This window comes from Pituophis catenifer, unplaced genomic scaffold, assembly GCF_029215685.1.
Source record: "Pituophis catenifer annectens isolate HBS135680 unplaced genomic scaffold, rPitCat1.0.hap2 SCAF_1, whole genome shotgun sequence".
Lineage (NCBI taxonomy): Eukaryota > Metazoa > Chordata > Lepidosauria > Squamata > Colubridae > Pituophis > Pituophis catenifer.
Window position 1 is genome coordinate 273,462,831 of NW_027256881.1, and position 59,141 is coordinate 273,521,971.

Genomic DNA, 59,141 nt, shown 5'->3' on the forward strand with positions numbered 1-59,141 from the left:
TTTGGTCTGAAATCACCTCCCCCCTCAAATGCAGCTCAGCTCTTATTTTGTTTAAAGATATTAAATGCTCACTTATGGAAACCCCTGGTTTCACTCTAGATGAAAAGAAATCCTTAGACATTCTTGTGGTGGTAGCCACACTATCGCTGTGAAACAAATTAAACATGCATTGAATAATTTCTGAAACAGTCAGATTAGGTTTGATGCTATGATACATTGCAGGAGACACACTAGATATTATTAAGAAAAATGCTCTATGGTGTAAACAATCTATTTTTAAAGTCCAAGGTCTTTTTGGGGGACTAGTGATAAAAAATAGTAAATTTTCCTTCATAAAGACAACCTGGAGTTGTTGATACCATTCTTGCAAATTAATGCCATCAACCCTTAGTTTTGGGAAGTCACTGGGTAAATTTCCGACATTATTTTGTCCATTACTTACGACTGGGGCAGTCCGTGGTCTCGCAAGTGTAGAAAATTGCAAAACGGCATGGGGATGCTCGCAACGAGTCTGCGTGGTTCTCTCGCCAGTTCATGTCTTCCCGGACCGTCTGCGTAGTTTCGCGCATGCGCGTTGTCCATTTCTTCTTTGGAGTCGTCGTGGAAGGTTCTCTCCATTGCGGCTCGCTCGCTCTGCTCTGCTTCAGACGAGTCGGTCTCTGGTTCGACCTTGGGAGTTCTGACGACGGCGGCTGCTCTCCTCTTTCTTTTGGGAGCGTTGGCACTTGCTTCGGTCTGTGGTGTAGGGCGGAATCGACAAGGCTCTCTGGGTTCGGGCGTCGTCGCCTTCGAAGTCAGGATGGGAGCGGGCAGGTCCTGAGGTATCGGCTTGCTCGCTCGTTTCTTCGGTGGCTCTTTGGTAATTTTTAGTTTTGGCCCAAATGCAGCAAAAAGTGTTTTCATTGCTGATTTTATTTGGGATTTTGTTGAGTCATCTTCACTTTCTGATTCTGATTCTTCTGAGGAGTTCGAATCTTCTTTTTCATTTTCGTTGTCTGATAACGTTTTTCGCGCCAGAAATTTTGAATTGAGCATTTTGATTGGCTCTGCTTCGCTCACCTTGGAGGCCTGTTGAAACCAAGATGGCTGCCATTCAAAATTTCGCGCGGGATCACTGTTTTTCTTCTTCGTAATGACTTTCTCTGCAGTCATATCACTCACTATTTTTGGGTCTTTAGACTTCTCATTAGTGATGTTTTTCTCTCTCGCTGCTCCGCTGTTCTTCAGCATTTCTTGGAGGTTCGCGATGAGGCTTTCATCATTCTTCTGGCTTTTTAATAGTTTTAATATCTCTGACCTGAGTTCGTTATTCTCTATTTCGATTTCCTCCTGGTCATCATTTTCGTCTATTATTTCTTCGTCTTCAGTGGTGTATTCTTCGGATTCTCTCGAAATTGCGTTTGTGGATTCGTTGATTATTTCTTGTTCTGTTTCCATTTCTTTGCTGTAGGCCCTGGTGTTGGGCCTATCTTTCTTAGACATTTTTAAGTTTTTATTGAGTCAATTAACCATCCTCTGCTACCAGCTTGTTGCAATATTTTCAGGATCAGACTCAATAATATTAGTGAGAGTTAAAGGTTTAAATATACTTCCTTTTATTTACAATAGGCATTCTATATTCACTGAATATTCACAGATAGAAGCGAGGAAAAGGGTGTAGGTGGCTCCTTATATATACAATGGGTGGAGCTATAAGTGGGAGTGGTGAATTATGAATACATTAAGAAGTGAAGAATAAGTTAACCCCTGATACCCCATTCATATACTATTTACACATTAGAGAATAAGGCATTTACATCTGACAGTGAGTTTGACACCCCTGTTCTACAGGATACCATTTGTCTTTATGCTGTGTTTGTTTAATGCATGGGACTGTATCAGCTTTTGGACCATAAATAGTATTTCACTTTCTTTCCCCCATGATTCTGGTATATTATCTAAAAAAGTGTTTAAATTCCTCCTTATAACTTGTTCCTCATCATTCACACTTGAAATTTCTTTTTAAAGATGCAAATCTATTTAAAAAATAGTGGAGTATTCAGTTTCACCTGTCATAGATGACAGTCAATCAGCATTAGGCAAATGTTTTTGCCTCACATTATTCTTTTTACATTAAAAGAAACACACACACACACATCAGGGGTGGGTTCTACTTACCTTTACTACTGGTTTGCAACCTGATCATGCGTGTGCATGAGTGAAGCGAGCATGCACGTCTTTCTTCTGTGCATGCGCAGATCGCTGATGATGACATCCGGGGCAGTGGACGGGGCCTCCCAGCAGTTTTACTACCGGTTCTTGTGAACCGGTCCAAACCAGGGTCAACCCACTACTGACACACACTCTGTATTTACTATATAAACTAAGCTTACATATCATTCTAATCATTGTCTGGTTGAGCAACTTACAATAGTATCATATGTAAACAGAACAGCAAAAACAGCTAATAACAATCCACATTACATAACACAATGTTGCTGTGCTGAGGTATCATAGCCCCAAAACATTTATTTCACTTAATTTCATAGCTGTAAATGCAAGAAGGGTTGACCAAAGGTCAATGTTCATAAGGTATGATGTGATCTTTTGGCAACCAACTCTCCATTACTGAAAGTGGAGACAATGAGGCTTCTTTTTGATGGACCCACCTTTCTATTTCTCCCAGGATAGAAAAGATACAGTCTGCCAAAGCATCACTTAAAGAAAGACAACTTTACTGGAGTTGTCCTTGGCATAATGTGAGCAATCCCAACAGATAGAACTAATGCATTGTTTTTGGGCAGGATCTTTTCTGTGTGCATTTTTCCCCCTCAAAAACTCCTTAGAATAAAGCTTATGGGCTAGAACAACCAAAGGATGGCAGACTTTCATTTCTGCAGAAAAGACAGAATGTTTAATTATTATATTTTGATCCATGAATCTTTTCCTGTAGGTTTTTTTTAGATGCTATGTTATGGTTTAGTGTAGCAATTAAATTTGGGGAAAAATAGCTTTTGGTTAACACAGTAGTTCTTCACCAAGTATATCAAACCAATGCATTGTAGGAAACTAAACAGATTTCTTCCATAAATCTACTGAACAGAGGCCTGAAGGAAACTGAGGTAGTGCATTCAAACAGTGGTAAAGTTGTGATATTTCTAGCAGCTCCTCAAGGATGGCCAATGGTTCCTTCCAGAAGATTGTTTCTTTCTGTCTAAAAAAGACAGACTGGTTTCCAACTAGGGAAAAAAGAAACTAGACCACATGGTTAAGTATCTGCATGCAGACTGCTATTAGAAGCCTAACTTTTTAAATAAAAATATATTTTTATAACTGACTCTTAATGTGTTACTGGAATCAAATTGTAGGAAAAATAGGGAATCATTGGAAAGGGAAAGAGAAAAATTGCTCCCTGAGCTGTCAGACATGCCTGATTTGGACAATTTTATGGAAATTCCAGATGTTGTTATCCAGTTGTAACCTTCCCATATTTTCCTACTCCCTATTCCGTCTTTTTGTTTGACCTACAGTAGATAAAGAGCAGAAGAACAGCACAATATGTGACTGAGGCACTGTTGGAACAGTTTCCTTGCAAACCATGGATGACATTTTGGGAATCCCTGAGCTTTCTCAAGTGCCTGCTATCATTTCTGATTTTAAAGCCAAGTGAGAAGCAGATAAACCCAGGCTGTCAAATTCTCCAGCCAGAATTCAAAATTGGCTAAATAGATTCCTTGACCAAACCCTGTGATACAGAGTTGACTAGATTAAGTGGCCTAGCCTAGATCTCATGTAACATGGGAAGCCATACACCATGATGCACAAATAATAATGGCTGAAGCAGCCACAGTATAATTTGGCATGGTCCCAGCCGTAGATTGGGTCTACAATTCAATCTGGGTAATGTGCACCAGGAGGATCTGTAATTGGCTTTCCAGGCGTGAAGTCATTGATATTTAGAATCAAAGTTGGCAAAAGCTCAGGTGCACGTATGGGTTCTTGTTTCCAAAGTGTTCATTTTTAGTAAAAAAGAAAAAAAGAAAAGACTAATTGCAGGAGTGACATTTTCTGCTTTTCATAATTCATTTGTTGCTTTCCTGCTCTAAGGCTCTTGACACAATTTACAGCAGCAAAAAGTGCACCTCCACAGTACAAATTTTAAAATCAAGATCTGAACAAAAGGGTTGATAGAGAAATCGGAGAATACTGGCTCTCTCAATAGTCACAGGTCAGCATTAGGAACACTATATAGTTGCTTTCTAGATTTAAAACAGGAAATTTTTTTTGCCCCTAGCTATGCAAAGCCTCACTCTTTGCCTCTTGTAGACTTAATCAGCCTGCTAATTAGTAGGCATCTGAAAAAAATAAATTAATCAAGCTCTACTCTGGCTTGCTAGCCCTTCAAATTTCTATTAAAAGAGACCCTAGCCTTCTTGCTGTTTTTTGAACTTTGCACTTCCCAAAACCAAGTTTTACATAAAAAGATTGGAAAGGAGGCTGATAAACAACCCACCCTGTTTGCACCACTGATACTCAAGGAAAACAAGCAGCCAGCTGGCTTTACATGAGTAAGCCAGCCCTTTGGATGGAAAGGGGAGAAGAAGGTGAGTGGGTTGTTTGAACAGCTGCAAAGAATTTGCAACTCTTTTTCCTCTCCACTTGCATACCAGCAGTATCCTTGTGCCAAGCTAAATAGGACTCCTATTCCTAAGAGCAGGCTACTGCAATGCTGCCATATTGAATGGCAGGAGGGAAAGATCAAACCAGCTGGCGGGAGGATCGAACATAGACATGTGATGGAGCAGTAAGAGACGACTTCAGAGCACACAGACTAAACCAGGGGAAAATAGGGTCCTGACCACACACCCTACAGAAAAATAGACTATAGTTTTGGATGCCAGTTCATGTATCTTATATTTTTACTAACTGGACTGGAAAAACTGTATTAGCCTGGCTTAATAAGGGCCTAATATAACACCAGTTTTTGCTCTTTGCTTTTTCTTCTCAATTCTCTCCCAAGATTTAGATGAATTTAATCTATCTTCATTTAACTAATTTAAAAAGCTAATTTAAAACTTGGGAAAGGGGTCACAATTTACAGTAGAGCATCATATATCGGATTCTGTATATATCACCATTCTATTATTAGATCATAGACTCACAGGGTGACTACATTTCTATAGCACTGCTAATGTTTAACACACATATTCTCACTGTAAAGAAACTATATGCTTTCAGCCTAAGAATGTTAGAAAATTTTCTTTGCTGTGTTATTAAGTGAATTTAACCTCGTTTGCCCTTCCTGGGTTATTATGCAAATTGCAATTAGGATGTCCCTTGCATTCCACTCTCTTCAGATTTTGCACTGAAGTTCCAAGCTCAGCATTTGCACTGACATATGCATAAATTTAAAAAAAAAGGTGTTAGGGAAAGTTGATAGAAAAATAAATGCAGTAGTCCTTACATTAAAAATACTGCAGAATGATGCCCACAGCTAAAGGAACAAGTTGTGCAAATGAAACTATTTACAGTTGACTAAGGAGGGGGGGGGTTGAATTTGTGATCCCATCTGATAAATGGGAAAGAACATTATTTATTTATTAAGAGCCATGGTGGCACAGTGGTTAGAATGCAGTATTACAGACTAATTCTGCTTACTGCCGGCCTTCAGCAGTTCAGCAGTTCTAGCCTTGCTGGCTCAAGGTTGACTCAGCCTTCCATCCTCCTGAGGTGAGTAAAAATGAGGATCCAGATTGTTGGGGGCAATATGCTGACTGTAAACTGCTTAGAGAGGGCTGTACAGCACCGTGAAGTCTAAGTCCTATTGCTACTATTTATTTATTTATTTATTTATTTATTTATTTATTTATTTGTTTGTTTAATTTTATTTATTTATTTTCCATCTTTATTATTTTTATAAATAACTGAAGCCAGTGAACACACATGCATTTATCGAAATATTGACATCTGTCTGTCATTTGCATCCCAACATAGCAACACAATATGCCGCAGGGAGAACTTCCATTAGTTCAATATCAGAATGTTGGAGAGATGGCTGGAGAAAGAAGACAGGATGTCTCCATCCTTTTGATTTATTTCCTTCCACTGCAAACACCAGAAGGAACTAAAACTTCCAATCGTTTATGCTAACTCTCAAACCTTACCATGCAAAACCTTGTTTTCCTCTCATGCATGTCATTTTCTATGCTGCCCTGAATTTATATATTTCTGGAAGTAGTTGCCCAGCTAGATTTCTGCAATGGTCAAATTAGCCCACCGTCGACAGCTTTCCCTCATAGATTTATTATCAGAAACATTATTTTTGATTACATTGTGTTTTACCAATAAATTGGTGAAAAATCTAATACTGCTGTAGGTTTAGAGTGGGCATCCGTCACCCAAGATCACATTTGACCATAAACTCCCCTTTTCTTTCTGGTTCTCACAAGCATGTGTGTGTTACCAAAATTCGCTAGCATGATTTGTCATGTGTCGGGGAAAAATTTATAAAAGCAGAATATTGTAAACCAGAGATCCCCAACCCTCAATCAGTGAACTGGCACTGGTCTACAGCATGCCAGAAACCGGGCCATGCAAACAAGCAAAGTCCCATCTGCAGGATGCAGGCAGCACACAAAACCTTGACCCCTGAGAAAAAACTCTCTCCACAGAACCGGTCCCTGGTGTCCAAATGTTTGGGGGTCACTGGTGTAAATCCTATAGTAGCATTACTATAAGGTGACCAGACGTCCCGCTTTTGGCGGGACAGTCCCGCTTTTGAGCAATTTGTCCCGCGTCCCGCGGCGTTTTAAAAAAGTCCCGATTTTTCATTCTGCCTCCTGAATCCCCGCTGATGGCTAGAGGGAAAAAAAAACTCTTTAAACTCTTGCCGCGGGGCTTCAAAGGGCCGACCTACAGCTGATCAGTGTTAAAAAAAAAATGAATAGACCCATGCCTGCAAAAATAGAAAAAACAGCCCCTGTTAACAGCTTCCGCTAGGTTAATTAGCTGCAAAAAGCTGCAAAAAGTTCCTGGAGCAGATTTCCCCCCCCCCCAGCTATACTGAAACAAAGGCGAAAGCGAAACTAAACCTGCAACGTGACAAAATGAGGCAGAGAGAGATTTCTTTCTTTTTCTTTTTCTTTTTCTTTTTCCTCACCAAAAAAGGTAGGTACAAAACTGCAACCAATGGGAAATTTTGGGCAAAAGAGGAGAGTTCAAGATTTTAAAACACAAAAGAAAAAAAGCTCTATTTAACTAGGGAATTGTAATAATTGAGATACTATTAATAATTGTATATTGTGTTGAAAGCAGAAATGGTTAAGTTGTGGTTTGGAGGAATATATGGGGGAAATTATTTGGTTTATTATTATTGGTAAATATAATTAATTGATTTGTAAGAAATTGGATTGCATGGAAATAATTGGAATATTCATGTTCATATTGATTAATATACAAAAAAATATAGTTATATAACTAATTGATTTATATTAAAATGTTGAATTTGTATTAAACAACTGTATTACATAATTACATAATTAACCAATGTCCGGATGGATATAAAAATAGATGACAATGGGAAGGGGTATAATATAGAATAGAAGGGAAAAATTGAATTTGATTAAGATTAGAGATGAGGATGAAGGGTAATATTGTTTTTTTTAAAAAATAGATGAGGAATAAATATGGCAAAAAGGAAATATAGAAATTGTAAATTTAATTGAAATGACTAAACGCTGTTTAAATTTGTGAACCAGCCAAATATTCTGTTCAAAGAAAATACATTGCATGTTTGTATGTGTGTTTCTAAATTCTAATTATTGCTATTTATTCATATTTGTTCTCTTTTATTCTTTAAAGTTTAACAATTCATTCTTAATCTTAATATCTTTATATTTGCTTGGGGTTGGCTTTCTTCCCTTTCATCTTTTTTATTGTACAGCAATCTTTCTCCTCAAACCTACCACCACTCTCTTTTCTTTCCTTCTTACTTTCTCTTCCCCCCACCCTCTTTTTCTCCTCCCTACTTCCTCTTCCTTTCTCCTTCTCCTCCTCTCTTCCTCCCTCTCTTACCCTCACTCCTACTCTAATTTCCATTCCTTCATCCCTCTCTATTGCTGTATCCTTTAATGCATATGGACTACTCAGAGGGCTGAAAAAGTTATTTTTGACTGGTCCTCACACTTTTGACCAGTCCTCAAACTTACGACTGTCCTCACATTTTACATTTTTGCCCTATCTTATCATCATGGTGAAGAGAAGCAGTTGTGAAATGAGTGACATGGTTGTTAAGAATGCTGCATGGGCATAAATATGAGGATGGTCATAAGTGTGAGGACCAGTCAAAAGTGCGAGGACCTGTCAGAAATGACTTTTTTCAGCCCTCTGGTTAGTCCTTTTGTGCATATGGACTACTCAGAGGGCTGAAAAAGTTATTTTTGACTGGTCCTCACACTTTTGACCAGTCCTCGAACTTACGACTGTCCTCACATTTTACGTTTTTGCCCTATCTTGTCACCATGGTGAAGAGAAGCAGTTGTGAAATGAGTGACATGGTTGTTAAGAATACTGCACGGGCATAAATGTGAGGATGGTCATAAGTGTGAGGACCAGTCAAAAGTGTGAGGACCTGTCAGAAATGACTTTTCAGCCCTCTGAGTAGTCCCTATACACATAGCCATGGCCACCCGGTCACATGACCAGCTAGCCACGCCCACCCAGTCACATGGCCTCCAAGCCACGCCCACACAACAAGTCATGCCCACAATGGTGTCCTTACCAATGTTAAAATCTGTTCACCTTACCCTATACACATAGCCATGGCCACCCGGTCACATGACCAGCTAGCCACGCCCACCCAGTCACATGACCAGCTAGCCACGCCCACCCAGTCACATGACCAGCTAGCCACACCCACAAAATAAGCCACGCCCACAATGTCCCTCTTTACCAATGTTAAAATCTGGTCACCTTACATTACTAGAATTTAAGCCAACAAATTAACAAACCCTAATTCCTATACTTTGGTCTGAAATATTCCAGCTTTGTCCAGATATATTATGCAGGCCCAAATATTTTGTATTACTGCCCACCCATAAGAACTCTAACCAGTTAAATGGGGAAGGTTGTGCCTTCATGCAGGGCCGGATTTAGATGAAAAGAGGCCCTAGGCTATTCCACTTATGAGGCCCTTTCACCTATAGTGAAAGTGTAATTTTAATTTTGCTAACAATTTGAATGTAGGCCCCTCTTTATCTTGAGGCCCTAGGCTGAAGCCTAGTTAGCCTATAGGAAAATCCGGCCCTGCCTTCATGGCCTAAGATAGGAACTGAAAAAACTAAATTGATACCTGAAATAAAAGTAAGTGGCAGGCATTTGTTAAGAGAGCCATTGATCATGTTACAGCTAACAAGCTGACCAAAACCCAGTTAAGCATGGTGATTACTACATGTACAGTCAAAGCCCTTCTAATTGCTCAGCTGATGGCATAATGGTCTCTCTGAGGATTTGGCCTCAGTCCGATAATGACGCAGCTGCCTGACTCACCCAAAGGAATAATTTCTACTTTATTAGAACTATGATTTCCAGCTCAGTAATTCCAAAATATTTTTTATCCTTTAGAGGGATAAATACTTGCTGATTGAGCTAGGTTTTTTTTTTTTCTTTGCTACATTTTCTTCTCCTTCTTACGATAGTTGTCAGAAAGGGGTAATTTCTAAGGAAGTTTCCAGAAAGCTTTTCCTCTCCATACTAGCAGGAACTCGATCTGTGCTTTGGCATTTTTCTACAATTTCTATGAAATATCCTAAAACAGTTGAAATATGCAATCGTTTACAAAATAAGAAAACAGTGAATATGGGAGGCACAGAAATTTGGGTTACCCTTTCAGTCATTTCACATCATTTGGCAGAAATAATAGCTTCAAAACATTTCCAATAGCCAGTTAAGTTTCTACTTTTGGCTTTTGAAATGCTTCCTACTCTTCCTTGCAAATCTCTTCTAGCTCGGAAATACTGTTTAGTCCCCTTGCATTGTACTACATATTTGAGACCTCCCCACAGATAATATTTAAGTCTCAGGGCTGTGAAAGTCATTCCAAAACTTTTTATCATTTGTTAGAACTGGTTAATTTGGAATTCATCCCAAAGGTGCTTTTTAAAAGGCAACTGGACTTTTTTTTTTCTGGGGGGAGTTCTTTTTTTGAAAATGTTTCACTTCTCACCCAAGAAGCTTTTACAGTTCTTCAGCTGAAGAAGCTTCTTGGATGAGAAGCGAAACATTTTCAAGGAAAAATCCAAGAAAGTTGAGTTGCCTTTTAAAAAGCACTTTTAGGACAAATCAACTGAACTCGAAAGCAATTGAGAATCTCCATAGACATTTGGAATTTGTGTTTTGGTTACATTTGTCTTGCAGAAATATCTAAACCTATTCGGTTTCATTTTTCCCCCCAATGACTAGGGAACAATAGTTTCTACAATTTGTTAATATTAACTTTAATCTATTGTTCCTTCCACCCAAACAATGGGTTCTATGCCCCATAATAGAGATCTATGCTGCATAATAGAGATGCACCTATGCATAACATCGGCAAGGTGTTCCTTTCTTCAAATTGTTCATTTCTTTTTCTCTAAATGTATCTTGCATAGTAGCTGAACAGTTCAGTGTCCAAAGTGTTATATTCCAAAATATTTCAGGCTTATCAAAGTCTTCGTTTATAAACAATGATTTTTGTAATGGGGTCAGGCAAAAGGTTTCTTTCTGAAAATGCTCCCAAGCGTTTCATGGTTATATAAAGCAAAGCTGTTCAGTGGACCTGTCAATTCCAGCAAATTATTTGCAATGATTGAGGATTCCATTTTGCAGATTTCACCAATTTACAGCTGGTTCTAGCAGAGATCTTTCTTCGCTAGCTGGAAACATTCAGATTTTTTTTAAAAAAAATAGTTCCCCCCCGCTTTATCAAAATAAATTATCTCCATTTTCCAATAATGATAGCATTATGCTACAATTATGCGAAGACAGCATTGAATCCCCATTCAACTGAACTATGCCACTCCAACCAAATGTTTTTCTGTCACTATCAGTGTGTCCCCAAAGTATTATAAATATTGCTGGACTCAAATGACGTTTTAAATTTCTGCAACAAACTTGTGGGTAGAACATTTCAGTGAATCATTCCTCTCAGTTTCTGTGAGGAAAACAAACACTGAGAGCTAAAAAGATGTCAGTGGTAGCACTATATTTGGGGTAGGAATGGGGTGGAAGGAACCAATGGGCATTTTTCTTTTGGATTTAATTGAAACATAAGCAACCAATAGCCTGCAGAGCATAGAAAAATGACCCTAGGCTTCACATATCTATGGAGATTCTCAGTTATCCAGGTCACGGTTGTCCCAAAGGAGCTTTTACAAGAGGCAACTAGACTTTCTGGTTTTTCTTTGAAGACGTTTTGCTTCTTATCCAAGAGGCTTCTTCAGTCTTCAAAGAAAAAACAGAAAGCCCAGTTGCCTCTTGAAAAAGCACCTTTGGGACATGGGCTTGACATTTCCTATTGGGGTTTGCATTGTGCTTTTTCACACATATGAGATGTTTTGATCTCTAGAGCAAATGGCAGGAAATAGATAAGGGGAAGGGTCTTCACATGCTGCCCCTCTCTATTTCTCACATGGCCTGTTGTTAATTGCAAACTTCTGGCTTATGAGGCAAAGGGACCCTTCCTGTCTCCCTCTCTCTCTATCCTCTGCTTCCTCTACAAAAGATGTAGTTTAGACGGAAGACTCTTTAATCTCATATATATACACCATATACACCAACCTGCCTTCCGTTGAGGACCTGTATACTGCACAAGTCAAAAAGAGGGCTGTGAAAATATTTACAGACCCCTCACATCCTGGACATAAACTGTTTCAATTCCTACCCTCAAAATGATGCTATAGAGCACTGCACACCAGAACAACTAGACACAAGAACAGTTTTTTCCCCGAATGCCATCACTCTGCTAAACAAATAATTCCCTCAACACTTTCAAACTATTCACTAAGTCTGCATTACTATTACTATTAATCTTCTCATCATTCCTATCACCCATCTCCTCCCACTTATGACTGCATGACTGTAACTTTGTTGCTTGTATTTGTACGATTTATATTGATTGTTTCCTAGTATGATTTATTTATTTATTTATTATTTGGGCTTGTATGCCGCCCTCTCTCCAAAGGACTCAGGGCGGCTCACAACAATAAATACACAAATTCAATTATAAAATATAACAGATATAAAAACCCGTTAAAATCACATTTAAAACCCCTTCAGTCCAATCCGGCCAGGCCAAATAGCCATGTTTTAAGATCACGGTGGAAGGAGCGAAGGTCAGGAGCCACCCGGAGCTCTAGGAGGAGCTGATTCCACAGAGTAGGCACACCCACAGAGAAGGCCCACTCCCTGGGAGTCACCAGTCGACACTCTCTGGCCGACGGGACCCCAAGGAGGCCCTCCCTGTGAGAATGCACTGGGCGATGGGGAGCTGTCGCTGGCCACAGATGGTCTGCCAGGTATCCTGGGCCTAAGCCATGTAGGGCTTTATAGGTAATTACCAGCACCTTGAATCTCACCCAGAGGGCAACCAGTAGCCAATGCAGGTCCCGCAGGAGGGGTGTAACATGAAAGTGTCGGGACCCTCCCATCACTACCCACGTGGCCGCATTCTGCACCAGCTGAAGCCTCCAAATGGTCTTCCAGGGCAGCCCCATGTAGAAAGCATTGCAGTAGTCGATCCGGGATTTGATTGCTTCTTTGTACCATATGACTATCATTAAGTGTTGTATCTTATGATTCTTGTTGAATGTATTTTATTTTTCTTTTATATACACTGAGAGCATATGCACCAAAGACAAATTCCTTGTGTGTCCAATGACACTTGGCCAATAAAGAATTCTATTCTATTCTATTTTACTTCAAACATAATGAATGTTTATTAGCATTCACTGATAATTGGGCTAAGCTTTTATTTTGCATTCAAGACCACAATATTATGAAGGTTTTTTTTAAAATCAAACATGTTACTCATTAATGACCAAAGATGCTTTTAGCATTCTACGTATGCTCAGCACTTTATCTTCTAACAAGGGTTCCTGCTGAATTCAAACCTACAATATTTAAACAACTTTTTTTTAAAAAAAACTACAAGAACAACATATTGCTCTGAAATTTTGGCACTAATTCTAATTTTGGAGAATTTGTTCTTCATCCCAATTTGTTAAGCATTTTATCTAACAGGGAGAAAGGCTCTATTCTCTCCAGTCCACCTTGGATTGACCATGTAATGAAGTAGTATCATATTTCACATGATCATTTGAAAAAGCTTCTGGAAGAAGCCTCTGAGCTCAAAGTTCAGAATTGGGATCATTTAAAGATTAAACAAAAACTGGCAGAGAGACCCAACTACCTTTTGCATTAAAAACAATGATAGTAAATGCAGTTTCCAGTGTCCCAGTCTGCTTTTGTGAATATTTCTTGAGTTCAGAGATAATGTTCCTAGAAAAAAACAGTTGCTTCCCAAAACTATCTTGCCTAAGTGGGCCACAGAATGCAGCAAACATTTTGGAATATGCATATTTTTAGAGAGGGTTAACCACCAGCGTTAGAAAAAGGGCAAATTGAACCAAAACGATGGTACAACTTTCTAGGAATCAAACATTAAAGTGAAGGGGGGGGGGAAATCACCCAACACCTCACCAAATTTAAATGCTGTTTTTGGCTTCATGCAATGGATGTGCTCTCCCAATGCAAGACAGAAAAATGAAAAATGAAACAATCTTATTATGGCTTCCTGTGACTGTGTGCAGACTAGGTAGACAACCCACTCTTCAGAATAGGTACTCTGTAGCTGAAAGGCTATATTGTACAGTAGCATAATTAGCAGGAAAATACTTAATAGGAAGCTTCTCCTAAGGTTTGGAATTTTTCTGAAGCAGACCAGTCCTTTCCTCCTTCAATTTCCAAATACCTCTCCCACCCTTCCTGAGAGATAGTCTGTTCCTAGCCAAGTTTGCTTACTTTAACTCTCACAAAATAAACATTTATTTAAAGACATTTCCTCCAAGCTACTCTTTCCTATTCTGAGGAACATTGTCTCATCCCTCCTTTTGTTTTCCTTTTTAAATGGCCTTGTCCTTCATTTTTAAGAGCAGCTGGAAATAGCAAACTGTTGCTCTTTGCAAGTAGCTTCGGAAATGAGATGACAACCTCAGCCCTTCTTGAGCCTTGAGGTTAATTGGGTGGGATCTGGGGTGGGGTTCAAATTAATAGCCTTCCAAATGTTTGAGGTTAAGCACAGAGAGGGGGATTTTGCATCAGGTGCTCACACGTACTCTCTGCAAGACTGGGAGTGTCTGTAAAATACTGTTGCTGGGCCAGTGGGTTTTGTTTTGTCTTGGGTGAGACCTAACAAGGACTTCAGAAGTTGTTGGAGGACTGGCTCATGAAGGTCTTTTGAAGAAACCTCATTTGTGAGAATTAGATCCAACTTACCAGAGGCTGAATGTGGAGATACCCCAATTTATACAATAGTTTTGCAGAAAATATATGGGTGCACTCCGAAATATGCAAACAAGAGTTTTAACATTCCTGTTTAACCCCTGTATAGCAGAAATCCTTAAATCTGTATGTTTAGCCCTTTTGTGGAACTATCAGTTTCTCAGATCCAAAGAAATCAGCCAGCCCTTCCATTTCACAGACCAGGAACTGCCACCCCCCTTCACCAGCAGATTTGGGTGTCATCCCCATATTTGCATAATAAATATCAGTTTTAGATGACTTCAGAGGAAGATCTGGAAAACTCTGATTTCATATCTAATAAATACATGTTTAAATAATGCAAATCTGATATTATGGAAAGAAGATTCAGAGAGAAAGTTTTGAGGGTTTGTGGATACTATATATAGAAGGACTTAAGTGGCTAAACCCCCCCCCCCCAATTTTATAGAAGCGTACATGTAATCAGCATGACTCTAACTCTCTCAGCTATACAAATTCTGTAAAATGTCTGAACCACAACTCTATTCCAAATACTTGTCAGGCACAGATCCTGCAGCTGGCATCCTTAGCTTGAAGATGATTCAAGGGAATGTTCCACTTGGTGGAGCACAGAGTGCCTGAGGGAGACTCTTGACAGCCATAAAGAGAGAATTGTATCACCCTTAACGGCAGGGAGAAATCCATCAGGAAAGGCTGAATAGTGGAAAGGGAACAAACTCTTTTTCATACAGCCCAACTTCAGCTTGGATTATGATGATGGTGAGCTTGTCACAGTAGCAGGATCCTAGGGGACAGGATTAGCAAATCACCTTTCTGCAGCTAGCAGAGGCAGACTTTCAGTTTATTTACTTATTTATTTGTTACAGGTGCTTTTATGCCCCTTTAATTTAAAAAAAATCATTGATATTTACTGCAGCTCCGTTTATGTACATTTATCTTGTTTTCTCAAGACCAAAACACTGGCCTATATGCTCGAAAAAAACTTCTTCCTCCCATCCCTCCCAGAAGTCATATAGGGCATGATTAGTGAACTCAGTGTCATAGTCAGTGACACCAGCTTTTTCAGACTGTTTTCATCCTACATTAAACTAGAAAAAAATGAAAATTTTGTCATACATTTCAGCCCAGTACTTAGATGGTAATTTGTTTACTTTGTTTTAAAGTAAACAAAGGGTGTCCTCAGGTGATCTATTACCCTACCCACTCCTTCAGTATCTTCATAAGATTTTCCTGCATGCCTGATCCCCAAAATCATGCTTTTTGTGATGCCTATTATCTTGTATGATAATTTTTTTAAAAATAGATACTTTTTGTCAAACAAAGAGAAGATTGAAAACAGGCCATCCATTTTTATTTCCACATATGCATCTGGACTTATATTTGTGAATTCTTAGATTATTTTTTTAAAAATTCAGGTGGCCGTGGACTACTGGTTAGTTTCAAAGGGTGCTCCTTTGCATAGAAAAAAAGACAAAGGTTCATGAAATGGGAGTTATCTAAGAACAATGGTTGTTTTATATTGTTTCCCCAATGTACGTGTGAACCGTGTGCAGATCTGTACATTGGGGAAACAAAACAACCACTTCATAAGCGCATGGCACAACATAAGAGAACAAACACATCAGGACTAGATTCAGCAGTCCGTCTGCATTTAAAAGACACAGGCCACTCTTTTGAAGACAGCAAAGTCCACAATTTGGACAGAGAGGACTGCTAGTTTGAAAGAGAGGTCAAAGAAGCCATCTATGTCAAAGTTAAACAATCCTCTTTCAACAGAGGGGGAGGAATACAACATTGTCTATCTACAACACAGTTCTTTCAACAGTTCCAAGAAGGTTCCACACCCATTTGCATCACTCAGATGACCATGATGACACAGATAAACCTCCAGGTGACCTTAACAACTCACTAAAAGAATGCAAATAACCAGCTGTCTTCAAGGAGTATATATCCTTCCATCCCACCATCCAGTCAGAGCTGAAGAAGTTTCTTGGATGAGAAGCAAAACATCTTCAAAGAAAAACCAGGAAGTCCAGTTGCCTCTTGAAAAAGCACCTTTGGGACAACCATGACCTGGATGACTGAGAATCTCCATAGACAGTTTTGAAAAGGATTTCTGCAAGGACCCAACAGGGAAAGGAAATCTGATAATTGCAGAATAGGTAGACAGTTCAATGACTGCCATAATTATTGCTTACTTGTGCATGTTATATTGTACGTGACTAATTGAAATTACATTAATATTATGATTCCATTATTGCTGAGCAAGATGCTGGCTGCAGTGGGTTCCTGGTGGGATAAGAATCAGCAGCAATTGAAGTACTGTAGTCTACTCAAAGTGTCGGTGTTAAATAACAAAGACTCAGAGTTATTCATTATTAAGGCTTTAAGATTTCTCAATATAAAAGGGCTAGCCTGGTTGTATGCATAATCAGACCGAAAACCTAATTGCAACTTGGCTTTTGATTTTCCTATTCAGACAGTGTTGAAGCCTGTCCTGATATTCTAAATATTCTACAAATGCTTATTAAATTCATGGCGCTCACTTTATTTGGTTTTTTTATTATTTGGCATCTGCAATAAAGATGAGTCTTAAGGTGTTTCAACTACAACTCAGCTTGGTTCAAGGCAAATAAATTTAATCAATAATATAATAATAACTTTGAAGTCCTTGTTTTTCTGATTCTCGGAATATATCATATTCTGTTATTTCTTGCTGCTGCTGTTTTTGAGGATCTAGGAAAAAGGTGTTCATTGCCCTCAGAAATACTAGAAGAGGAAAAGGACATCTCTAAATGAAAATCAGAGAGGATGCTGTTATTAATATGGAAGAGCAGCTTTTCCTGCATGCATGTGTTAAATCATCATTTTCTTTCATTGTGATATCTGATATAATTGGAGATAAGGAAGCTCTGCTGACTTGAAAAATAAAGGTCATATCTGGGAAACAGAGTGATAAAAACAGGGATAAAAGGTGCAGGGAAAGTGCACATATTTTTAAAATGCTGATGTGAATCAGCAGAATATATATATAATTATATATATATACACACACACACACACACACACATATTTTGAAGGAATACAATATGCTGGCTTTTCATAATTCTCATAGCTGGCTGCCGAATAATACATCGGATCTAATAATGCTGCATTATTTTAAAGTAAAATAACAATGAATAATATTATAATTTATACGATTCTACAGTCCAGTGTTTGCTATCCAGAAATATCTGAGCAAAAAATATGCAACACTGTCTGACAAATATGGAAAGTATTAATTCTGAAATTGCCTTGACTTAAACATGGTGATGCTTTCTTTATAGGAGCTTCTTCCATCTTCCATAACTCCTTCCATCTCTTTTTTTCTTAATCCCTCCTTCCCTCTATGTGTATGTAAGAAAAGTGGCATCTTGTGTTACATGATGTTAGTGGCTAATTACAGGTACACTTTGTGTTTTATTTATAAACATTTTCTGTGTTTGACCCTTGAATGATGGAGGTAAGAATCAATTTACTCTGGGCTATAAATTTTTGAAAGAATTGATACACGTACATCCCCGGTACATAAATAAAGTTGCCAAAAATAGCTGGCACTTTGATGAAGCCCCTTATTTTCAAACAATGAAGATGGGAACCTGGGGTTTATAAGCTACATCCCTGGAGCAACCCAGCCAACAACACTGAAAACCAGTAGTAAAACCACAGGTTTTCAGTGATGCAATTTTTCGTTTACAAAGAGAGGCATCTTTTTGCCTCTTCCCAGATGGGTTGAGTTTTTCTGATATTTTTTTAAATGGCATTTTTTAAAAAAAACAAAAATGCTATTTATGAAATGAGTGTTGATTTGGTTCCATTTCTCCACCTGCTTCCCTTTCCTATTCACCTACTTTCCTAATTGGGGAGAGAGAGGTTAAGAGAGAAGAACCACCCTTAGAAACATAAAGAGATATATAGTATTTTTCATACAATAATCATACTTCGAATCATTTTACATTTTTATTAATTTTGAGGGCCACAAATTGGTACAGTTGAATATTATTTTTATGCTATAATACAGAATCTGATACTGTTCCCAGAACAATCTTCCAGTTCTTAAAATCTGCCTTTATGGTGCAGCTTCTGCTTTTCCATCTCATTCTCTGGGTAATTTTGAGTTTCCTTTATTGTTATGAGGTGAGGAATGGCATATAATGTGCAATTCTTTTTCAGTTACATACCACTTCTCAATACCCAGCCTCCTGGCCTGTCCCATTAGTTTATCTGAAAGGGCCCCTGAAAGGCAACCCAAAGTCTTCTAGGAAGATTTAATTGAACCAAAGAGGCATTTCATTGTTTTCACTTATTGGAGGAAAAATATTTTCTATCACAAAAGATAATAACGTTTCAGGAAAAATTCTCATAGGTGGGAAGTGAAGACATGAAGAGACTTGTGTGTTTTCAAGTTAGCATCCCATCTGTGAGAATCTAACTTATATAAGTATCAGTAATATATCCCTTCTTCCCTGGACTATGGAATCCCTCTGTAACAGTTCTGCTCCCACCTCTGTGTTTGTGGGATCTGCTTTCTCTCTTTTTATACACACTTCCATTTTCTACTCACCAGCATCACCTGAGCGGTCTTTCCTCCACATGCTAGGAAATGTAATAATATCTCATCTGCACAAATGATATTTTTTTTTTGTAAATTGAGCTTCTTCAAATATACAGAGAAATCCTTCTGAGTTCTGAAAATTACATTTTTTATGGTTAACCCCTAGTAGGCCAACAATGGACGGTGTGGCTGTTGATTAACCACCCTCTTCATCATAATCTTGTGATGCAGTGCAGACTGGCTGATGCAGAGGAAACTTTGTGATGGCTAGAAGAGGTGGTGTTAAGTGGATTAAAGCAAGTCCAACTTTTCAGAGAAATTGCATTTTATCCCAACCCTGCACTGAGCAGAACTAAAGATCTCTCTCAATTCCCAAGGTTTCTTCACTGAAGAATAAAAAAGGAGGATTCTTTCTGCATGACTGCTGCAATACTACCCTGGAGGAACCAATCAGCGGCTTAGTGGAAGCACAAAATAAAAACAGGAATAGCTTTTGACTTATGTGCTTTTCTCATGGGAAATTAAAATCTGTTCTAATTACTCTATTTTGCCCTGGAAACTGGGCTTCAGCACATTTCCAGTAAACGTGTTTAGCTTCATACTTTCAACCCAACATGCCCAATGCAAGTTTTAAGAACAGTTTTACTATTCAGAGATAATTATTATTTTATCTTTGGAATAGAACTGTCTGAGTCTTTAGGGTGAAACCTAGAGATCTCAAAATGCCTTTCACAACCCCTCTGGGTCTTTTCAACCCCTTGTTTTGAAGGAGTAGCTGATTGTTTCCTTCTGCCAGTCCTACCTCCCAGGGCTTATCTCACTTAGCATCTTCCCTGTCCTCTTAGTGAGTGAGAGTGATACAGGAGTGACCTCCTGGGGATTGAAAAGTAAACGGGGAGGGAAAAGGGAATAATTTATTTAGGGGGTCTAGAACATGTTAATGTAGATTAGAAAATTTTAATTCTCGTTTGGTAGATACAGCAATCTCACAAGGGATAAACAATAAACTTCTACTGCAAAAGAGAGAGACAAAATATAATCCTTAAAGATGTATACAATCTTTAACTTTAAATGTTAAAATGTATGTATTCAGTTTTACAGAAAAGGGGTTCAAGAATGTCTATAATGAGGATCAGCAAGTAAAAAGAATATCCATAAGAAAATGCCAAACAGAAACTCCAAGCAGACCATAAAATCCTACTAATGTACATAGTTTTCCACACAGAGATAGGAATGGGATTACAATGATCAAGACCTGAAATTTGATTCATGACTAAATTCAAATTTTCTGAATTTATACAGTAAATTTTTTCTTGATGCAAAGGTCTCCTTTTTCTATTTTTCTGGTTTATTCTTTTTTGTAGAAATTCCAAATTTAATCTGAAGTTCTGGAGAACGATGGTACTCATCTCTGTTCTTAATCTTAATCTAAGCATTTCTCCTTCAATACCCTTTTCCAGTTTAGACTTTGTTGATTTTTCTGAACAATTTTTCTAAAGAAGTGCACTTTTTGTGTTCACAGCATGGGGTAGGGTTCTGTATCACTTTTTGCCTATGGAAACATCTCTGTCTCTAGAAGAGACCAAGGAGGGTATAGTCATATTCCTATATGATATTGGCATGAAATAGTTAATCTGTGGATGTCATGTAATTAATATTGTTTGGATCTATCCAAATCTCATGTGTCAAAGTAGCTATATAAATGCTCCCATATCAGGATCTACTAGCCAAACTGCACAAACATATGTGATCATCCTGTTTGATCATAATTATATAATGCAATCATTATAAAGTTTCTGGACAAATTTCCTACCATTCAAAAAAAATTACAGAGAAAGCAAGAGAAATGCAATCATTTTAAAATGACTTGTCAGCAATGAATTAGCTCACGTTTTTCAGTTTGACCTGACCACTGAAAGCATTACTTCTTTGACTAAGAAGTATGCTTTTGCTAAATATATATTTAATAATACTGAAACATATTATCCAAATATATTTTATTTAATAATAAAACCCCAGGTAAAGATACAGATACCTCCATATATAGTATCTAAAAACCTACAACATTGGGCCATTAGATCTGGAATAGTCCAGAAAAACAATGGCATGTAATGTAAAAATGAATATATTTGGAGCAATAGGGAGACCTCTGATAGTTTTAAAGAGATGACAGCAATGAGACCTTTGCAGGGCCTAAATCTTTCATTTATTCCATTCTGAAGACTGTCATTCTCTTCATCCTGCAAATGTGATTCTATATGGATTGTAAATGGTGCATAATTTATCTTAGCCCCAGATAGAGTTTCCTGGCGTGGCAACTCAAATTTAGCAGTTATGATTATAATCTGTAACCTGAGATTGCTGCTGCCAGTCAATATAGACAGTATAGATCTCTCTCCCCCGCTTCTTGTCTCTCTTTCTCTGGAATACTCATCTGATTTGACATGAGGCAATTCTATGCAATCAGAGTGAGACATGAAATTAAATAACATATAAATTTACATGAACCAATAAAAATTTGCATATCCAACACATACTCTTCAAACAGTCCTTTTGCCTACTGAGGAAACAGATTGGCAGATGATGCTGTTAATATGGCTGTACACTATATCCTAGAACATCTTGTATCTCCAAGGACCTATGCAAGGATCCTTTTTGTAGACTTCAGCTCAGCATTCAATACCATCATTCCAGATATTCTTCTAACTAAACTGATTCAGCTAGCCATGCCTGACCACACTTGTAAGTGGATCATAAGCTTCCTAACAGACAGGAAGCAGCAGGTGAAGCTAGGCAAAAATCACATTATATACCTATACAATTAGCACAGAGGCCCCCCAGGGCTGTGTGCTGTCTCCATTCCTCTTCTCTTCTCTCACTATACCAATGACTGCATCTCAAAGGATCCCTCTGTTAAAAGTACTGAAGTTTGCAGATGATACAACAGTGATTGGTCTCATTCAACAAAACGAAGAATCTGTATAGAGATGGGAAGTTGTACAACTAGCCTTGTGGTGCAGCAGAAACAATCTTGAACTGAACACAATGTAGCAATTATAATAGGTTTTAGGAGAAACCCTACTATTCTACCACCTCTTACTATACTAGACAACACAGTATCGACAGTAGAGACCTTCAAGTTTTTAGGTTCTATATCAGTGATTGTTAACCTTTTTGCCGTCGCGTGCCAAAAGTGGGGGAAGCATGGGGATTGTGCGTGCGCATGCCACACCCATAATTCAATGCGCCCTGCGCCCTGCCCCCGCACATGCACATATGATCCCCCTGCACTCCCCCCCACTTTTGGCAGAGGTAGAAACGGCCTTCCCCACCCCCCGGAGGCCCTTTGTAGGCCAGAAACAGCCCATTTCCTGGCTTCCGGTGGGCCCAGAAGGCCCCAAAATCAGCTGGCCGGCACATGCATGTGCACTGGAGCTGAGCTAGGGCAACGCTTGCGTGCCCACAGATATGGCTGCACGTGCCACCTGTGACACACGTACCATAGGTTTGCCATCACGGTTCTATATTATTTCAAGTCCTAAAATGGACACCTAATATCAAAAATGTCATCAAAAAAGCACAACAAAGAATGTTCTTCCTGTACCAACTCAGAAAGCTCAGCCTGCCCAAAGAGCTGCTGATACAGTTCTACAAAGGAATTATTGAGTCTGTCATTTGTACCTCTATAACTGTCTGGTTTGGCACAGCAACCAAACAAGACAGACACCAACTTCAACGGATACTTAGAACTACAGAAAAAACAGTTGCTACCAGTCTACTTTCCATTGAGGACCTGTATAATGCACAAGCCAGAAAGAGGGCTGTGAAAATATCTACAGACCCCTTACACCCTGAATATAAAATGTTTCAACTTCTTTTCTCAAGACGACGCTATAGAGCATTGCACGCCAAAACAACTAGACACAAGGACAGTTTGTCCCCCCACCCCCATGCTATCATTCTGTTAAACAACTAATTTCCACAACACTGTCAAACTACTAGTAGGCTGTATTACTAATATCCTCCTCATCTTTCCTATCTATTTCCTTATCTTCTTATAACTATAACTTTGTTGCTTGCATCTTATGATTTATATTGTTTTATTTAGTATCATAGTATGATTTATGTTGATTGCTTTTTTAGTATCCTATGACTATCACTAAGTGTGCATTTTATGATTTATGATGAATGCATTTTTATATGATTATGAACAGGATTTATCACTTGTTGCTTGTATGTACACTGAGAGCTTATGCATCAGAGATAAATTCCTTTTGTGCCCAATCACACTTGGCCAATGAAGAATTCTATTCTATTCTATTCTATTCTATTCTATTCTATTCTATTCTATTCTATTCTATTCTATTCTATTCTAGATTGTAACTACAATATGCATAAAAAGAGACCACAACACTCTCTACCCCCACCACTATGTTGATTATCTTACTCACTAACACATATACCCACATACCTCTACAATTAGGGATGCTTGTATAGTATTGGCACTATCAGTAGCATGAATCAAGGGACTATTTTCAGCTGGACTTCAGCACAGAACAGAGATGAAAAAAATAAAAATCCCATCCTAAACTGTTGCAATCTTAAAATTGCAATTTTAAAGAACAAAAATGTTTACACACATTTAATGTTGCAACTACTTTGGGTCAAAGATAACTGTACTACTAATTAAGTGTCATAGAAATAGTTTGCCTAAATGTTCTCTACCAATTATAATAAGCTAGGTTCAAGCATAATGCATAATATGCAATAATTAGACTTAAGTTAAGTATGTTAATGGAAATCATTCATAGGAGCTATGTAAAACATGGTAATTGGAATAAATAACCCACCATTTTTATGTGGGTTCTTGCTGCAATTGAAAACATTTGACTCTGTTGTGCAATTTCCTGATTCCTAGTTTCAAAATTCCGTTCTGCTTTTCCTGCTCTTTTAGAACTTTGTTTTCTTTCCCCCTGCTGCTTCATTATAATGTTGGATCATTGACTTTACTTTATATATATATGTATTGTATAAGTCACTTTATATGACTTCTTTGAGAGGAAGGGCAAAGCAGAGCATACATTTCTTCAATAAATGAGAACAGCTATCAAAATTCTTTCCTGTGACAAAGCCTTGGCTATTTCACTAAAATCAGTGGAGCTTAGCTTGTGGGGTTAGTTTGTTCTAAGGCAGCATAATTGGTATATAAACCAAGTTTATATGAAGGTCAAAGAAACAGGACATTTTAAAGAGAAATTTGATTTTAAAGCTACCTTGAAATTCTCTAGAGTGACTCTCTCACACACAACTACAAACATTTATAGCTATCCTGCTGGTTTTTTGATGCAGTTGAACAAAGTAAAGAGACAGTTCCTACTGCTAAGAAAACCTGCCCATTCAAAATCCAAATACTCAAATAATATTGTGCTTCTGAAATTTTGAGGGCTCAACCTTCTGTAGCCAACTGGTTGAGTTCTGTTACGCCCTTAAACATCTCTAACCTTTGCAGGATGCCACTGCAGAGCTTGTAGGTTAATTGGTGACCTCTGGGGAGACAACCTTGGTCTCTTGGCTAATCTATCAATGCTGGATGGACTGAGAGATCAAAGTGCCTAGAGCAAGGTCAGCAAGGTTCTCTCTGGCCACCTGTTCTCACAGTGAGCCCAGATGGTCTGTTATCAGCAAAGCTCATCATCAAAGGCACTTTCTGGCCTCTGCCTTCATGACTTTCCCATCTCTCAAAGTATGAAATACAACTCATTGCAGTATATTTGAGCATCACATTCAGGACTAAGCATCACTTCACTCAATCTATATTTGTCCTTCTGTGAGCTTAATACTTTCATCAAATAACCTCAACAGAGCAGATATGAAAACTCAGGCACTGGGTGAATTAAGCTTGGGATGTAATTCACAAAAATATTGTAAGGACAAACTTTTATCGTTAAAATGCTCTGCAAACATTCACCAGGAAACTTTACTCAGCCTAAAATTAGAATAGAACAATCTGAAGCCACTAACAATATGGGTATCATTCAACTGCAGTATCATCTTTATTGTAGCCAGCTATTTTGGAAACTTGACCGATCAACTCTTTTGTTACAAACATAACAGTAGGTAAGAAAGGAAAGGGGAAACTGGTAGGGAAAATCCTGATTGTTAGGCTGGATTAAATAAAATTAAAGTACTATAATTAATGTAATTGCTTCCCATAGATTTAATAATTTTCCACCTTGGTATATTAAAACTTTCAGTTTGGTGGCAAGTTTTGGGAAAGGTTTTGTAGAACTAGGCTAAATATGTGATTTATTCCATAAACCACAGTTATACACTGAATTCTCCTTCTCTGAAGACTTCCCTGTTTTATATCTGAAGATTTTTCTAGTTTATACAAATAGCCAAAATTGGGCTATGTTTTGGGCTGCAATAGAAAAGAATCATTAAAAGTTCCGAGTGTGATAATGAATTCAATCCTAAATAAGAGGGTGATGTTTTTTCAACAGCCCAAGCACAATTGCAGCTGTGGTAGCTAGGATAGCTTTTAAGAATTATGCAACCCACCTTCTATTTAGCTGGGGTTGGATTTAATGAATCAAATATGCTTGTTTTTCATTTTTCTTCAGATGGAACATGCCTGCATGGAATGCAAGGGACACATAAAACAAAATTAATAAAGCCTCTGGAGGTTTTCCCCTTTGCTTCTTCAGCAGTGGCTAATGCAGCCTGGGGCAGCAACTCTTTTCTCATGTCTCCAGTCCCTTGCTTCTAGCCATTCCTGGTGCCAAATACAACCTTTTGTTCTGTAGCTCTCTGTAAACAACATCCTGTCTGGTCTCTTGTTGTTTAATGGCATAATAGCTCATCTGTAATATACTTGCCAAGCCAATTATCTTAAAACTCCAGCCAGCCAGCCTCTCTATTGGCAACTGGAGCTAATTCAATCTCTTTTCTCCTCCTACCTCATTCCCAGCCTATGGCTTTTAACTAGAATTATAGACGGCACCCATGAACTTCCATGAATAGTATTCGATGTGTCTTCAGTTCTGCAGATTTTTAGTGCAGTTCTTGAGGTCACTTCAGCTTTCCAAATTACCAGTGCGGTTACTCTATCTACAGTTCCTATAATTCTTTTTTAGGTGTTCAAGAGTAGAATTTATTTTATGACAGATACAAGTGTAAACATAATTATAAATACATGAAAAGGATACGAATAAAAGAAAAATATTAGGACGGGGACGGTAGGCACGCTGTTGCGCTTATTATGCATGCCTTACAGACCTCTTAGGAATGGGGTGAGGTCTACAATAGTCAGTCTAAGGTTAAAGTTTTGGGGATTTGGGGAAGAGACCACAGAGTCAGGTAGTGCATTCCAGGCGTTGACAACTCTGTTATTCAAGTTGTATTTTCTGCAGTCTAGTTTGGATCAGTTTACCATGAGTTTGTATCTACTGTGTGCTCTTGTATTGTTTTGGTTGAAGCTGAAGTATTCATTGGCTGGTAGGACATTGTAGCACATGATTTTATGTACTATGCTTAGGTCAGACCGAAGTGAACAAAGCCAAGGAAACTGTATGTAGATTTTGTACAGAAAAATTGCTATAAGTATAACAAACTCATTTATATTGCTCCCCCATTGTGTTTGAATGTACACACAGGCAATTCTATGATTTTTGAACAGGTAGTAGCATCTCATAGCATGTATATAACTTGTACATGAAACTGTAGAGAGAGTTTGTCCATGAATGGTAGCAATAAGATGATGTTCTCAGATTTTTATTTCTGGTGAAGCAGGTGGTTTTCAGGTATTTCTTATGGATTGATTGGACATAAATGGGTGTCTAGATCACAATGGTAACTCTGTCTCCTTGACCTATATGCTCCCCTGGACAAAATGTACCCCTTTGCAAGTAGCATCACTAGTCAAACTAGTGTGGGACAGAGAATATTCTTGTATTTTTCCCCCTCCCTTTTGCCATTTAATTGGATGTTACAATGATTAGTGATGAAGAAAATTTCAGATAAATTTTCATGGGCATATTGTAGTGTTGCTGTATTTATTTTAACTCCCATTCTCATAAGTTAAAACTAGAGCATGAGTGTGAATGCCAGACTTTTATTTTTATACTCATTAATTTTATAATGTATCCATAAATCTACAATTTTCCTTGCTTCCTACAATTTAAGTAAATCTCAATGAAAGACATCAGTGACAGAAGTCTTCCTATTGAAGAACCATGGTGGCGCAGTGGTTAGAATACAATACTGTGGCCTAACTCATTGCTCATTCCTGGAGTTTGATTCTGAGCGGCTCACGGTTGATTCAGCTTCCATCCTTCTGAGGTTGGTAGAATGAGGACCCAGATTGTTGGGAGGCAATATGCTGACTCTGTAAACCACTTAGAGAGAGCTGTAAAGCACTGTGAAGCAATATATAAGTCTAAGAGCTTTTGCTATTCGACCTTTTCAGTAATGGTGCTAATTATTTACACTGCCATTGAAAAATGATCAGAGAAATTTGTTTGTTTGTTTGTTTGTTTGTTTGGCTGCCCATCTCACTATCCAAAGTCTTTTTCTTTTTCATGGAAAACTTGAAAAAAAGAATAGCCAGTTTTTTTGGCTGCAAATGTGCTCTAGAATTTTCAAGGGCTATCTGTGCATAGGTTTTGTTCCGCCACTCTGCAGTTGTACATGAAGATCAAAAGTAGACCTGTAGACACAGGGATCTGAAAAGACCTGGCAGTTATCTGAAAAGTTGGCCAAATTAAGCTCCATAGTGCCAAGGTAGAGACATCCTGGATTATCAAACTCTGTGTCCTTTCTCAGACTTACTGTCGGACTTAGAGAAATACAAGAATACACACAACCAACAAGTACTTCTATATTATATTCCAGAGAATTGTAGCTACATATGATAATTAACAGTTTCAGAGTAGGCAGCCATGATAGTTCAAAATTCATATCCATCAGATCTCAAGTCTTTTATGCTTTGGTGCAGTGCCATACTTTCAAAAGAGGAGGTGTGGATTCCACTTATCTTTAGATCTCGTAGTGTTCATTGCTGAGTGCTTACTTACATTCTCCGTGTTCTTCTTCTCCATTCAGACAAGTCTATCAATTTGACTGGAATCTACCAGCCATTATCTGAGGTAGGTTCTCAGTGGGATGTCAGTCAAGACCAGTGGTGGGATTCTGCCGGTTCTACCCAGTTTGGGTGAACCGGTAGCTGTGATTGCAGGAGGCTCCGCTCACCTGCCCAGACATCATCATATCCTTTTTTATGCTCTGCACATGTGCAGAAGATCCTGCGCATGTGCAGAGGTGGCGTGCACGGAGGTGGTTGTTCAGATCTGCGAACTGGTAGCTAAGATAAGTCAATACCACCCCTGGTCAAGACGATACATGGCAGTATCCAGAGATCACAATGAATAATAGATTTCATACGAATTATTTTTATTTATTTATTTATTTATTAGATTTTTATACCGCCCCCTCTCCCGAAGGACTCGGGGCGGTGCACAGCCAAAGTTAAAAAACATACAATATAAACAATTAAAATACGTTTAAAACAGAATTAAATCTAAAATGGCTCCCCAATTTAAAATGCCTTACCCATACCCCTATAAAAAGACGAATTTAAAATTTAAAAATTTAAAATTTCCACATTTAAAAAGGGGGGAAGATTTAGGCCAGGCCAGCTTGATAAAATAGAAAAGTCTTAAGCGCGCGGCGGAAGGTGCGCAGATCCGGGATCCTACGTATCTCCGGGGGGAGCTCGTTCCAAATCGTAGGTGCCCCCACAGAGAAGGCTCTCCCCCTAGGGGCCGACAGCCGACATTGTTTGGCCGACGGCACCCGGAGGAGCCCCTCTCTATGGGAGCGTACTGGCCGGTGGGAGGCTATTGGTGGTAGCAGGCGGTCCCGTAAATAACCAGGTCCTAAGCCATGGAGCGCTTTAAAGGTGATAACCAGAACCTTGAAGCGCACTCGGAAGACCACCGGGAGCCAGTGCAGCTCGCGCAGGAGAGGTGTCACATGGGAACTCCATGTCGCTCCCATCACCACCCGCGCGGCCGCACTCTGCGCCAGTTGGAGCCTCCGAGTGCACCTCAAGGGGAGCCCCATGTAGAGAGCGTTGCAGTAATCCAGACGAGAAGTAACGAGGGCATGGGTGACTGTGTGTAGGGAGTCCCGATCTAGATAGGGACGCAACTGGCGGATCAGGCGAACCTGATGAAAAATCCTCCCGGACACGGCCGTCACATGCTCTTCTAACGACAGCAGTGAATCCAGGAGGACACCCAAGTTGCGAGCCCTATCCGTGGGGGCCAATGATTCGCCCCCAATAGTCAGCGATGGCATTAGCTGACTATATCGGGACGTCGGAAACCACAGCCACTCGGTCTTGGATGGGTTGAGCCTGAGCCTGTTCCTCCCCATCCAGATCCGTACGGCCTCCAGGCACTGGGACATCACTTCAAGGGCATCGTTGGGGTGATCCGGGGTGGAGATGTACAGCTGGGTGTCGTCAGCGTACTGATGGTACTCCACCCCAAAACCACGGATGATCTCGCCCAGCGGCTTTACATAAATGTTGAACAAAAGGGGCGAGAGGACCGATCCCTGCGGCACCCCACATATGAGGGGCCTCGGGGTCGACCTCTGCCCCCCTGTCAACACAGACTGCGACCGGTCGGAGAGAAAGGAGGAGAACCACCTTAGTACGGTGCCTCCCACCCCCAACTCTTCCAACCGGTGCAGCATGATACCATGGTCGATGGTATCAAAAGCCGCTGAGAGATCTAACAGGACCAGGACAGAGGAGCAGCCCCTGTCCCGAGCCCTCCAGAGATCATCAACCAACGCGACCAATGCCGTTTCCGTGCTGTACCCAGGCCTGAAACCCGACTGGAACGGATCCAGATACGACGCTTCATCCAGGTACTGGGGAAGCTGTCCCGCAACCACACTCTCAACAACCTTCGCCACAAAACGAAGGTTGGAGACTGGACGATAATTAGCCAATATTGCCGGGTCCAGGGAAGGCTTCTTGAGGAGGGGCCTCACCACCGCCTCCTTAAGGGCGGCGGGGAAGACACCCTCACCCAATGAAGCATTTATAATCCCCTGGAACCAGCCTCGCGTCACCTCCCGGGAAGCCAGCACTAACCAGGAGGGACACGGGTCCAACAAACATGTGGTCGCGTTCAATCTACCCAGAATCCTGTCCACGTCATCTGGGGTCACAGGATCAAACTCATCCCAGATAACAGTCTCAAGACCTGCCTCCGTCACTCTCGGTGGATCTACCCAGTCAGAGTCCAGACCTTCCCGAATCTGAGTGATTTTGTCATACAGATACTGAACAAAGTCCTCGGCTCTTCCCTCCAAGGGGTCCTCCCGCGCTTCCTGGTGGAGCAGGGAGCGGGTCACCCTAAACAGGGCGGCCGGGCAATTATCTGATGACGCAATAAGAGCAGCAAAATGCGTACATTTTGCTGCTTTTATCGCCACTAGGTAAGTCCTAATATGGGATCTAACCAGTGTCCGGTCCGATTCAGAAAGACTAGCTCTCCAACTACTCTCTAGGCGTCTTTTCCGGCGCTTCATCTCCCTCAGCTCCTCGGTAAACCAAGGAGCAAGGCGAGATCCGCGCCGGGTCAGAGGCCGCAAAGGCACGACTCGATCCAGGGCCCCAGCGGCCGCCCTATCCCAGGCGGCCACTAGGTCTCCAGTCGAGGCGTGAGCCAGAACCTCAGGAATTGGCCCAAGCTCCGTCTGGAACCTATCGGGTTCCATCAGGCGCCTGGGGCGGTACCATCTTATCGGTTCCGCCTCCCTGCAGCGGGGTGCCGCGGTACGAAGGTCAAGGCGAAGGAGAGAGTGATCCGACCATGACAAGGGCTCGATGACTACATCCCCTATCTCAAGATCACTCAACCACTGTCCAGAGACAAAAAGCAAGTCCAGTGTGTTTCCCCCAGTGTGCGTAGGGCCATGAATTAGTTGGGTCAGATCCATGGCCGTCATGGAAGCCATGAACTCCCGAGCCACCTCAGACGTCTCGCCCACGGACGGCAGGTTGAAATCCCCCATGACCATAAGTCTGGGGGTATCAACCGCCACCGCAGCAATAACGTTGAGTAGCTCAGGCAGGGTTGCTGCCACGCGGCAGGGAGCCAGGTACGTGATCAGCAAGCCCATCTGAACCCCATGGCCCCACTTCACAAGGAGGGACTCACAACCAGCTGTCTGAGGTACAGTGGTCTCCCTGGGCCTAAGGCCTTCTCTAATAATAACCGCTACTCCCCCGCCCCTCCCTTGTGACCTCGGCTGATGGAATGCGCGGAAGCCTGGTGGGCACATTTTACAGACAATACATTGTGCCTGGTGGGCACAATTACAGACAATACATTTCTCTACAGATGTAGATGCAGCCTTAAATGCTCATAAAAGCAGCTGGAGCTTCATGGGTTCTCCTGACCCTTTTGCCAGGTAATTTTGGAACAAGACAAATGGTCCCCAGTGATGAGGTCAGCAGTTTCTATTAAAGAATCAAAATAAGCTCATATTAAGCAATCTTACATTCAAGGGACATTTTCTTTCCAACTCAACAAAGAATGAAGGGAGATTGAGTCATGAGTTTCTGCACTTTTGCTTTGAAGCTTGGTGCTGTCGTTAATTCTCATACTTATCCATTTGTTCAGCCTAATAATTCTCAGCAAACTGAGGCTTGTAGATTAAAAACTATGTAGTGACTGAGATATGTTCATGCATTTATATTAACATAAGCCAGATCAGTTTATGAAAGATGGCCTGGGTCTGGCATGGGAGAATTTAAATTATAAAGGTAGCTGGTGTGAAAGAAAAAAAAATGAAAGCATTCCAAAAGCACATCTATTTATAATACTGGTGACATAAATATGATTACATAGAAATCTCCTAATTCACAATGCTTGTATATCTTTTGGATTCACAAAACCATTGTATATTTTGGCACTTTCAGAGCGAGTTTCTAGCTTGACTAAATTTGGAACGTTCAAACATAAGCAGGGATTTAGTGAATTTTGCTTTTTTGTAAAGCAAACCAATTTGATGCTAGAAAAATCATCTCCGTTTTAATCTTACATCTGTTCATATGCCTTCCTTATTAGACATACATATGCAGCCCAATGGATACAGTGAAATTGGTGCAAGATGGAAAAGGTTAATGTTTTTGTGCTAAATAGCAGGATGTGGAGAAACAGGTCCTCGGAAATGGTAGATAAATAGGCATAACAGTTTTCGGGAAGAGATAATCTGTTATTCCTAAACTTGATAACTGCAGATTATGGTTTAACTACCTTTGAGTAGGTCAGGTTGTAAAAGAGGGGCATAAGGTAGATGAGGGGGGAATACTTTGGAGAAAGTAGTACAAATTTTGCTCAGAAACATAAGATAAACCCCAACTTGTGACAAGGCATAAGAGACAAACAGGGAAAGAAGAAAAGAAGGTTGTCAGGAACTTAGTGAGAATATGATAGGTTACTCAAAACTGAAGACAAGAAGACTCAGGATACAAAGAGCACTCCAAAGAGCACTCGGAGGCTCCAACTGGTACAGAATGCGGCCATGTGGGTGGTTATGGGTGCGACTCGGCGCACCCACGTAACACCCCTCCTGTGCGAGCTGCACTGGCTCCCGGTGGTCTTCCGGGTGCGATTCAAGGTGTTGGTTACCACCTTTAAAGTGCTCCATGGCTTAGGAACGGGGTATATACGAGACCGCCTTCTGCCATCAACAACCTCCCACCAGCCAATACGCTCCCACAGAGAGGGGCTCCTCAGGGTGCCGTCGGCCAAAAAATGCCGACTGGTGACACCCAGGGGGAGAGCCTTCTCTGTGGGGGTACCAGCCCTCTGGAATGAGCTGCCCCTAGAGCTTCATCTTAGCCCGACCTGCGTACTTTTTGCCGCGCCCTCAAGACCCTTTTGTTCCAGCAAGCCGGACTGGCCTAGTACGAATTTTATAATGGGTATATGAGTGTTTTAATTCGCGGGCCAAATTTTATATATTCGATTTTAATTGGTTTTAAATTTTATAAATCTATGTGTTTTAATATGGCTGTACACCGCCCTGAGTCCTTCGGGAGAAGGGCGGTATAGAAATCTAATAAACTTCAAACTTCAAACAAAGAATTCCAGAGTATCTATTGGCAGTTTGGACAGTGTGAAACTAGAAGTTGGTCACCCTCTCAACTCAGTAGGCATGAACTGAAGCTTGGAAGCCCAGAAGTCCACCTTTTGAAAGAGGGATCAAGTTGCCAACTGGTGAATGACGATCTCGCTTGTCCAAATCCCCAGGCCTTGCGAATGCAGCAACAAACAAGCTCTGGAACCATTTGATACAGGTTTATTCAAGCCTGAGGCCTGGCACAAATGAGCAGTCCATTGCAAAGTCCCCATGGTCCCAACCACTCAACCAGCACCAAGCGTTGGCATTCAGTTCCGCATTAGCAGTTCACCATCTGGTGCTCTGGCCTCTGAACAGTTTCCGACCACTTTGCCCCACACACTGTTGTAACTGGTACCAGCCAGCTAGGTTCCGGAAAGCCACCAGTTGGCTGTGCAGGGGAGAATGCCACCATTGCCTCTCTCGCTGCTGCGTACGCTGCAGCCAGAGCTGACACTGTCCCAGCCGAGCTCCTCGTCACTGCCCCGGGTCATCAGTGCACCGCGTGGCTGTTCCTGTCACTGCGGCTGTTTCTGCCTTCCCCCCCAGGTATGGCAAGCCAGTCGGGGCTTGACAGATGAAACAAGTCTTTATGCAGACATTTGCAAAGAGGAGAGAACTTTCTTTTGGTGTAGTACATACTGGTTATGGAAGTTTTTACATTCTGGTGTAGTACATACTGGTTATGGAAGTTTTCAGATTCAGGTTTTCCCAGATGTGCCAATATGACATCTCTAATAAAATGGAACTTTGAGAAACATTTAGCCTCAGAGTCTTCTTTCGTGGGGTGGTGGGGGGTGGGGGTGTTACTTGGAACCCTGACAGGTTATTAGAAATTGGATATGTATAAATGTCTAAATAAGTAAACATTTAAAATAGATATGTATAGATAAGAATAGACAAAATAGAAAACAACCACCGATGCAACAGCTTTCAGAAGTCAGTCAGTGGACTGAGTTAATGTTAGTCTGGTGTTTTGTTTTGTTTTTTGGTATTGTCTTAATGTACCCATGTTTGTATGTATTTTTGTTTTGTGTTTTTATTTAACTTAAAACCTTAATAAAAAAATTATTAAAAAAAAAAGAAATATGCTTCTCCTCTAAGAAGACTGCTCAGTCTATTGTGTGAGTCACCACAGTTAACACAGAGCCTGCTTCCCTGATTCATAGCCACTGAAATCAATAGTTTCATGTTGTTGAAAGCTCTTAACGAATGTGAATTGTACTGTTTATATGTACATAGGTTGTTCCCTAATGATACAGGTAAAGATCGAAAAAATGCACCGCTAGAGGCTGGATATTCTTTCTTTCTTTCTTATTGGATGTTCTAAGCAGGAGGGAATTCAACTTAGCTACCAGTGCAGGGGGAAATTTGGCAAATAAAATGCTATAAATGCTATTGGAGCAGAATGAGAAATCTCTAAAGAGAATCAAATCCTATACTCAGGGCCAATGTCTATGCTAAAGTGGGAGTTGCATACTAATTTTCTATATAACAAATATCATTTATAGCAGTGTTTTCCAAACTTGGTGACTTTAAAATGAGTGGGCTTCAACTCCCAGAAATCCTATGCTGACTGAAGAATTTTGGGAGTTGAAATCCACACATTTTTAAGCTGCCAAGCTAAAACAGAGATTCATTAAAAAAAACTGCCATTTTTTTATTTTGCCATTTTCCATTTTTTTTTAAATGGATCTATAAGGAGTTTCTGGAAATGTACCCTTCACTAGAGGATGGTAAGGAAATGTTAGCCCCCCACTTGTCACCATGCATATTGGAACTTACCTTATCTTAAGAGAACAAAGCAGAATCAGACTGGGTTGATAAATGGATGGGACACTACAAGGAAATCTTACTTCATTAGCTTAAATTGGGAAGATGAAAAAATATATAAGGTGGCAATAGCAAATCACCAGTGTTGCTGCTGAGAAAACAGTGTGGGTGGGTCTATATAGCGTCTAGAAGAGCTTGAGAGAGATTTTACCCTTAATTCTGCAAACCAAGAGTGAAATCCAGAGGTTCTGACAGGTTCTGGAGAACCAGTAGTGGAAATTTTGAGTAGTTCGGAGAACCAGCAAATACCACCTCTGGCTGGTCCCAGAGTGGAGTGGCCAGGCCCACAAAGCCATGCCCAACAAGCCACACCACACCCACCAAGCCACGCCCACAGAACCGGTAGTAAAAAAAAATAAATTTCAACACTGCTGCAAACTGTTTTAGGCACTGCTTTATGCATGATGCTCAAATATAGGTCAATCAGAGAATGGGACCCTTTCCTTCTGCTCGGGCTATATTTCTTTGTGGGCAATGGGTGGGACTGGAGATGCAATGGCATTTGTCACTGTCACAATGTTTTCTTGCCTTCCCTCATGTATAATTTGACTAATTTGTTGTCTCATTTTATGATTGAAAGTCAATGATGACATAGGTTTTTCATCAAGTCAATGCCTGCTGGGCATCATCTTTAGCTGTACTTTGTGGCTCCCGCTAGAAATACACTGACCACAATAGGCAAACAGGCTGTCAGTCAATACAGATCCAAACTCAGGCACCATCTTGCTGGGTTACGCCTCCAGTGATGAAGGGTACAGTTACAGCCATCAGGTTTTTACACGAAGGGTAAGCAGTAGCTTGTCTGAAGCATAAACTACCAATTTTGACAGAAGCATTTGGATTGCATTTAGCATGTTTATACACTCACACTCATGATGAATCTTTCAGGCATATTATTTTCTGTCGTTGTGCAACAAAGACCTTTCAGCATGCACGCAGCCATATGCAAAAAGCTTGTGGTTAATCTGTTGTGACTCAAATACTATATAATGGATTCACAGCACCCTAATTCAAGCATGAAGCTATAAACAGAGATGTGCAGATCTCAAAAAAGATCTAGGCCACTTTTTGGCAATGCATGGAGTATCCTGGCTAAGAGGATCTTTTTATGGATTTAAAAATTCGTAGAATATTTTATGAACCTTTATGTCCTCTGCATCTCTATAAATGCAGAAACATGGGTATATTTATATAGTTTTTACGGTAATTGCCACAAAAACCTATTTTAATCCATAGGAACTTCATTTTGTGTGGGATATACAAACATGCATATTTCTGCTTGACAGGCTTTTAAAATATAAATGTATAAATTGCTTATGCTTGTTGTTATGAAGGGGCGAATTGTGTCCATATATTTCTGTTTATTTTACTACATTCTTTTCTGCACTTTCTATTTTTTCCTTTTTTTTAGTTTGTATTTTATCTTTTTAATTAAAATGTTCAATAAAATTATATAAAATACTTCAGAATATGCCAGGCTGTGGCATATTGTACCTTCCTTTCAGAAACAGTGTAATGCCAGTTACTTGCATCTATTTGGGAGGAAAAGTTGGTGGAAGTTAGATACCCAAATCATAGTTAGCGGAATCCTTAGCGGTCTCTTTTACACCTACTAAGTATGAATAGGTTTGCTTTTTGTATCTAGGATGTTACACTTTAAGCTTTAATTTTTCCTATTATTTCTCCAAATCCATTATAATGGGTATACATCCCATTGAAAATTGTTGTCATATTAGGCTTGATATAAGAATAATTTCACTGCACAGTTTTGAAGCAATATCTCTCCATTATAAATTTAATAAATTTAATATGAACTTAATAAACAAAGAAGTAACAGTGTTATCTGTCCAAAGTGGTATCTAAGCCCTTGAAATTAAACTACAACTTCAAGATAGGAGTTGACAATGATGACCGAAGATATGAAACTTATTATTAATCTTAGAGCAGCACCGGTTTACTTTTCTTTATAATACCCTGTTTCCCCAAAAATAAGACATCCCCTGATAATAAGACCAATCGTGCTTTTGAGCGCATATGCTAAAATAAGCCTCCCCCCGAAAATAAGCCCTCCCTGAAAATAAGGCCAAGCGCTTATTTCGGGGTTCAAAAAAATATAAGACAGGGTCTTATTTTTGGGGAAACACGGTACCTTTCGGTACAAAAATCCAGATTTCCACTAGATGGCAACAATGCGCTAGAGTTTTCTGCACTCCTTTCTTATCATCTAGTGGTCAACTGTATTTTTGAAGCCCAGATGATAGTTTCACTCCATAGTGGGTTATTCCTCCGACATTCCTTTCTAGCTCCGTAAGGCAATCCTCCTGCAGTGACCTACGTTTTCTTGTCTGAATTTCTGCCTCATATTTACTGATTTAGCTTTGATTTCAGAGAAATGCTGGAGAGGTCAGAGAAGGTCAGTTAATAATATCCACATTCTTTCAATCATGATCGGGTAAGTGGGAGAGAAAAAGCCATAAAGAAAAGGCATCTGGAGGGGGCTTGAAACTGTCTTTTGAGTTTGATAACGCTTTCTAGGGCTTATGTTCGGTAACGCAACATAATTGTTTCACATGAAAGTGAGAAGCCAGTCGAGGAACCCCTAAAGCAGCTCCAGATGCTTCTAATAATTATTTTCATTAATTCCTTCTTATTATGTGTAACAGAAGGGAAAAACATTTAAATGGCATTCTGTGCCAGAGACACGTGAAAAATCAATATCCTTGAGCATACCAATTGTACATAGTCCAGAGCTTTAAAAGGGAATCATACTAATTCAAATACTTATTCTGATTTATTTGTAATCCTTTAAACATAAGATTTTCCTGAAAGTAATAATGTTTACTGGGAACATTTGTTGGTACCCTGCTCAGTAACTTTTCGTTTGTTTGTTTATGGAATTTATATTGCCACCTATTCGCGCATGGCGACTCAAGGCAGTTTACAGAATATAACTTTCATGCCTTTACATATTTACCTGTTCTTGTTTCTGTTTCTGCAATTCTGTTCCCATGAGTTAGACCAGTGTCTCCCAAGGTGAACAACTTCCCAGTGTGCAGACTCAAACCCTCAGAATTTCCCAGCCAGCATGACTACTGCTGAGAATACTGGAGTTCATGTTTACATATTTGGAAGTTGGAAAACACCAAGCTAAAGCAAGGATAAAATCTAAAGTTTCCATTTGGGGATTTATATTTGGTGCCCTTTACTAGGCAAAAAATAACAAGTCCAATTCTCTCTCTCTCTCTCTCTCTCTCTCTCTCTCTCTCTCTCTCTCTCTCTCTCTCTCTCTCTCTCTCCATACATACATACATACATACATAAGCATGCATGCATTATTTCTCTCTAGTATATACAAATAGTCCTTAATCACAACCACAGTTGGGATCAGAATTTATGTTGCTAAGTGAAGCGGCTATTAAGTGAGTCATCACATGACCATGCTTGATTTTATAGCAGTTTTGCCATAGTCATTAAGCAAACCACATGGTTGTTAAGTGAAACCAGTTTCCCCCATTGACTTTGTTTGTTTGGAAGGCCCCTGGGAAGGTTGCAAATGGCAATCACGTGACCCTGGGATGCTGCAACTATCATAAATACATGTCAGTTTCCCAGAACCTGAATCACAATCACATGACTATGGGGACACTGGAATGGTTGTAAATGTGAGTACCGGTCATAAGTCACTTTTTTCAGTGCCATCGTAACTTCAAACAATTGCTAAACGAAGTTGAGGAATATCTGTATTGCTGTTGTACTGTACCAATTGTGCCATGATCCTGATGATCAAGTAAGTTAACATTACGGGGGAATCTAAGCTTGAAAATAGCAAACAATCATAACCAGGGCAGAGAAATAAAGCAGTCTGTGCCAAAGGTGCTTTTTTTTCAGGAGGCAACTGGACTTTCTTGTTTTTCTTTAAAGACACTTTGCTTCTCATCCAAGAAGCTTCTTCAGCTCTGACTGAATGATGGTGAATGGAAAGATTTACATTCTTTGCAGACAGCTGGTCATTTGCATTCTTTTGGAGAGTCATTCAGGTCACTTGAAGGTTTATCCATGTCCTCAGGATCAGCTGAGTAGCGCAAATGTGTGTGAAGCTTCTTGGCTACAGGATGTTTTCTGCCCTATGTCCCTTCACTGTTGAAGAGAGGCGCAGCCTCTGTTGGGGATGAGTCTGTCTTGTTTACATCTCAAACTGGATTTGGGATTCTTGGATGAGAAGCAATTCTTGGATGAGAAGCAAAACATCTTCAAAGAAAAACAAGAAAATCAAGTTGCCTCCTGAAAAAAAGCACCTTTCAGACACCATAACCTGGATGACTGAGAATCTCCATAGACAAAGCAGTCTGTGGCATTCATACCTTAGATCAATCAATTAATTAGACCCATTGATGAAGTTTTGTAGAGAATAATGGAGATCACCTTGATAGAGATAGGCAAGATGTTTTACCAAAGTGGTGAGAGGAAAACCATAGCTTAAATCCCAAACAAGCAGGAAGTACTTTGAAGCAGCTCAGATAGACACCTCCCTAATTCTCATAGACTTAAGGAGGAGCAAGAAGAGGTAGAACACAATCAGATGTGCAAAAATTCTGTTATTATAGCCAATCTCAATAAAACCAGTTTTAGTCTTCCTGCGGAATTAATTCCTGGTCTGATCTACCTGGTGGGGCTGACAGGTTTGTTATTAGAGGAGTTGTAAGATAAGTATCGAAAGTTGGACCATAAGAAAGGCTGAGCACCAAAGAATTGAGGCTGTGGTGCTGGAGAAGACTCCTGCGAGTCCCTTGGACTGCAAGGTAATTAAACCGGTCAGTCCTAGAGGAGATCAACCCTGACTGGTCCTTAGAAGGCCAGATCCTGAAGACTCAAATACTTTGGCCACCTAATGAGAAGGAAGGACTCACTGGAGAAGAGCCTAATGCTGGGAAAGATTGAGGGCAAAAGAAGAAGGGGACGACAGAGAACGAGGTGGCTGGATGGAGTTACTGAAGCAGTAGGTGTGAGCTTAAATGGACTACAGAGGATGGTAGAGGACAGGAAGGCCTGGAGGAACGTTGTCCATGGGGTCGCAATGGGTAGGACATGACTTTGCAACTAACAACAACAACTGGATAAGTATCATTTGCCAAAAAAGTGTGGAATCTTCAGTTTAAAAGAAAACAAACTTTGGACAGCTAAACACGTGCTGGAATGTTAAATATTTACAAATGCCCCAACATTAAAAAAAACTTTATATAAAACAATACATATTTAGTACATAAAGACCACCTAATTCTAAATCGAAAAGACCTGTTCTTCATCAATTATATAATGGCCAAGGAACTCTTCTCTCATTCAACATTTGAACAAGCATTTCACTCTTGGGAGTCTCACTAGGGGAACTCTTTAGCAATTAGGATGGATATACCAGTTCATATGCTTAATTTCTGATTTTTCATTGTTAAGAAAACCAAGTTAGATATTAATAATTTAACCGAATAATATTATATGCAGGGATGTATAACATTCATTTGATTTAGTACATTAGTCTTTGGCGGAGGATTTCCTTTTTACATACCATTAAAATATTAAATAAATAAACAGTATAGCCCCACCAGTCTCTTTGTTCTTCTCTCTTATTGTTTTCTTTGATTCATTTCAGCTTATAGCCTGGCTTGCAACTAGAATTGTAACAAAAACCACATGTTTTTTTATTCCCCAAAGACTCGCATTCGAGGTAATGTAGTAATTGCAGTGTTTAGGGAATAATTTGGAGTGAAAAACTAATGATAATGATGCAGTAATAAAAAATGCTTTTTGGACTTGAAACAAATCAATCCATTCTTAATTTGCTTAAACTTTAGCCTTTTGCAATGTGGATATAAGATCTTAAGAGCTGTGTTGGATAGACAACAAAACCCTAATAGTTCATTCTTCTGTTTCCTCAGTGACCAGCAAGATGCCTATGAGATACTCCCAACCAAGACAAGAGAATAATAACACCTTCTCCTGAGTTTTCCATGAAATTGCTGAGAAATCTCATTCTTTTCGACCTTCCTTATCTATCAATAGTGACAAAACCATCAGGACTAATAGTCACAATCATCTTACCCTCCATAACACTGACATTATCATTTAGAAATGTCTACCTGTTGTTATACTTTAATATAGGAAATATTAAATATATTTAATATAGGAAATTAATATAGAACCAAGACGCACTAGGTTCCCCAGTAAGTGTACATAGGATACAGTTTATATCTAGAATTGCCATATGTTGTTCATTTTTATGAAGCATTAAGACAGTTTTGTTTTATTGAACTAATGTCCTGCAAGAACTGGCATTTCATTTCACTAGTCAGGGAAGAAAAATAGATGGATTAAAAGACAAGTCTTTGGTGTTGATACACAAATCAATGGAGGATGCACAAGTCAAATAATCGCCAGGCTCAAGGTTGACTCAGCCTTCCATCCTTTCTAAGGTAGGTAAATTGAGGACCCAGTTGTGGGGGCAATAAGCTGACTTTGTATAAATATACAAAAGGATGAAGGCTATTGCTTAGCACATTGTAAGCTGCCCTGAGTCTCCGGAGAAGGGCGGCATATAAATCAAATTAAAAAAAAAAAATCTAGTTTGAAAAAAAAAGAGGAAAGGAGGAAAATACTAGCTTAGGGGATAAAGGCCAGGAGATGTGCAACATTTAAGCAAAAATAGAGCAGGACCTTGACCTGACTAGATATGGATGGATTTTTCTAAGTGATACACATACAAATTGGATATTGAACCCCCATTTTACTTCTACACATACTCATTCTTCAGACATGCATATTTTGTGCTCTTAAGTAATTAGAGTGTCCCCATTGGAAATATAGCAGTGGCCACAAGCAAGAGCAACATTCCTGTTTTCCTAAGCAGCAGTAATCAAATTTAGCAAATCTCATCGACTCCATTCCCTCACACAGACTCAAAACTGGATTGAAACCAGATGAAAAAGGAAATTTCACACACATTCATCACAAGTTCTGTTCCCATGACACAAACAAACCAGCTATCCCTTCTCCCAGTCAGTAAATTCTCCATTGTTTGCTGTAAGGACATGATCAGAGGCAGATGGATTTCTGATGAGTTGCCATATTTACAGACTGTTGGGAAGGAATTTGGAAGACTATCTCTTCCTGTTCCATTTGCCCCCTTTTTTTCCTCCCCCCTCCCAAGCCAGAGGTGCGGGTGATCAAAATGTATATGATCATAGAAAGGGTTTCTGCAAAGAGAAACAACCTCTGACCTATTTCTGTTTATTTTTTATTCTGCCATGAAAACTGAAACAACCATTGAGATGGACCATCTAGAAAAGTCCTGGGAAAGGAACTCTCCTTAATTTCAGGCAAAAGAAGATTACTTAAATTCAGAACATGACTCCCCATTGAAGTAATCCTATGCAAAATCTGTGTCAGACCTGGAAGCCATCTTTTGCATTGGGCCTTCAGGCCTGCCACATTTACTGCTGTGGGAAATTGGGAGGGGGGGTTGTATGGAGCATGGATGATATATAGTCATAATAATATTCCCTTCTCAGAAAATCAAGGCCATCTTGCCCTGCATCTGGGAGGCTGGACCTGGGAGGCATTTCCAGTTTTGAGGGTTCTTTGATTGGATTATGTGATGGACTTGTGAGTGTTGGGCAGGGACTTGAACTTTTCTTTGGGTGGGGAAAACCTGGAAACTTTCAGATTCAGATTTTCCCAGATGTGTCAATATGACATCTCTAATAAAATGTAACTTTGAGGAAATTCAAGGCTTGGAGTTTTCTTTCATTGGGGATGTTACTTGGAACCTTGACAATCTGGCTGTATTTAGGATTAAAGCTAACCTCTAAATATATTTGACAAAAATATGCAGAGTATAGAAGATGGCCTTGATGGAAAGACAGAAGATCCATTACAAGGCAATGAATAGATAAACGTGATTCAAGCCCATATGAAGAAAGAGATTCACTAAAATGCCAAAAACATGCTCCCTTTTACTTCTCATGAAGATAAAAAGAGAGGAGGGGAAGCACATTCCAGCTTTACAGTAACAATAACAGAGTTGGAAGGGACCTTCGGAGGTCATCTAGTCCAACCCCCTGCTCACGCAGGAGACCTGTACTAAGGATTTGAACCGCTGAACTGCCGAGCTTTCTGATTGACAAGCTCAGTGTCTTAGCCACTGAGCCCCTAGTCAGGCTTTACATTAGCCATTCTAATAAAAGTAGATTTAGGTCTATGCAGTGTCTGTTTCTTGATTTGATCTACCTTGTAGGGTTGACCTCTAGTCCTCTACCATATCCTGTGGACATCTCTGTTGGTTGGTCTCTTTGTATCTTTCATAAATTGGGAAATACAGTAAAAATTAGGGGAAATAGATTGTTGGATTGTTTTAACATAGAATCAACAACATTTTTGACAAAATATAGCTCAACAAAATAGTGGCTCATAATGTGTTAGCTGCATTTTGGCATGGAATGTGAAAAAGGAAGGAAGAAAATATTCTTTTTATGTCCATCTGTTAACGAACCAAAAACCTGCTCTGATGCTTTCAATGGCTAAGCCATAGTCAGTATTACTTGCAGAAAAGAATCCTTACAATACAGATCTGCAAAGCCACCATTCCAAAAAATATCAATCCATCAAATATCAAGGTATCTGTGCTGCATTGTCAGCTAATTATACTAATTACATAAATTGAAGAAAGATGGTGATGATGAAGAGGCTGTAATACACAATAAGTTCACAAAATAATTCTTCATTTCTAGGAAGACATAATTATTTTATTTTATTTTATTTTATTTTATTATTCATATTTCTATACCGCCCACTCTCCGAGGACTCTGGGCGGCTTACATCAAAGACAGTATACTAAATAGCATATTGCCCCCAACAATCTGGGTCCTCATTTTACCCACCTTGAAAGGATGGAAGGCTGAGTCAACCTTGAGCCGATGAGATTTGATCTGCTGATCTGCTGAACTAGCAGTCAGCTGAAGTAGCTGCAGTACTGCACTCTAACCACTGTGCCATCTCGGCTCATCACATGCCATTTCTATTCATAAAATCCAATTCCACTCTAGCCATACAGCCTACTTGGCAGACAGGTGAAACTGTATTGTCCTGACTACCCTTCCTGGACAACAAAAATATGAGTCACCACTAGATGGAAGCAAAGAGTGTGATTGTTTTTGTTTCATATAGTCACTCCCACTTTGATATCTTCCAGATTTTGCGACCCACTTCCATAGGCCTAATGGATGGGTATAGACCAGGGGTGAAATCCAGCAAGTTCTGACAGGTTCTGGAGAACCAGTAGCAGAAATTTTGAGTAGTTTGGAGAACTGGAAAATGCCACCTTTGGGTGGCTCCAGAGTGGGGTGGGAATGGAGATTTTGCAGTATTCTTCCCCTGCCACGCCTACCAAGCCACACCACGCCTACCAAGCCACGCCCACAGAACCGATAGTAAAAAAAATTGGATTTCACCACTGGTATAGACTGTCCACACCATGCTTTACAACAGTAGTCACTAACTGGTGGTCTGTGGACCACTGGTGGTCCACAGAAAATTTATTTGCATTTTTTATATTGCACTAAATCAGGGGTCCTCAAACTATGGTCCCTGGGACAGATACGTGCAATGAGCATTTGTGTTGCTGCAGAGAATCTCCCCCTTCGGGGTCTTTTTGTGTGGGTCAGAGGGGGACAGAAATTCCAACTTGGGGTCTCCTTCAGCCTCCTGGTGCGGGGCTTTGGGCGAAGGCTAGAGGGAAGTGCTGCTGGTGGCAAAGAGCCGGAGGACCTTGTTCCAGTGGGACTGCATCATGGCCTCAAACTGACCATCTCAGCATGCTGAGGCTCCAGGTGCCTGTACCTGACCTTGCACTCCCGCAGGTCTTCCTTCTGCTTGGAAAGCCTATGCTCATAGTCCTCAGTGAGGTGCTTCTACTGAGCCTCCTTCTTGGTCAGATCCAATTTGAACTGAGTTGTTTTGCCAACTCTTTCTCATGGTGCTGCTTAGCTCCAACAACTGCTTCCTGTTGGAGCCCTAAGGAGCCCGGGCGGGGAGGCGAGGAGTGACTGGGAAGGGAGGGGTGAGTAGAGGCTGATGTGAGTGACATCAAGTTGGCCACATCCACCCAGTCACATGACCACCTACGCACGCCCACCCAGTTGGTCATTAGGCAAATCATATTAATGGTCTGTGGGATTTAAAATTATGAATTTAGTGGTCCCTGAGGTCCAAAAGGTTGCTGAACCCTGCTTTACAGGGATGCTGCAATGGTTGTAAGTGTGAAAAACGGTCATAAGTCACTTTTTTCAGTGCCATTGTAACTTCAAATGGTCACTAAATGAATGTTTGTAGGTCGAGGACTACCTGCATATGGTCACTAGGAGTCAAAAACACCTTAATGGCACATAATTAATCAGATCCACAGAAGGTTACTGGGAGATATTCCAATCTGGCTCAGTTTGCTATTTCTAGTCCCTCTCTTTCCCGCCATTGTATTTAAATAAATATTAATCACTTTTGAACAGCTTGGGGCCCTTTGCAGTGCACAGGACTCATTTGTTCTGTCCCCGTCTCACACACGCACACAAACAGTCAGCCAGGGCTTAAATAAAGCTTGCAGATAATAAATTCCTTCGATAACAGGATTGGCAGCAACCCAGTAGCTGCTTGCCAAGAACTTTACTCACAGAGGGAGGTGTTCCTCCTCCGTCAGATAAACCAAAACAAATACACAAAGCCACAGAATTGTCAAGTCCAGTCCATATTAAATCCAAGGCAGGTAGATAACGTAGTTTCAGAGATACAATGCAACTCGCTAGTTGTTTAGTTTTGTCCGTCACAGAGCCTGAATGGCCACCACACCCCCTTTTATCCCCTGTGGGGTGTGGTCCAGTGACTCAGCTTAATCTCTGGCACGCCTCCTTTTCTGCTGCCTGCGCTTGTCTCTCCGACGCTGGCGTGGATCCAGCCAAGACTTATCTCCTTCACTGTCCGACTGCAACTGCTCGGCGATACCTGGCTCCTGGCCAATCTCTTCTCCTTTGGGAGACACCTGAGGCATTGCCAGAGAGGAGGGTCCTGGAGAGGGAGGCCTGGCCAACTCCTCTCCTTCACTTTCGGAGCCTTCTCCCTCCGATAAAATGGGCTCGGGGATCGGAGTCACAACATCATTGGAAAATAGATAATGATTAGATTTTTGTGAAGTTCCAAACCAGAAAAGGTCTGCTTGCTCAATTCTAGAGAAAAGACAATCTGTTCTGTATTAAGTCATGACCTACCCAAACTTTGACTGGATCTGATACTCACTAGTACCCTTTCTCTGTATTTCTCAGTGACTATAAAAACACATTTGTATGCCGGGCTGATATAAAATGCTAAGTTGCATAGAGCCCCTCCCCGTTTAACAAATAAGTAAATGCAGGTTTTTGAGGCTCTGATGTAATTGAGTGTGTTGTGTACAGTTTCATAATTCTATTGCAATTTTGCAATGCTTGCTGATTGAATGCAGCTTCACTTGGTACTTTGGTTTGGTTTGTAGGAAGCTCAGTGAAAACAGCAAAATGTTGATGGATAACAAACAAAACACACAGCTAGTCAAATGTAACAAAAATATTCATTTCACCAGGCAACTATGAAAAACAAGAACTCGAGCTTGAGACTGATGAAGGCATGGTCTAGATCAGTAGTGGGTTTCAAATACCGGTGCTACCAGTTCGCTATCAGTAGCGTGTGGGATGCGCATGCTCGCTTCGTGAGCGTGCAGAGCTTCTGCATATGCGCAGAGCATTTTTGATGACGTCTGGGTGGGTGGGGGGAGTCTCCCGCCTCCGCCACTACCAGTTCACCCAAACTGGGGTGAACCAGGAAAAATCCACCAGTAGTCTAGATTTATCAGTTCAAATGAATGTAAATGCCTATGGACAGTTGAATTTTATCCAAGAGCATTAAGGGAACTTGCTGATGGTTTGGCCATAGCTTTATGCATCATCTTTGAGAAATCCCAAGGAACTAATGAAGAACCAGATAACTGGACAAGAACAACTGTGTTCACAATGGTAGAAAAGGACTGGAAGCACTACAGATCTCAAAGCAGATTCTAAAGAGATGGAGCTTAAAAACAATGTGATGATTAATAGAAATAAATGCCGATTTGTCATGAAGAATTCTTGCCAGACTGACCTTATCTCATATTTTTGACTGGGCAACTTCCTTAATAGATTGCACAATTGCTGCGGACTTTTTTGTTTGACAAACTAAATCATGATGTTTTGATTAGTAAATTAGTTAAATGTGGCCGAATGGCTTTGCAATGTGGCTACATCTCTTGTTCAAAGTATCATAGTCAAATTTTACTCATCACTAGTTCTTCATCAGAGACAGATTGACTACATTACCACAATATTTGGTAGGACCTTGGATGAATATGGAGAGGAAGCAGTAATCAGGTTTGTAAATGACACATAATTAATGTGGATGGCTAGTGTCCTAAAAGATAGAAAAAAGAAAACCAAATAGTTCATCAGTAGAACCAGTTATCCAGAGAACTGAACACATTCATTGGGATGCATTTGATTAAAGGCTAGGGATCCATCTGTCTGGGATGCTTCAGAGTTGGATTCCTGCCCTGAGTAGGAGGTTGGATTCAGTGGCCTAAGTGCTCTTTACCAACTCTATGATTTTTTAGGCTTTTCTAAACAGAAAATCCAAAACTTCTATCGGATTCTCAATCAGGGCAGCCAGAAAATCTGCAAGCAATAATCCTTCCCTGCAATTAGCTGCTGACATCTGATACTCAGAGAAGAAACAAATAATCTCCAAAATGGAAATGTTTTATACGTTTTCTTTGGCCACGATTGTTGCCTTTTCAACTCCAAAGTGGAGGGGGTGGGGGGGGAGGGCAGAGAGGAAGGATTTGTTTTTTCAGGATTTTGAAAAATCTATCATTATTTTTAATACAATTTGATTTGCTAAATTCCATTCTCCTTTTCTTTCTGTGACATGAATTACATCTCTTAAAGGATGTCTTACAACAGAGAAATGTTTATAGGAGAAGGGGCTTCATTAGCTGCGGTTGTCATACCATGAAAGTTATGGGGTGGGGTCAAGTGCCATTGTCCCCACCTCTGGAAAACCTTCTTGAGGGGAGGCAGGCTTCCACTCTCCTATCCTTTTGAAGGAGTCTGAAAATCAGGCTCTGCCAACTCACTTGGAGTTCACTGAGCAGCACGTAACCCAAAGGTTGGGTTTTTTTTTTTTTAAAAAAAGTCTTTATTTACATTTATAGTTAAAAAGAAGACAAAAAACAAACAGAAGAAAGAACAAGACAACAAAACAAAAAACATAAAAGAATATAAACAATACCTTAGTAAACTAATATTTAGTGTAAACCTATACAATAGATTCATAATACAGTCCGGGGGAGACAGAACAACCTATTTTGAACTTATAAACCAATTAGGTCTATCTGACCTCACTTTATATATGCAGTAAAGTATTTTCAATATATACAACACCTGTTTATATTAATCTGACTGGCTATCGAAAAGAAGACAACAACCCAAAGGTTGGTTGATGCCTTGATGGCCCGCCTCCCATCTTTTAATTTTTATCTTAATTTATTCTTGTTTTTGTCTGGCTCTTTTTTTTAATGTATTTTATATGGTTTTTAGATGTTTTGTGTTTTTTAATTGTTCACTTACACAGAGTCACTTTGTAATGGGCAGTATCTAAATTCAACAAATAAATAAATAAGCACAAGGAGAAAATTATTGTGCTGAGATTTCTACTCATGTCAAATGAGCATGTTGAAAATCTCCTTATAGATCTTGCCTATTATTTATTGTTTCGATTTATTTGTTTCGATTTATTTATTGGTTCGATTTATATGCCACCCTTCTCCGGAAACTCAGGGCGGCTTACAATGTGTTAAGCAATAGCCTTCATACTTTATTTTATACCTGCTTAGTAGGGCTTTCGGCCCCCTCTAAGTGGTTAGGGCTGCACATGTAGATTAGGGAACAGCACTAATATGCACTTCATTCTTTCCATTCTTAGTTTAGTTTATTCACACACATTCAGGCAAGCAGGAAAGCCTAATTTATATCATGTATGATAGAAAACTTATAATTCAACAGAAAAACAACCAACTGTTGCATATGATGGAGCTGGGAAAATGTAATGCTTTGGAAACTGACCATCACATTTTTGAGCTGAGAAACTGGGTGCTCCAATTTCTTTTTTTTCCCCCAGGAAAATATATGATATATTAAATTGGGAATAGATGACTGGGTTCTGACAGGTTCTGGAGAAGCAATAGCGGAAATTTTCAGTAGTTTGGAGAACTGGCAAATACCACTTCTGGCTGGCCCCAGAGTGGGGTGAGAATGGAGATTTTGCAGTATCCTTCCCCTGGAGTGGGGTGGGAATGGAGATTTTGCAGTATTCTTCCCCTGCCACACCCACCAAGCCATGCCCACCAAGCCACACCCACAGAACCGATAGTAAAAAAATTTGGATTTCACCACTGCATTAGACCCCTTCTTTTTACCAAAACCAGGCACGATGTTGACAAATCGGCGATTGTATAGCCTGAGCCTCTCACCCCACTCAGTTTTCTTCTTCTTCTTTTCTTGCTTAGCAACCTTTGGGGTCTGGCCTTTCACTTTGCCAGCATGAGCCAGGGAATCATGGACCTTCCCACCAAGCATGTGTGCAGTAAAGTCATATGTTGTAAAGTCACTGATGCCACATTGACCAATGACAGAATCATTTTCCAAGGGCCTATGGAGATTCTGAGGCATCCAGGTCATGGTTGTCCCAAAGGTGCTTTTTCAAGAGGCAACTGGACATTTTCCAAGGGGATCCCACCCAGAAGAATCACTTGATGCTCAAGGGTGATGTCCTCCAGGGATTTGATCTGACCCTTAAGATGAGCTACTGTTTCATGTCCAGATACCTCAAGGGTGTGCAGATTCTGAGCACGAACGAAAAGTTCATGGTTTCACCTGCCTCATGCTGAGCCAAGATGGAGGCCGGAGAGAAGAGAAACCACTGCTGCCTCATGCCAATGAGGAAAGGTGCTTCAACTTCTAAAGGGGAAGGAGACGTTTCCCAACAATTTCATGAATAAGACTCCTGGTATCACTACTGGAAAAGTCAAATGGGAGAAATTCTTGGTTGATGCCTTTGAAATTTAATAGAAACAAAGCAGGAGGTCACTGGACATATTGCACAGAGAAAGGCAAGATATTTAGATACACTGGCACCATGCAGCTAAATAAATGCAAGAGTACTTCCTTCTCTCATGAGAACTTCTCTGGAGTGTTCTTCTCCTTTGAGAGAATTTCTAAAGCAAATCCTCTTTTATCAAACTGAATGAGAAAACACAAAGATTTTCTACTATTGATAGAAGAGAATATTTTTACATCAGTGCATTGATGTACATAGAATAACAATGCACTGATGATGTTATCTAGTTTGGTAATGAAACGTCTGCAAGAAAATAACCAAGCTCAGAAAGCACCAAGGATCCCACAGAATTTCTAGAGCTTACAGTCACTTTAAGCATTACAAACAGTGGTGGGTTCCTCCCGGTTCGGCCCAGTTCTCCCGGGCCGGTAGTGATGATGATATGATGTCACCGAACCAGTTCCGCCCCCCCACCCCCCCCGCGCCCCCCATCCCCTGCGCCCCCCCACCTCCGCGTTATTCTTACCTTTTATTTGGCCCCACTCCCAATCTATTGCTGCCTCCTGAGTCCCAGCTGATGGCTAGAGGGAAAAAAAACTCTTTAAACTCTTACTGCGGGGCTTCAAAGGGCTGCCCTACAGCTGATCAGTGTTAAAAGAAAACATGAGTAGACCAGTGCCTGCAAAAATACATGAGTAAATCAGTGCCTGCAAAAAATAAATGGGTAGATTGGTACAGCTCTGCAAACAGTTAAAAGCCTGGTAGACCAGTACCTCTGCTAAATCCTAAAGAATTGTCACATGACCATCAATCCACGCCCACAAAATAAGCCACGCCCACAGAACCGGTAGTAAAAAAAATTAGAACCCACCCCTGATTACAAAGATAACAGAACATGTTCTTTTAACATGGCAAGCGATCCTATTGGGAATAGAATGGGAAATTCAGAATGTGGGCTCAAAACTCATCATTCCTCGTGAAGCAGTTTTGATTATGAAGGTCTACAGATATTTAAAAGGAATCAGGTTTGGCCAGCTGCCATACCGTTTTAGAAATGAGTGGAAGGCAGAACCAACCCTTGAATCTCTTAACAGAAACAGCCACAGTGAAATGTGTCATTCCATTTGGCATGCTTTTATACATTCTGCTGGATGATGGGGGCCTTCTTAGAAAAAAAAAATATGCTGGAGTGTGCTCACTGTCTTTGGCCTTATAAGTACATTTGTTGAAGTTGGATGCTTGTAATTCTAGCATGAGTAAAAGAATCACCGAAAGCTAGAAAAATGAGCTCTGTACTGTGATTATTTCAAGGCAGAAAACAAGAATTGTCTTGGTAAGTAGGAGTTTTTAGTATGACATGAGTTGTCATAAGCAACAGTATATTTTACTGCTAGAGCATGGTAAACATGCTAAAATGTTTAGCATTACCTCATTTATTTCTTCAGCTTTCAATCATATACTATTTATATTTAATGTACCGGTATATACCCTTGCTCTCATCATCATGGTCTTTGTACCGCCAATTAATTTTTTTCAAGCTGCCCTTGTTATGCAAATAACAAAAGAGAAAAACAGAATAGCCTCTTATGCAAGGCAAGGATAATATGGCACCCCTCTAAATTAGGACAGAAAGACTGGGATTTTTAGTTAAGAAATGTAGTGTGCAAAAAAATTTTTCATCAAAAATGAGAATTGAAAAAAAATAGTGTTCGGTGTTTTAAGTTTGGCATCAAACTCCGTGTTCAGAAAGTTCATAATTCTGCACAAAGTACAAACTGGAATACAATATTTCATCAATAATCTCCACCTCTTTATTGGAGGAAATATATTTAAGGCTGTAATTTTCTAAAATATTGCTACCTGGCTTCATCTCACTGTGGTTAAGAATTCAACCACAGTCTCATTGAATTCACTGTATATCTCACTATATATTCTTCCACATGCCCCATTCTATTCATCTAGTGTCTATTTTGCAGCTGCAGCATTTCCATTCTGGGATCAACATCTGTCATGACTGACTTGGCATTACAGGCCCTGACCACTACTGACTTGGTGGTACGAAAGAGTTAAATTAAATGGAAGATGATGTGGAATCATATTAATATGCAATTTCAAAGCTGAGCTGGAGGAGCTTCAGGTGTTGCTTTTCTATTTGTGTGGTTTATACACTGGCAATACCATTGAATTTAGCAGAATATAAGCAATAGGCCTAACTTTATCCTCCACAGTAGTCCAGACATGAGGGTGGGTGAGGAAATGGTTGGGGGATCAGTGATTACAGTCCTAATATCCTGTAGCACTGAAAGATTTAGACACCGCCCTGCTCTGGACCAGGCAACCCCTAATATCAGCCTCTTTGTCTGCCATGTGGACAGTCTCTTGTTCTCTGAAGGAAGCCAGTCCTTTACATTCCATTGTGTATGTTTCCATTTGTTTAACAGTTTTGAACATTTCAGCAATCACAAAGACACAAAGAGGTTTCCGGATTCCCCCCACCCCAAACTTTAAGTCCTGGCAGGACATGCAGTGGACAGAAAGATAACAGCGAGTGAGGGGGGGGGGGGAGCAAAAGAGACTCGCTTCAACTAAGGCTTCTGTGTCTTGATTTTAAACAGTAGAAGAATAGAAGGCAGTGGTCTCTGAAAGACCAAAGAAGGTAATTTTCTATTAATAGCACCATTTACAAGCGCTGCTGAAAGAAGTTAGACAGAGCTGAATCTCCAAGTCTTGTCATTTTCAGATTGTATCAGTGCTGTCTGGGATGCAGAATTCCTTGTTCCACAGACATTGGGCCTAAGAGCTTTCTAAATGTTCTCGCATGGAATGGACACATTTTTAATGCTATGAGATCATTCTGATTGCTGGACTGTGCTGAGAACTGATTTAAGAAATGGACATCTAGAGGGATGGCAGCCTATGGAAGCCTGCCTTCTGATTTAGATCAACCTGTGGAGATTTTTCGCGACTGAAGGTAGGGAAATCCTATCTAGGTAGGTCCGATATTGAAGAGACTAGAGTTTTCTAGGCATGGGGGGAAATGTGAGTTTGTCTTCTTTACACCTATAAACAGGTGTGGATTGCTGGGGGTTCGCAGGGGTTTGGGAGGACCTCTAGCTAAGATTCTGTGCAGTTCGGAGAACCCCCAAATCCCACTCCTGGCTGGCCCCGCCCACCCTGCCCGCCCCTCCCAGGAGTCCCCACGCAGCCCATTTTGGATGGGCATGCACGGAGGCTCGGGGAGGGCAAAAAACAGGCCTACTGGAAGTTTGGGAAGGCCTGAAATGGGCCTGTTTCTGGCCTCCGGAGGGCCTCCAGAGCCTGGGGAGGGTGAAAACACCCTCCTGGAGGCTCGAAAACAGCCTCCAGAGCCTGGGGAGAGCAAAAACACCCCCTGCCATGGTGTAGGAGGCCCACTAGGCCACATCCAACATGGCCACGGCCACCCAGCAACTGGGCAGAGAACCCCTTGGTGAAATTTTTGAAGCCCACCCCTGTCTATAAACATAACAGAGGTTCTAGTTTCTTTTGCATCTGCCTCTCCTATTCTTTATTACAACAAGAACTTTATTATGGGATGATCTTTCCAGAGAGCCTGATATGGTGCAAAATGCTATTATCCTTAGTCATTGGAGAAGTCCTTATGTGATTTGTATAAAACAATTTTCAACTAGAGCAAGTGGATGAATTTGTGTAACTTGGCAGAATGTTTATTAAAGATGGGAAAACAGATGGAGAAATGCTAGTAGAAATCTAATGGTAGTATGTAGTCTAACAGAAGGAAGGAATGTTTGTATAAAGAAATAAAACTGGTTATGTATAATAGCATCGTTATCATTTAATAAGAAAATTAGCATTCGGTATATCAGAGAAAATAACAAAAAGTGGGTGTAAGGTTTCGATGCTATCTCAAGTGGGAATGACACAGTGGGAACGGGATATTTAAGAATGCAAAGTAAGTACAAAAATAAATGGCAACTATATGAGTAAAGTATATCAAAATGGTTTGATCATACAGGGAGATTATGAACTAAGAATGAATAGTTAAACAAATCAGCTGAAGAAGAATGAGTGGGTTAAGAAAATTGAAAGTATGATAGTTAGAAGTAATAGATGAGCTCAGTGGTGAAATCCAAAAATTTTTATTACTGGTTCTGTGGGCATGGCTTGGTAGGCATGGCATGTCTTGGTGGGTGTGGCTTGGTGGGCTGGCAGGGGAAGGATACGGCAAAATCTCCATTCCCACCCCACTCTGAGGCCAGCCAGAGGTGGTATTTGCCAGTTCTCTGAACTACTCAAAATTTCCGCTACCGGTTCTTCAGAACCTGTCAGAACCTGCTGGATTTCACCCCTGGATGAGTTCCTCCATAAGAGGCAAATAACAATGCATGAAGTGATGGATGGTGGAAAAATCCATAAAGGTAGATGAAAGGAAGTAAAAGTTCTTTGCAAAAATGGAAAGGTATGGAGAGGTTTTATGAATGGTGCTAGTGTAAATTAGATCTTTCTTTTTTCCCCCTTCAATTATGTCCAGTTCTTGGAGACTGCGTGAACAAGTCCCCGCAGTTTCCCCAACAAGGTTTTTCAGAAGTGCTTTGTCTTCCTAGGACTGAAATAGAGTGATGATCACCCAACTGGTTTTGTGCCTAAGGAGGGTCTAAAACGCACATTGCCACAGAACAAGGATTACATGTACTTAAAAATGGGTTGTTGGAGTGAGGAAAACTAAATTTCACCAGAGGCAAGGAAGGAGCCTCTTGCTCCAGCCTCTTGCTAGACCTTCTTATGAAAAGAATAGGAAGGAAGTAGGGGCATCTAGGGACAACAGTCTTGGCATGACAGATTCCAGAAGTGGTGGAGCCAGTGATTCCAATGATTCCTGTTTGGCTGAAACATATCCAGCAGGCCCCCAGGACTCCTTGCTTGTATCCATTCAACTCTGAAATTCATCCATCCAGTCCTAAGCAGAGGTACGATTAAAGATCCAACAGTAAGGATCTGAGCTTTGCACATTGAGATTTGCCAAAAAACAAGCCAAGGAAAGAACAGACTCTAATGAGTAAGATGCCTCAGCAGCACATTTGGGTGGAGGCTCAGTCTGGCCAATTTATTGGCCTCATTCCCTGGGAGAAAACACTGAGAACAACTTCTGTGTGTATCATGCTTAGAACTTTAGATTCCACCTCTCCTATCTTTTCGCATGGATTCTTTGCTTATTGGGTTGCCAGACTTGACCTGTGCCAAATCTTGGACCATATTTACCATTGTCATCTTAAAATATAAGTAATAAATAGTATTTTTTCTAAAACTTCTTCCTATACTTTGCATATCACAAGGCTGTAATCAGGATCCAGTTTTCTCTCCTGTGATTTTTTAGATTTTTAGATTTAGATTTTATTTGATTTATATATCGCCCTACTCCCAAAGGACTCAGGGCAGTGAACAGCCACAGATAAAACACATAGATACAAAATTTAAAAGCAAAGTAAAACCGAATTAAACAATTTTGGCCCAACACAGATTTAAAACACCCCAATAATTTAAAACAGATTAAAATTTATATTTTAAAAAAGGGAAAAAGGGAAAAGATTAGGCCAGGCCAGCCTGATGGAATAAAAAGGTCTTAAGAGTGCGGTGGAAGGTGCGCAGATCTGGGATCCTCCGTATCTCCAGGGGGAGCTCATTCCAGATAGTAGGTGCCCCCACAGAGAAGGCTCTCCCCCTGGGGGTCACCAGTCGACATTGTTTGGCCGACAGCACCTGGAGGAGCCCCTCTCTATGAGAGCGTACCGGCCGGTGGGAGGCTATTGGTGGCAGCAGGCGGTCCCTTAGGTAACCAGGTCCTAAGCCATGGAGCGCTCTAAAGGTGGTAACCAAAACCTTGAAGCGCACCTGGAAGACCACCGGGAGCCAGTGCAGCTCGTGCAGGAGAGGTGTTACATGGGAACGCCATGTCGCTCCCATAACCACACACGCAGACGCACTCTGCGCCAGTTGGAGCCTCCGGGTGCTCCTCAAGGGGAGCCCCATGTAGAGACAGTTGCAATAGTCCATGCGGGAAGTGATGAGGGCATGAGTGACCGTGAGTAAGGAGTCCCGATCCAGAAACTGGCGAATCAGGCGAACCTGATGAAAAATCCTCCTGGTCACAGCCGTCAAATGCTCTTCTAAAGACAGCCATGAATCCAGGAGGACGCCCAAGTTGCGAGCCCTCTCCGTGGGGGCCAGCGATTTGCCCCCAATAGTCAGTGATGGCGCCAACTGACTATATCAGGACATCGGACACCACAGCCACTCGGTCTTGGATGGGTTGAGCCTGAGCCTGTTTCTCCCCATCCAGATCTGTACGGCCTCCAGGCACTGGGACATCACTTCAAGGGCATCATTGAGGTGGTCCGGGGTAGAGATGTACAGCTGAGTATTGTCAGTGTACTGGTGGTACTTCACCCCGAAACCACGGATGATCTCGCCCAGCAGCTTTACATAAATGTTGAACAAAAGGGGCGAGAGGACCGACCCTTGTGGCACTCCACATATGAGGGGCCTCAGGGTCGACCTCTGCTCCCCTGCCAACACAGACTGCAACCGGTCGGAGAGAAAGGAGGAGAACCACCGCAACACAGTGCCCCCCACCCCTAACTCTTCCAACCGGTGCAGTATGATACCATGGTCGATGGTATCAAAAGCCACTGAGAGATCTAATAGGACCAGGACAGAGGAGCAACCCCTGTCCCGAGCCCTCCAGAGATCATCAACCAACGCGAACAATGTCATTTCCGTGCTGTACCCAGGCCTGAAGCCCAACTGGAACGGATCCAGATATGTCGTTTCATCCAGGGGCTGGGGGAGCCGTCGCGCAACCACACTCTCAACAAACTTTGCCACAAAGTGAAGGTTGGAGACCGGACGATAATTTGCCAACACTGCCGGGTCCAGGGAAGGCTTCTTGAGGAGAGGCCTCACCACCGCCTCTTTCAAGGCGGCGGGGAAGTCACCCTCACCCAATGAAGCATTTATAATCCCCTGGAGCCAGCCTTGCATCACCTCCCGGGAAGCCAGCACTAACCAGGAGGGACACTGGTCCAACAAACATATGGTCGTGTTCAGTCTGCCCAGAATCCTGTCCACGTGCTCAGGAGTCACAGGATCAAACTCACCCCAGATAACATTCTCAAGACCTGCGTCAGTCATCCCCCCTGAAACTACCCAGTCAGAGTCCAGGTCTTCCCGAATCTGAGTGATTTTGTCATACAGATACTGTACAAAGTCCTCAGCTCTACCCTCCAATGGCTCTACCCTAGCCATCACTAGACCTGGGATAGAATATTTTACAAAGGAATGAAGCCACACCTTTTTTCATTGTACAATATATGACAATCGGCTTCCTATCTTAGTTTTGGTTTTAATTACCCATTGTCCTCTCCCCAGGTCCACAAATCTTCCCACTTGAAGGATTTCAGCTCTTCAAGACCTTTGGCTCCAATTATCAATTCTTGTGAGATTGACCTATTGTGATGTGCCAACATGGGTTTTCTCCCTGCTTTCTCACTTGCCTGGGAAACTCATGCCTCTGGAGTTAAGTTGGGTTTAGTGCTTTGTTTAGCACTATGTTGGTACAAAATACAGTACATGTTTCTCAAATCATAATACCATGTTTCCCTGAAAATAAGACCCAACTGGAAAACAAGCCCTTGCATGATTTTCAGGATGCTTGTAATATAAGCCCTACCTTCAAAATAAGCCCCAGTTAAGATTGTCAGCCAGTATTATAACAAGACAATTTCTAGGTTGGCACTGCATAGTTATTTATTTGTTTAGATTTGCATGGCTGCCCACTTGAAATTCTAGGTGCTGAGTAGATAAAGGTAACAATTAAAACATTGACAAAACATATCACACTAGGAAAAACTCACCTATCCACATATACATTCTACATTCCTGAAAAACAAATTCATTACATGTTCTAGCTCAGAGCAAGTAAAATAAATAGAGCAGAAAACCTAGCTATTGTATCTGGTAGATCTGATCAGCATAGGCTCTGGTGTCAGCAGCTGCAATGGCACCGGCTACCCTGTGAAAATCATTCAGAAGGAGTCCTGAGAACAATGCATTGTGTGTATGGGCAGCTGAATGGACAGACAGCATAGTCATGTCATGGCAGTGATTTGAGGATCTGCTCAAAGAAGCAATTTTATAGGGTAACCTCTGGCTGACTTTGCTCTGTGAATGGATAAATGGATAGATAGATATGTCAGTTTGCAAGCCAGGATGTCATATTGATTTTTTTTCCCATTGTGTTTTGTTCATTAAAATTCAAAGTACAGTAAATGGGAGCCTGAGGGAAATCCCAAATACCGACTAATTCTTGGGAAATTATTGTAGCTTTATAGCCATGAATGAAAATGACCAATCCATCCAATCATTTCAAATATTGAATCATGGTGATCCCTTTCCTTCCACATGTGGGATTGTCCCTGTCAAAGAACCTTATCCTCGGTTTCTCTAACTTCATGCTGGGTTTAAAGATTCTTAGAAATGATATCTGCTATAAGGTCCTACTCAGGGGTGGGTTCTAAATTTTTTTACTACCAGTTCTGTGGGTGTGGCTTATTTTATTTTATTTTTTTTATTTTATTTTATTTTGAATTTGTATACCGCCCTTCTCCCTGAGGACTCAGGGCGGTGAACAGCCAAGTAAAAACATCAAATACAAATATTAAAATACAATTAAAAGTATATATAAATTTGGCCCCATTAATTAAAAACGATAAACAAAACACTT

General features: G+C 40.6%; 1 protein-coding gene across 1 annotated transcript; it reads right to left on the minus strand.

The window, feature by feature from the left end:
* Nucleotides 1–17,152: 17,152 nt before the first annotated feature.
* LOC139311204 (ubiquitin-like FUBI-ribosomal protein eS30 fusion protein) lies at nt 17,153–50,171 on the minus strand (the record flags this gene model as incomplete). The annotated part of the gene is made up of 3 exons (XM_070935592.1): nt 17,153–17,283; nt 49,665–49,954; nt 50,017–50,171. Coding segments are annotated over 3 exons (576 nt in total), but the record flags the coding sequence as incomplete, so codon positions are not given.
* Between the last annotated feature and the right edge of the window lie 8,970 nt (nt 50,172–59,141).